Source organism: Lissotriton vulgaris, chromosome 3_1, assembly GCF_964263255.1.
Source record: "Lissotriton vulgaris chromosome 3_1, aLisVul1.2, whole genome shotgun sequence".
NCBI classification, from domain to species: domain Eukaryota; kingdom Metazoa; phylum Chordata; class Amphibia; order Caudata; family Salamandridae; genus Lissotriton; species Lissotriton vulgaris.
The window spans coordinates 193,449,762-193,521,850 of NC_141689.1; positions in this window are offsets into that span (position 1 = coordinate 193,449,762).

Below are 72,089 nucleotides of genomic sequence, written 5' to 3' on the forward strand. Positions count from 1 at the left end.
CATACCTGGCTGCCAAAACATGGAACTCACTCCCCGCTTACCTTCGCCTCACCCAGAATCACCTAGCGTTCAGAAAGCAGCTTAAAACGTGGATATTTGACAAATAATCCACCTCCCCTTCCTAAGCGCCTTGAAACCCTCTGGGTATGTAGTGCGCTATATAAATGTTTTGACTTGACTTGACTTGATGTGGAAGGTAAGCCTATTGTCTCATTAGTGTGTATGCGTCTCACCAGAACATGCAAAAGAGTGAGTTTCTCATTAAATTCCAGCTCGGGTGTAAACACTTGTTTATGCACAGTTTGGAATTGTGCTTTGTTAGGTATTTAACACATCTGGTAATTTGCATATTATTCCCCAACAACTCGTAATAGGTGGTGTTTATTGCACTCTCTAAATAACGTATCCAGTGGTATTGGTGTATATCATGTGTGATAAATAGAACTTATACTCGTAATCAGGCCCAGGTTGTCAATTTGTATCCTTTGTGAATAGTTCTGCACAGCCATCTTTAGTTGTCCTATTTGCATCTCCCTGTTAAGTCTGGGACATGTATAAAAGCTTTTCAGACTATGCCACATGACCAGATTGGGCTGAAATATTGAATTTTCTGAATGAAGAGTTGGATAAGAAGGGTTTCTGGACCCATCACCTAATTAAAATAATTAACACCCAATCATCTAGACTTTGGAGCACTCTTTGTCGGAACTTCAGATCCAGACCCAACTTCATGAGGTCCAGGACACTTTGGAAAGCCAAACTATTCGGATTTGATCTCAACACAGAACAGGGCTGGGATCGGAGAGGTTTGGGCAATTAATCAGTTGACAGTACTGACTCTAACTCCGTGCCCTAAAATTGCATTCCAAACGCCTCTATCAAGTACAGGCAAATGGCCAGAAGGAGACACGTTGCACTTTTGAACGTATTTAAAATGTAAAAAGTGATTTATTAAAATAATGCTTAAACTTTTAGATCAGTGGTTTAAAATATCAGGCGTGCTTAAATACCGCATGGGGCTACTGAAGTCCTTTGATGGCTTCATCCATCGTAATCAACCCAAACTCACATTTATCCTTAGTCAGCTTAGTATTTCCTCCCCAAATTCACCCATTTTAATGCAGTCTCCCACTCATTCAGGCTCATCTATCATTTACCACCAAACACATTCTTCATCCTATCAGCACTCTTTCCCAGCATCTCTTTCTGGTCATCAACTTTAATTGCAAAGCCCATTGTGTACTTCTCTCTTGCTCTGTTCTATTGCCCTTCAATATCTTTTGCTCCATGACCCAATCTCATATTAATAAAGTTATAGCATAAGCCCAGGTCTGTTGAACTCAATAATACCACTGCATCAGGACCAGAATAAAAACTAGTTTCAGAATCAGCTCTGGCAAAAAATGGCAACCCATTCCCGGAATGAAACAGACAAGTTTTTAGACACTACAAAAACATAAAAAATAGGAGGAGCCAGGCCGGCGACCGCGATGGCCGCTTAGGCGCCCGGCTCTGTAGACCTCTCCGCCCCGCTATGATATCCTGACCGAGATCCTATGCCTGCACCACAGTTCCGGAAAGATGAATGGTTGTGCTTACCGACCGTGTGCCTCCGGAATTTCTACCTGCTGTATTGCCGGAGATATGCCCCGTCTTTGATCGCGGCCTGAGATGGCGTCGGAGCCGGGGCTTTGAGTGAGGCGCTGAGCCGACCGCCGATGCAAAATGGCAGCCATCAACTGCGAGGCCAGATCGATCACCTGGAGCGGGAGAGTAACTTGCCTTGCTCCATCGGCAGCAACACATCCTCGCTACTGATGCCACTGAGAGGGCCTAGACCATCGCCTTCTTGATTGCAGCTTTCCGAACCGGATTGCTTGCCGGTGAGATAATCGGTAGTCGAGCCTGCCTCTCCCGACAACTGCGGCAGTCTCCCGAATGGTGTACGGGGGTTTCCTTTGTTGACGGCGAGGTACACCTGGGGGTGTCGGTGGTTCCGACTGCTGCACCCGACCTTACAGCCTCATACGTGGCGCCATGCAATCTCCCTCCCCTTTGTTTGGAACCCGCTCCCGATCCTGTACGGAGCTGGATACAGACCGAGCCGCAGCTCTGGACAGCAATACCCTGCGTCAGGTCTCCCAGTGCGATCGTGGTCTCGGGTCAGGGAGATACACTGGAATTGCGGCGCATTGCGACGAGATGATGCTTGGTGATCTTGTTATGGCCCTTGGCGCCCTCCGCAGTGCCCTGGATTGTGATGCACGGAACCTGGGGGACAAGCTGGACGCCATTACTGCCACCCTCAGGAAGGAGACGCCTGTTGGACCTTGGGTGAATGAAACCCTGCCCGATCTCGCATCAGTGGGATGTGCTTTTGATACCCTGTCAACAAGCGAGGCTCTGAGGGACCCGACCGCTATAACTCCTGGCCGGCCAACGGAAGGTTCGCACAAAGCGATAGACATTGGACTTGTAATGCCGGAGGGGCCGGCAAACCACGCAGCGCCCCTGAATGAGCTGGCACGGCTCCGACAGTGGAATGGGACGGTGATTCTTCCCCACTTGCTAAGGGCCCCGTGCTCAGTTCTGTTACGTTATTTGGTGCACGTAATGGGGTGGATTGATCCCCGCAATGACTCTTTTTTAAATGGCCGACTGTTCTTGCTACTCGGGGTGCCTGAGTCCTCCGACACGATCCTCTTTGAGGCTGACTGGCTGATATGTGTGGGTGAGCTCGATAGGGTAGGCCAAGGTTAGGGATGGTGCCGTTGTATTGGGACTGTTAACGGGCTGATGGAGGAAGAGAGATTCGAAAACGTTCTGTGATTATGTAGCTTTGCGGGCGCAACAAAGTATCTTATTCCCTTTTGTGAACTGGTTGTATCCGATTTTGTATTGTTTACTGTATTGAGGGTTTAGCGCGGGGCGGGGAAGGGCCGGGGGCTGGCCTGGAGGTCCTCCTCCTGCTTTACTAGTATCTATTTCTTTTCATTTCTTGTGGATTAGTTCTTTTAGTGGGGTTTTAAAGGGCGACAGGCACACTGCTAGGGGGGGTAGGCCGTAGCCATCTACAGGAGTGCAGGGTGGGGGGTTGGGGGGATGGGCTTTCTTTTAGTTTTGTCCTTCTATCGTTTCTATGGCCCCTTTTTTTTTTTTCTCCTTCTTTTCTCTTTTTCTTTCCTGGGATCTGGGTAGGGTATTCCCTTATTTCCTGTTAGTTTGTTCAACTGGGGAGGATGCTACTACGATGTTCATAGACGTGCCGGAGGAAAGTTTTAACGATGCTACGTGTGTTGTTTTTTATTGATTATCCTACTTAATGTGCACCGGCGCCGAAGATCTCAACTATAGTGATCCTACTTGTGCATATCCTGTAATATTGCGATTCCTTACTTTCTTACTGATTGATTATACTGAACCGGATCCTGTTTTTCTTTATATTTTTAAAAGAAACCTTCCTTGATCCTGATATACGTGGGTTATGCCTAGTGCTAATGTTATCTAGCTTTGACGCGGGGCCTGCGGGTGGCGGACTACTGTTTTTCACGTGATGCTTTATTGTATTGACCTAACCGTATTAGCGGCCAGCCATGCGGGTTGTAGGCCCATACCTGTATCTGATTAATGCAACAATAAAGGTTTACCAAAAATTACAAAAAAAAAAAAAACATAAAAAATAGAAGTGTGGCACGTAGAAAGGGAGAGCCTTTTCCTATTTTTGGACCCAAGGTGCTTTACTGTAAAACACTGCAGGAATAGATCTTAGGATCTTAAAATGTGATAGTGTGATATTCTACCAAAATATGGACTCAAAAATATTGTTTGAACTAATCTTGTGGTCCGAATGCAATATCGTTTTGGGACGATATGTCTTTGCTAAGGACAATGGGGTTATAGTGGGCGATTTTATGAATGTATGAATTCCCTTTGATTACCTAGTCTAGGCACTGAGGCAGAGAGCTCCTGGGTGAAAACATCACTTTTGGAGGAAATCAAAGAAGCTATATCCGCATTGCTCACTTGTAAATCAACTGTAGAGGATGGCTTTCCAGGGGAATCTTACAACATGTAAGGATCAATGGCACCCCTGCTTCTAGAGGCCTTCAAAGAGGCAGAATGTACTGGCAAGATATATTAGAGTGCAGTTATTTAATTATTACCAAAGGCTGATAAGGATCCACTTGGCTTGTGGGAACAATGGGCCTATCTCCCTCATAAATGTTAATATTAAGGTATTGACCAAAATATTGGCACTGCGACTGAACAATAGTATTGTTCCATCGTTATACAGCCATCACAAGTGAGATTTGTATCAAGGAGATCTTCCAGGAACCATTTGCTTTCGCATATGTTTTTTCCCCTACTGTGGAATACCAACTACAATTTTGAAGAGGCACTCACCATCTTTTTAGATGCAGAGAAAACTTTTAACCACGTAAAATTGGTGTATCTCTTCAGGATATTATAGCTATTTGGCCCTGGAAATATTTTATTAAAAAACTTAGGGTGCAGTACCAGAAAACAACATCATGCATTATTTTTTGTTGATCCCTGTCCCATCGAGTGGAAATTAATGGAGACCCATGGCTTGGGTGCCTCTTATCACCACTACTATTTAAAAATTATAACCTCTTGCCATAGCAGTCCGGTTATCGGCTGAGATCAACACAAGTGCCGACCCCATTAAGACCTTCATATATTTGGATGACTTCCTTATGAACATCACAGACCATAGCACTACCATCCCAGGTCTGATGACACCAAGGGGTCTATTTGGATGGCGGACGGATTGCCACCGCCCGTCTGGCGGTGGCGATCCGACCGCGATTTTTCACTGCCTACCTACCATTTCCCCAGCCAAATTACGATGGCGGTGGGGACACTGGCGGACAGAAAGACCGTCTGCCTGTTATCTGACGGTCAGACAGGCGACCGGGCGGAAAAGGGCTTCAATATGGTGGCGGTGTCTGCAAGACACCCCCATCCATATTAGGATGGGCGGCCGTACAGGGCTTTCTATGGCATGGAAAGCCAGGCGGAGTTTACTTTCGGGGGCCTGTTGCCAGCCCCCAGGTGTTGGGGGTTTGGGGGTGCACTTGGGGGGTACCCATGGTACCCCCCTCCATTTGCATGCATAATGTGGCAGGCACCGCATGCTGCCTGCCACGTTGTGCATGCAAATGCACAACATGCATATATTGCATAATGGCGGGTGCTGCTTACAGCACCACCCGCCACAATGCAATATATGCAGGATCCTAATTTCCATGGCGGTACCACCGCATCTATGATGGTCGGCCCCATTTCCTCAGTATGTCCAAGTGACACCTTTTATAAATTTTCTGGATACAAGGTAAAATGGGAGGATGGGCCCGATTCACAAAGGTAAACTGAGACGAAAGCCTAACTTTATGACTTTCTGTATTCACAAAGGGCATTTACGAGGAGTAAAACTTTTGTCTCAGTTTAACTCACATTTTGGTCTTAAGTTTAACTATCAGACATTTCATGTAGGACTGCGAGGCGGTCTGATGGCACTAGTATGATATCTTCACCTAATGCTAGCTTGACTCTGTCCTTCCAGGGCTCCCAAGAGCAGGGCAATACCAAAGAATCGTTACTTCTAATCTAGACCATGGTTGTTAGCATCATCACAGGGGGTTGCCAAATGCTGTATCCTCCCTCATTGTTGAAAGCCAATGATGAACAGAGATGTGTAGGAGTGCTGCCTCTGAGCAAGTCATTCAATAATCAATGTTATATTTTTATCTTGTTGGCAAACCACATCTTGGACTCCATCTGCCAACAGATGGGGCAGAGTAATAAGTAGCATAGGATGAGAAATAACTCCATTTTGCCAGTGGGGGATGGGGATAGAGGAATTATTCTGCCTTCATTGCTCCATGGAAAGGAGGGCTAAACAAAATTTAAATCAGGTTATATTGGTCATATGGTCTATGATAAGCAGTTATTATCACAGAACAAAGCAATATGTACTTTTATATACTGGAGTTGAGAAGATTGCAATACTCTACTTCATTGAGAAAATATTCAAATTGCAGGGAATGGGGCGGGAAAACCAAAAATGGTGAATAATTCCTCCTGTGTTTACTGTCACACATGCTCTGCGCAGCGTGGGCTGTAAACTTACCTAGATACTTTGCTGCTGCTTGTTGGCCACAGAACTTTGGAGGAATTTTTGGGTACCACTGAGGCGCGAGGACACAGAACGCCGGTCTCTCCCGCTGCCGCTGCCTTTCTTAACCTAGTGCGCGGCCGCCGAGGGGGGAGACTACATCTCCCAGGAGTCCTTGCGGCCGGACGCCGCATACGCCCATTTTGCGCCAGGTGGCGCCTAAAAGAATGTCGGAGCTCCCGCATCGCGGGACGCACGCAGGCGGCGCCGGGCTAAGCCCGGGCAAAGGGCGGGCTGTCTATAGCCGTCCGGGGCAGAAAGGGGCAGGGCAGGCCCACCAATCTTGCATTTTGAACAACAAACCCTCCTGCTCATGAACTTGGACATGGTTAGTAACTCTTGATTCCTAAATTAATAACGTGTGTATCCTATTGCTCTAAGCTTGTTTATATTGTTTGTTCTAAACATGAGTGTGGGGACTCGCAAAGGAATAGGGGGCCAAGGGGTTGTGAGTACTCCTGATGCCTTCCTCATTAGAGCAGAGTCGGTCTTGATCCACGAAATAGAACTTACCCAAAGAAGACTTTCCCTTGACACACGTAGAGCTTCTATGGAAGCCACTACAGGGGGGCCTATTATTGTTAATGAAGCTATGCTGGACAAATGTAACGCAGCTAGCATGCCACAAGTGGCCCCAGAGTCCTTGGTGGTAATCTTAGAAGATTTACCCATGTCACCTACTGAATCAACTGTTAGAACTGTCACAGCACCACCATTAGTATTATCACCACCCCCCATTGAGGCTAGGTTTACACGACAATCGCAGTACAAAGCAAAGGGGAACGGCCCCAGCGACCACAAGAAATGGAAAGGCAGGTGGCGCACCACTTACGGTACAACAAACTAGTGAAGTGGCAAAAACAAAGGATATTGCTCGTTGCAAGAAAGGCCCTGTAGAAGAAGCAGTTGCTGGCAGCCTTATTTGTCCGAGCACATCAAAAAACCTAAATCCCACTGTGCATTGCCAGGTAGAGTTGGAAGACAGTATATTGGCAAAACTGGAGTTAAAACCGCTGTTAGATAAACTTGTGGACATCGACATTCGCCTAAATAATATAGAACAAAAACTTTCCCCACCTATTAGCCAAACATCAAATGGGGGCACAGCAGCTAAGGGTGATCAAGGAATACAACCGGCTGCGGATTTAAATATGCCTCCGGCAGCCAATGATGTTTTCACTAAGGGGGGAGCACAGGCTCCTACACTAAACAGTGTTAATACCCAATCAGCACAAACTAGTTCCGCATGGGCAGTAGTAAAATCCGGGGGAATTTACAAGGGTGTGAAGGATCCACATAGTGGGGGTTTGGTCGCTGCTCATATCAAGGGACATCTTAACTTACCCCCTGAGTCCACACCTTATACAGTTGTGCTTTCGAATGTACCACCAATACCACCCAACTCTGAGGAACATTGGACCACCTTAAAAAATAGGGCACTCCACCTATTAGATATTAAAACTGGATTAGGTAGGCACTTGTTTCATGAGTTTAAAATGATTCGCAGGGTCCCCTGGATAGGGAAGTCGAAGAAAAGTAGTAGAGGCGACTGCATAGTTTTGAAGTTTGGGGCTCCTGACCTAGTCAAAACAATCTTAGAAAGAGCAGGGACAACACAAATAGGTAGGGAGGGGATCCACATTTTACCCCTGGGTTTTTTCTATCGTAACCCCCAGACCCTACCTATATATAGATGTAATAACCCAATTATCTCCCAAACCCAGGAGAGGTATGAATATAATGTTCCGACCTACAACCGTTTTGAGCAGTCCTTTTCTAATCTAGATACACAAGATTGACAATCGGATAGGTCGGTTAGTGCTAATGGTCATGAGGGGAATTTAACAGGGGAGAATTTAGTTTATCGACCAACAATTTCAGTGAAGGAGAAAAAAGCACAGGAACTTACACTTATACACCCAGTAATTTTAGCTGCTCACCACCCACAGGTAGAGGGTGCCACGGGACTAGTATCAGCTATTAATGCTAAAATACCGAAGAGCTCATATAAACCAAAAAGATCAAAAAATGATTCTGATCTCAATATTCTGAGTTGGAACGTTGCAGGCCTTGAATCACGATTAGCAGATACAGACTGGATGCATATACTGTCTGGTAAAGACATTATAATGTTACAGGAAACATGGGTGTTCTGACCGACTTTTTCGGCCCTCCTTTGAGGGAGGATGATTGGAAGTGACTCCAGTCTATTATCATTCTAGTGCAAGGAGTAGAACCATAGACAGGCCTATTCATAGGGCACAGTAATGCACTTTCGTACCCTTTTCCTTAGATCAGGGTGTTAGAACTGGCTATTTCTGGTAGGCTAAGGCTGACGCCAAAGCCAGGCAGAAACCACCATTCTAGTCATTGTTGGTCAGCGGTGCGGATTTGGACTTGTGTTTGCGCAGTGCCATAGCGACAACTGGCTACATTACAAAACTCTGCAATTGTTTTTTTTTCAGATAGTCACATGTTTGGGATTATTGTTTTTGATTTTTTTTTTTCCTCAAGAGTGTCATTTTCAAATGTGTTTCTGCGCTTTATGTTTAGTGGCAGATGAGAGAAAGTGACAGGGCGGGACGCCAGTAGAGGGGGAGGTTCCCATAGATTAGGAATCCCTTGCTGGGTCCTGTGTCCAATCCCAAAATCATGTCCCTGTGTGGGTAGATGGAAGAAAGGGAGTGTGAGGAGAAATGACTAGCTCAGGAGGGTGGTTGTTCCCTGAGTGTAGTGTGTGTGTCTGGATTCCCCAGTGTGGTAGGATCCAGTGGTGGCAGCTTTAATGTGTCCAGTGTGTTAATTCCCATTCCCCGCTCCCAGAGTTTGGTACCTGTGTCACGTGTGGTCAGGTTGAGTGATCAGGGGTGGTAGTAACTGCCTTACCAGTCCGAGGGGGGGGGAGTGTGCGAATGAGTGATGTGCTGAACTGGAGGAGTTGGTGTGAGTTTTTTTTTTTAAGAGCTTGCATAAGAGGTGTACCTCTGGTGGTGTGCAGGAGGTCCTGCAGAGGCACTGGACAAGAAGGTGGATGTCTGGCGGTGTGCTAGATGTCTTGCAGAGGCATTAGGGAGTGGTTCCAAAAGGAGTGGCTTGTGTATCTGATGATCCTGGGAAGGGGAAGAGGTTACTGTGTAACCCAGTTAGGTCCCAGTAGTATGATAGGGGTGTAGGGGCTCACGCCCTGTCTCAGTGGAGGCGGAGTGAGTGTGGGACGGTGTGTCCCACGTTGGCCTGAAACCCTATCTCAGGGCCTGGAGGTTTCCCTAAGGGAGCGCCAGGTCAGGGGCCTAAGCTGTACATAGGTCATTTGAGGAGGATCTTCCTGTGTCTAGAGGACGGGGAGTGTCTGTAACCAGAACTCCGGCGGTCCTAGTGTTGGGCAGTACCGCTCCTAAGTGGAGGGTGCAGAAGTCCTGGCTCGCTGAGCATTTGACCGTCTAGAGTGCTTGACCATTTGTGGGGCCTCTGGAGGTCGTTCCCCGAGGAGGGGGGAAAGCCGGGTTGGGGTTGTGGCCTGACCTGGAAGGAGTACTGGAGGAAAGTGTGTCACTGATACGCCGCTGGCGTGTGCTCTGTCTAGCCTGGGACATACTGAGAATCACCCTGTGATAGGGAGTACTGGAGGAGAGTGTGTCGCTGATACGCCGCTGGCGTGTGCTCTGTCTAGCCTGAGACATACTGAAACTGGAAGGGGGTGCAGAGGGACGGTGTCCTTACTTCTGACCCCGGTGTAACCTGAGGGTTTAGATCTTAGGTTGCGAGATTAGGAAACTTCTAGATCAAGAGGAATCTCTACCAAAGTGGATCAGCTGAAGAGACTGAGGGGGCTGCCCTTGCTGTGTGTTCTGGGGCTCACCTGCAGTTTGTTGTTTCCACCAAGGTAGAGGAAAGGGGGCTTTGCTGTGTGCTGTGTCCCCCCACCTGCTTGAAGAGGGACTGTGCTGTGTGCTTTGTACCTCAGAAGTAGAATAGTTTCCAGGTGGTAGACCAGTGATGGAGTGAGGTCCTGATCTGGTAGGAGAATTGTGTTCTGGTGAAGTGCTTTTCTGTGAGGGTGCGGAAACCCAGAAGTAGAGGTAGGGTGGGGCATTCTTGCCCGTGACCTCTGGTCAGCCTGAGGGTATGGTCCCTAGGTGGTTGGATCAGTGGTAGTTGTAGCTACACTGAGAGAGAGAGTGGAGAATGGCTATTGTGTGCCAGGGGTTACTACCCCCCGCTCTGTGGATTAGTTAGGACCTGTGATTTGGATGGCCTATGGCCTGGTCTTGGCTGTGGATGACTAGTGAGTACCAGTGGAGTATCCTAGTTGTGTCAGAGAGTTATTGTTTGGAGGTAACCAGGTGGGTTCAGCGTGGCGTAAAACCGGAAGGTGTCCCTGCTGTGCGGGTCCGTGTCCGTGTTTTTGTCGCCCAAAGCAAGGAAGCCCATCAGTGGAGTGATTGGTCTACCCTGCGTTTTGGCTGGAAGGGGGTTGTGTTGGACCCGGCCCGTTGGGCAGGTTCACCCCTAGACTTTTTGCTTTTTCCTAGCCTGTTTATGGAACCTGGGGTTGGTGATTTTAGGCCTCTGTGCACTTTTTCACTGTGGTACAGTGTAAAGTGCTTGAGCTCTCTGTGAATGTGTGGTGAGTGACCTGCCCTCCCATAGGAATGAATGGGGAATATGTATGCCCATGGTAGTTCCTGATGTGTGGGGAGTGCAGGGGCGAGTTTGGTATGTATCAACTCGTGAGAGTGAATGCTGCAAAATGATGTATGCGGCATGACTGTGTCTAGTCTAGAAGTACTACTTTTGGAAGTTGGCATATTTGTGTAAGTTGGTGCTAGCGTGTGATTGGCTGGTGAGCCTGGCCCAGAGTGCCTGGGCCTGCTTGTGGATTGACTGTCTGGTTTGAGGATGACAGGGGCTAGAGAGCCCAGGAGGTTGTCTGAAGCCAGCCCATGGATGAAAGGCAGCATCTGCTGCCAGGGAAGTGGGAGGAGATGGCACCTGATAGTGAAGGGCTGTTCCTGTGTAACTACAAAGCTGGCTCCACCTCCCGCTGGGCGACTGACACCTTTGTCCCTGATACTGAAGGGGACTTCCCTCTAAACCAGTCCAGCTGGTTCTCACACTGCCTGCTTCAAAGGACTTCAAAGGACTTCAAAGGATTTTCTGTGTATAAGAAGGGACTGTGTCCCCTTCCAAAATGTTCTTGTTTCTGACTTGAATCTACCAGGGGCGGGCGCTGCCCAGCCCCTGGATGCCTGGAGGACTTTCCTGGTCCTGGACTGCTGAAGGACTTTGCTTTACTCTAGGGCCCCTCTGCTTTGCCTGGGGAGCTTGGAGGACTTTTTCTTTGTGGATGGCGCCCTGGGAGTGCTTTCCTTTTTATTGCAGGACTCCTGGGTACATCTAGCACTGGGGGAGTGCTTTGTTTGAAGCAGAGACCTTCTTTTGCCTGCTGGCGCTTGATTTATCTTTCATTGCACTCGGGAGCGCTTTTTGCTTCATTGGAGCGTTTCTCCGCACGCATTTTGCGTGCAGAATTGCAGGTGTCACCCTGCATCATGCCCGATGTTGCTAAGTGCTTTGTTACGGGTGCCACCCCGTTTTTATTTAATTATATGAAGCCGGTGCCCACCCGGCATTGCCCAGTGTAGGATTCACCGCCGCCGGCCCGGAGAGCGATTGGAAAGCGCTGTCCCGCCTCCCGACCCCAGGGCTGCGCTGCAATTGGCCGCAGCCGCGACCCGGAAGCCAGGCAGGCCGGGGGCGGGACGAGGAGGACAACAGGAAGTGGCCAGGGGATCGACGCGGCGGCCATTGTCGAAGCCCCGGTCCCGAGATGGGGGACCGGGTGAAGCAGCAAGGCGGGCGCCTGCCTGTGCTGGGCTCCCATGCGAAGGGAGAGCCCTGCAGGCGCCAGCGGTGATGTCCAAGAGCGCTCCGAGGTTTGGGCGCTCTTCCGCTGCAGGCCAGGATCCCCGGTGGACTGGAGAGGATCCCGGCGCCCGTCCTGCATCAGAAGCGGCCCGGTGAGTGAAAAGGGCCGGGGGGGGCTCCAGTGGGGCTGCTGCTGGTGCCGGGAGACGGCACCCCGATGAGAATGGAAGTAGGGCGGCCCCAGATGGCAGTGGGCCGCCCCAACATTTCAACGGAGCCCCAGTGCTCCAACCCGGGCCCATTTTTTTGCTGTAGAGCTGAGAGGCTCTGGGGGCATGTCACGAACCGTGAATGCGAGTCAGGGCAGCCCCGGATGGCAGTGGGTCGCCCCAACGCTTGGAGAGTCCAGGGAGGCTCCAGGGGGCATGCTGCTTTAGAGCCAGTGTGGCTCCAACGTTTGACCAGTGTTGGCCAGAGCCTGTGTGGCTCCAACGTGCGCAGTGTTGGTTTTAGAGCCTGAATAGAGCCCTGAGAGGCTACCTGCCCCATTTCATGTTTGCGAGGCGCAGAGTCAGGGCGGCCCCGGTTGGCAGTGGGTCGCCCCAACGCTTGGAGAGTCCAGGGAGGTTCCAGGGGGCATGCTGCTTTAGAGCCAGTGTGGCTCCAACGTTTGACCAGTGTTGGCCAGAGCCTGTGTGGCTCCAACGTGCGCAGTGTTGGTTTTAGAGCCTGTGTGGCTCAGCTGGCGCAGTTTGGTTGATTCTTCAGTTGCCCAGCACTTTGTGGGCAGCTGCCACGTTTAGGTTTTTGTACTTGTGACTGACATTGGACCCAGGGCATCCTTGCCCCATCAAGGCCAGTTGGCCTAGGGACTGCCACAGGTGGTGGCTTATGTAAGTCATGCGCAATGTGATTCCTATGTTTTTACTAGTAATTGCCTACTGTGTGTTTTTGCGCTATTGACTTCTGTCCTGGCACCTCTGAATGTGTTACTGCATCATGTGTCTTTCTTTCCATGCGCTGCACCTCTGAATGTTTAGTCATCATGTGTCTTCTTGCGCTGCACCCCTGAATGTGATTTTATTGCATCATGTGCTCTATTCTTAACACCTCTGAATGTTTAGTCATCATGTGTTCTTCTTTTCTACTCCTCTGAATGTAGGTTTATTACATCATGAGTAATGTATTCTTTCTTAGACCCCTAAATGCTGTGTGATACTTAGGTGGTTCTTCTTTTTCTAGTACAGGTGGTCCTAGTAAGGTCCTGGTTCCTGTTACCAGTGGTTACTGGTTGTTATCTTTGATTATTATTTTATATTCTACATTTTATCTAGAAGTGCTATATCTGAATATGACAGTGGCCCTTGTGGCCCTGTCTTGTGTACATAATCCCTGTGAATATTGCCCGTGTCAGTTGGCACCATGTATATGTGTGAGTTTATCTGATATGTTTTTACAATACAAAAGTTATTTTTATAATAACCTTGTGTGGAGTCTCTTTTGTGGTGTGCCTAGTATGTTGTTGCTGTTGTGCGCTGGCGCAAATGCTTTACACATTGCCTCCGAGTTTAGTCTTACTGCTTGAGCCAAGCTACCAAGGGGGTGAGCAGAGGTTATCTTGGCGTGTGACTTCCTTGCCCTGACTAGAATGGTGGTTTCTGCCTGGCTTTGGCGTCAGCCTTAGCCTACCAGAAATAGCCAGTTCTAACACAGGGCTTATAAACTTATGTTAGGGGATAGATTCATTAGTATTAGTGATAATCCGTCCTTTTGCAAGAGTGTTAGTATACCTTCTATGGAGTTATGCTTATTTCGGGCCTTGTAGGCCTCAAACGGGAGAGACTCCATCTTGCTTTCTGCCCCGGCAGCTTGAGATGCTTCTAGGTCAAATGTAATGTTTTAGTTTCGAAGTGTTGTTCGCTTGGAGAGAACCGGCTCAGGCTGGCCCTTATCGAAAGACTGTATTTTTCTCCACTCCGAAGACACAACATCAGATCGGCCGACTGAGAACGTGTCCTTGGTACGGGGAGGTACACGAATTTGGTGGGCGCAGGTTACTGGCCGTAACTTTCCATGAAAGGACAAGCTTCCATATTAGCGAAAGCATGAGGCAGTGAGTTAGTCAGTCTGTAGGCGGCAACTAGCCGTTAGCATCAAGGTCATTAATTATTTCCAGGCAGACAGTCGCAATTTTGAAGTCCGAGAAAGATCAAGAAGCTGATACTCTCTTAGAAAGATTGAAGTTATTTTAGTTGGAACAGCTGGCGAGCTTTGACCTATATGATCAGAGCATTCCGAATGAAGCAGTTAGTCAGGAGAACGAATACCAGAGTGGCTGAAACTGAGTTATAAGATCGAAGCTGAGAAGTGGAGATGGTCCGTGATTGAGAGGAGAGAGGAGTAGCGCAGAACAGCCAGAGAGAAAGCAGCTAATGAAAGGAAGGTTCCAGTGACTTGGAGGGAAGCAGAGAAGACAGAGCATAGCGGTGCAGACGTGTACCCGTGACTGCCGAAGTGTGACTTTAAGACGAGCGAAGGCACAGACGAGAAGGGAACCTAGATGACTGCTGAATCCAGACTTCACATTACTCAGGTGACGTCGACCTTTTTTTCCCATAGTGTGCACATTCTAACCTTTCACTTTTCTTTGCAGGATATATGTTATAGTGTAGTATTGTATTTTTATGATCATTGTAATAAAGTACCCCAGTTCTTAGTGAACCAGCATGTGCCTCGTATTCTTGTTCAATCAGGGTAACCTGTTCTTCTAGTCAGGCATTGTTTTCATGAACGGATGTAATTCCCAGTCAGGTAAGAAGTGACTGAGCAATGAGGGAGAGAGGGACCCCTCGATATGAAGAATAGATTGCACATCCTCTAATTTGGTAAGTTGTTGTATAATTCCTAATATTGTAGTATCATATCCCGAGTAGCCAATGAGAGATTCCTTCCAAAGGTATTCATAGGAAAGTGATTGTCGTTGGTAAGCGGCGTTAATGAGAACACCTGGCGGGATACTGGTGCGTAGATCCGCCGGATTGTGGATCGGAATGTGAGTGAGAGAACACCAGGGAGGACACTGGTGCGTAGATACACCGGATTGCGGATCGGGCTGTGAGTGAGAGAACACCAGGGAGGACACTGGTGCGTAGGCACGCAGGATTGCGACTTGCCGAGCGAGCACTGACTGTGGTCAGTGTGTAATGGTAACTAATCAGAACTGCCCTAGTGTAGACTAGTCTGGGCCTAATTCGTCGCAAGACTAACTGGTATGAGTGGGATATTGTAGAAAACCTATGCATGTATATTGCTAATTCCCCATCCTTAGGTACAAGGCATATACATACCTATTGTAAATACGTCCTAAGGAGGGAGGTGATTACGTTCCGGCTGGGTTGGAGGTGCTTTGAGGAGCTGATCCTATCTGGTCCGAGAATCCGGCCGTTACATCTGGCGTCACAAACTGTTTACGAAGCCTGTGTGCGCTATATTGTTTTAATCTTGTTGGTTTGCGCTCGGCTCGTACGTGGTTTATTTTGTGTTGTTTGTTAATAATTGTATATATCTTTTTTGTGTGTCAAAATGTTTTCGCGAAAATCGAAATCTACTTTTAAATTGCCTGTTGAAATTCCCGGCTGGGAATTAACGCCTTACGAGGCCTCGGCCCGTGAGTGGGCCGATTCTACTGGTTTGAGTGAGAATTGGACTTCTTGTTTGGAGCTGGCGGTGCCGGCTGATGTGGTTTCTTGCTTGCAGAAGGCACCAGTAGTGAAGGGTGATGAGCTTCCTATTTTAGGACGCAGAGGTTGGATTTTTTGACTGCATACAGGATTCTTCATGAGAAATATGTGAAATTGCAGCAACGATTTGTGGACGTGGAGGAAAAGTTTGTTGAGGTGCAAAATGCGCATACTCTTTTGCGGTGTCAAAATAAATTGCTGGCCGACAAACTTGAAACTTATCAGACTATTGCCGAAAGGGCTGCTGTTCGCATTGCGAAATATAAGTATAGACACCGTCGCGGTCGTGTTTGCAAACGGAAAGTGCGTCTGGTCGTGGCGAAAGCCGGACTGGATTGGAACCCCGACGAATGGGATGGTAATATCTGGGACTCAAATGATTCTGGTTCCTCGACTGAGGAGTCTGACAGGCGCGAGTCTTCTCGCTCCGGACGTGATTGTAAATCTACTTCTTGTGATAAAGATGATGATTCTAGCGGCCGTGGTCGCTCTTCCCATTCTAATGACGTTTCTCGTCCTGATTGTTCTTCTAAATCTATGGATCGGGCTTCTTCGGATGCTCGTCCGGAGGTTTCTGCGCACCCGGTTTTTCGACGCAAATTACAACAAGCTCCTGGTAATCCTAATGGTATTGCTCTGGATAGTTTGGAAGACTTTACTCAACAGGAAGTTAGTGACATTTTGCAATGATTTCGACAACGGCCTGGTGAGGCCTTACTTACGTGGATGGAACGCCTTTATGAATTGGGCGCTGCAGGTATCATGTTAGATACAGGAGATGCCTTGAAATTTTGCTCTTTGAGTTCCGATTCTACTGTACAAGATTATTTTCGAAATTTTAATGGTGCTGGCCAGATTAGTCTACTTCAGTTAGCGACTGATGGCTGTAACCATAAATATCCTACTGAATCTGACTGGCCTGTCAATGACAAGCCGTGGTACACTTTGCGCGATGCGGCGCCGCGGTTGAAAGAGGAGGTGATGAAAACTGCGATTTTTCTCAGTACTGCTGACAGGTTGTTGGATGGCTTATTGACATCTTCTGTGCGGAATCGCATTATCCGTTCTTCCCCTGTTGCTTATAAGCAGGTTATGATGACTTTGTTGATCAATCAAACTGGTAATGCTTTATCTATGGTGCTTGAATCTGTCCGTCAGCTTGGCGAGCTGGGTGACTGGTTTAAACCTGAGAGACAGTCCAGACCGGAGGGTCGTACTGCTGGAGATTATAAATTCTCTAGACGTGATATGTTTCTTGCGCTGTTGGATGATGGTGTGAAAAAGGAGGACATTGATGGTGAGCCTAATAATCGCTTATGGGACATGTTTCGTAAGCGTGGTTTGGATCGAAAGGAGGGTGCCCGTCGTGTGCGAAAGAATGAGTGTGATCGTGGTTATTCTGATGACAGTGGTGACGACAGGCGTCGTGTGGATTCTGATCGTCGTGGTGAATGACGATATGACCGTGATGTGTCCCCTCGTCGTGAAAAAGAGAGAGGGCGAGAGGGGGAAAGAGAAAGGGGGAGAGATGATCGTGGCTACAACAGATATGGAGATGAAAGGGATCAGTCCCCTGAATTGAGGAGAAGGGAGGATCGACACAGACTGCCCGATCGTAACTCACAGTACCATACAGATGACAGGAATCCATTTCGTAATGGAGATGGATATGAGCAGGATGTTTTAATACCCAAAAAGCATGAGAGCATTTATCCTGATTTGTCCTGGTTGACAGAACGCAGCAAGAATGACTAGGAAATAGGTCAAGCTCCAGTACGCAGGTGGGCTCACAAAGATAATAGACCCTATGTAGATATTGACATTTTTTGGAAACATCGTAATATCCAAAGGGCCCGAGCATTGGTAGATACGGGAGCGGAGGCCACTCTTATTCACGGAAAATCAAAGAAATTCAAAGGCCAATTTTTCACAATTACTGGTTTAGGTGGAAAGGAAACTCCCGCAATGCAAACTGCACTTGACATGAGAATTGGCAGAATTCCCCGAAAAGAATATTCTGTATTAGTTGTACCACTTTTGGAGTACATAATTGGAATTGACATTCTAAAATGAATGACTTTACATTTAGATGACAGCTGTTATCAATTTGGAACTAAACATTATATATCGTCCAGACCCGTACGGGTTGGTCGTTTGCGAATGCCCCCCATAAAAATCCCTCAGGCTACACAAATTGTTTCTCAGAAGCAATATCGTATTCCAGGTGGCCATGAAGAGATTAGTGCCACTATTCAGGATTTGGTTGATGCAGGAGTTATAACTCCGGTTACTTCTGCTTGGAATAATCCCGTTTGGCCCGTGCGCAAAAGTGATAATTCTTGGCGCATGACTGTTGATTATCGCGAGCTGAACAAAAATACACCCCCTTTGACTGTTGCAGTACCGGATATTATTACTTTAATTGAAAGAATCCAAAAGCATCCAGGTACATGGTATGCATCCATTGATATTGCTAATGCTTTCTTTTCAATTCCGATTGCCCCCGAGTGTCAGGAACAATTCAGTTTTACATGGAATGGATGTCAAATGACGTTTAGAAGTCTTCCCCAAGGCTATGTACACAGTCCTACGATCTGTCACCGGCTGGTGGTGGAACATTTGTCTAAAGTAACTGTACACCCGCAAATTCAGGTATGTCATTATACTGACGACATTTTGATTCAAGGTGAAACACAAGATCAAGTTCAGACCCAATTAGATCAAATCCTTGAATGCTTACGTGAAAAAGGTTGGGAAATTAATCCCGATAAGTTACAAGGTCCATCCCAGAGTGTAAAGTTTTTAGGCATCAATTGGCATGAAGGTCACAGAGAGGTGATCCAACAGGTTAAACAAAAAGTTTTAGATTTTGCAGTCCCAAGAAACTGGAAAGAAGCCCAAAGCTTCATTGGCTTGTTTGGCTTTTGGCGTCAGCATATTCCACATTTGAGTCAGATATTGGCCCCTTTATATCGAGTTACTCGTAAAAAGAATGTGTTTGAATGGGGTGAACCACAGCAAAATGCGTTTAATTTGGCAAAAGAAGCGATTCAGTATGCTTTGGATCTGTGGCCTGTTTGCGAGGGTGATGTGGATTTAAATGTGTCCGTGCAAGGTCTTTATGCAAATTAGAGTCTGCGGCAAAAACAAGGCAGACAAAAAGTACCATTAGGTTTTTGGACCAAAAAGTTACCTGAGGCTGGTGAGCGTTATACACCTTTTGAGAAACAGTTGCTTGCGTGCTATTGGGCTCTGGTGGATACCGAGTAATTGACTTTGGGTCATGATGTGATTCTGAGACCTGAAATTCCTATCATGCAGTGGGTTTTGAGTTCGCCAAAAACTCATCGAATTGGACATGCTCAAGAAGCGAGTGTGATTAAGTGGAAATGGTACATTCAAGACAGGGCACGTGTGGGTCCGAAAGGTGTAGCATCTTTACATGAGCAAGTGGCGCAGGCGCCATCGATTGAAACTGGAAGTGATTGCTCCGTACCTGTGGTACAGGAATCTCCTGTTAAGTGGGGTAAGCCGTTTGATGACTTGTCCGTGGAGGACAAGAAACATGTGTGGTTTACGGATGGTTCAGCGAGGTTCATAGGAGAGAAACGGTATTGGAAGGCAGTGTCCTATAACCCGATCACACAGAAATTGTTGAGTACAACCAGTGAGGGTAAGAGTAGTCAATTTGCTGAATTATATGCAGTTTACCAAGTTTTGAAACAGGAATTGCCTGGCACATGTCATATTTTTACTGATTCCTGGTCCACTGCAAATGGACTGGCGGTCTGGTTACCAACTTGGCACTCTCATAATTGGGAAGTGCATTCAAAAGAACTGTGGGGAAAAGAATTATGGCAAGAGATTTGGGAAATGCTCCCGCAAAGTACTGTGACAATCTTTCATGTGGATGCTCATACCCCGATAGACTCCCTTGACAAATTCTTTCATAACATTGCAGATGAGAAATCTAAAATTGCTGAGGCAGTGGTGGACATGCAGGATTCTGATTTGGCAGGATTGGCGAAATGGGCCCACCAGAAGGCAGGACATTTTGGAGAGAGAGCCACTAGCAGGTGGGCTGCCGATCGAGGAATTTATATTCCTTTAGATTATATTAAAGATACCATTTTGCATTGTCCCATCTGTCAACATTCTAGACGACGAAAAGTACCACAAATTGTTAAAGGTTATTTACATCGAGGAAAATTGCCCGCTTAAATTTGGCAGATTGATTATATTGGTCCACTCCCTATGAGTAAAAATTGGCAATATGTTTGTACAATTGTCGACACCTACAGTGGCCTTTTAGTGGCCTTTCCTTGTAAACAAGCTACCCAAGTGAATACCATTAAAACATTGGAATTGATTATGCTCTATTATGGCGTTCCATTTCAAATTCAATCTGACAATGCATCCCACTTTCGTGGAAGATTGGTACAGGAATTTTGTGCGGAAAATAATATTGAATGGGTGTTTCATATACCATATTATCCACAGGCATCAGGCCTTATTGAAAGAATGAATGGTTTGCTTAAAGAACAATTGCGAAAATTGACTGACAATAAATATAAGAATTGGAGAGATTATTTGTTTCAAGCATTGTTAATTCTGAACAATCGTCCCTTTTTAAATGCTGAATCTCCTTTAATGCGTTTGTTTCCCCCAAATGTCGATGCAAAACCCAACACCATTGGCAATACTGTAATGTACTGGGAAATTTCCCCCGGAGCCCTGGCTCCATGCAGAGCAACCCCAGGTTCCGCAGGCTTGGACCTGCATGCCATGAATGACACTGTAATTAAGAGTAAAGATCGAGTCATCATTGAAACTGGTGTTGGTGTCTGTATACCAACTGGAAATTTTGGACTGATTGCCCCTAGATCGGGCCTGGCCTTAAAAGGCATTCAAGTACTCGGAGGAGTGATTAACAGTGATTATCAGGGAGAGATTAAGGTTCTCCTGCTGAACAGCAGTGAGATTGATTTATCGATTCAAAAGACTGACCGAGTTGCTCAATTGCTAATTATGCCTGTTTTCAGTGGTGAGATTCAGAAAGGCACTGCCCCAACGTTGCTAACTGTGCGAGGCTAGAATGGCTTTGGCTCTAAAGATAACCCTGGAGCGAGAATATGGGTGCAATCGCCTAAAAATCCCCCTGAACAAGCTGAAATCATTGCAACCGGTCATGACAATACCATTTTGGTTATGAGACCAGGGAAAGATAGCTGGGAAGCTGTCCCGGCTGACAAATGTTACTTACGAGAATGAATAATGCCTGTATTTGATTTTCTTTCAGATCATTCTCTGGACTGCTGCTGCAGGATGTGCCGGCGTTGGACTCCTTTTGGTCTGCTACGTCGGGAAAGGAGGGAACCCACAGACTTTGGTTGATTGGAGAACCCGAGTACCGCGTTCCTTCGCTGCGTGGGATTCATCATCGAACTTTTGGACAACTTTAGCTAAACGAGTTACCAATTTTCCGCATTTTTGCTTGACACCGATGCGTTCAGTAACTGATATTCTAGCGACCTGTTTGGTTGCTGTCCCCGCCTCGCTAGAGACTCTGAAGCATATTTTTAATATATCAAATGTTCGACCCAACGTAATTCTAGGCGATTTTGCAGCTCACGAGTACTGTCCCTTATGTACTATCCTTTCGGATTCAATGCCCCCGATTCATTCCCAAATCACTACTTATAATATCACCCATGTTGACTTGTGCTTTTTTCTTACTTGTGATCCTAATGCAATTACTGAATGTGTAAAGTTGAAGCTCAGAGCAGCAACCTCTTTTTCGGCTCATGAACGAACTTTGTGCTCCCGAAGACCTCCTAAGTCATGTACTTCCGTTAAATATAATATGACTTGTAAGAGTATAGTAGTTGCCTCTAGCCATTACCGTACAATGTTGTTACCTTCTGGTTGGTTATTTTCCTGTGGCAACACCTCTTGGCCCTATATTCCCGCAAATATTTCCGGAGGCCCATGTGCCATCACTAGACTGAGTTTATTAATGTTTTCCTCACATCCTAATACCTATTCCCGTATAGTTCGTGATGCTATGATGTTACACGAGGACTGTGATTCTTCCCTACATCTCTATTCCAAATCTGAATACCTTAGTTTAGCCATTTCGATTATTGGTGTCCCAGCATTGGCTGTCTATAATGCCAAATCAATAGGGAAAATGGCCTGTTGGATGGTCAAGTCAATTAATAATACTTCTACAATTTTATCTGATATGTTATTAGATGCCCAAGGTGAACGCAGAGCTATTTTGCAAAATCGTGCGGCCATTGATTATCTTTTGCTGAAACATGGACATGATTGTTCTAATTTTGAAGGTCTTTGTTGCTTTAACCTTTCGGATCATACTAAATCCATTCAAGCTTACATTGACAAACTTCATGACTTGACTGAAGAGGTTAGAAAACACATTGACCAGGGTTGGTTTGACTGGCTCTTCAATTGGTTACCTGACTTACATTCCCTACGACAGATATTAGGGGGTATTGTGATTGCTATTAGTATTTTAGTGGCTATTTGCTGCTTTATTCAGTGCATTCCTTCCCTACTCCAATGATGTAGATTCGGCAGGAGGACTAGATCAGTTAGTTTTGTTTCTTATTATTCTTCCACAGATGTTAGTTCCGTATAACGAATGATTAATAGACTGAAGTCAAGGGTGAAGTGTTCTGACCGACTTTTTCGGCCCTCCTCTGAGGGAGGATGATTGGAAGTGACTCTAGTCTATTATCATTCTAGTGCAAGGAGTAGAACCATAGACAGGGCCTTTCATAGGGCACAGTAATGCACTTTCGTACCCTTTTCCTTGGATCAGGGCTTATAAATTTATGTTAGGGGATAGATTCATTAGTATTAGTGATAATCCGTCCTTTTGCAAGAGTGTTAGTATACCTTCTATGGAGTTATGCTTATTTCGAGCCTTGTAGGCCTCAAACGGGAGAGACTCCATCTTGCTTTCTGCCCCGGCAGCTTGAGATGCTTCTAGGTCAAATGTAATGTTTTAGTTTCGAAGTGTTGTTCGATTGGAGAGAACCGGCTCAGGCTGGCCCTTATCGAAAGACTGTATTTTTCTCCACTCCGAAGACACAACATCAGATCGGCCGACTGAGAACGTGTCCTTGGTACGGGGAGGTACAAGAATTTGGTGGGCGGCAGGTTACTGGCCGTAACTTTCCATGAAAGGACAAGCTTCCATATTAGCGAAAGCATGAGGCAGTGAGTTAGTCAGTCTGTAGGCGGCAGCTGGCCGTTAGCATCAAGGTCATTAATTATTTCCAGGCAGACAGTCGCCATTTTGAAGTCCGAGAAAGATCAAGAAGCTGATACTCTCTTAGAAAGATTGAAGTTATTTTAGTTGGAGCAGCTGGCGAGCTTTGACCTATATGATCAGAGCATTCCGAATGAAGGAGTTAGTCAGGAGAACGAATACCAGAGTGGCTGAAACTGAGTTATAAGATCGAAGCTGAGAAGTGGAGATGGTCCGTGATTGAGAGGAGAGAGGAGTAGCGCAGAACAGCCAGAGAGAAAGCAGCTAATGAAAGGAAGGTTCCAGTGACTTGGAGGGAAGCAGAGAAGACAGAGCATAGCGGTGCAGACGTGTACCCGTGACTGCCGAAGTGTGACTTTAAGACGAGCGAAGGCACAGACGAGAAGGGAACCTAGATGACTGCTGAATCCAGACTTCACATTACTCAGGTGACGTCGACCTTTTTTCCCATAGTGTGCACATTCTAACCTTTCACCTTTCTTTGCAGGATATATGTTATAGTGTAGTATTGTATTTTTATGATCATTGTAATAAAGTACCCCAGTTCTTAGTGAACCAGCATGTGCCTCGTATTCTTGTTCAATCAGGGTAACCTGTTCTTCTAGTCAGGCATTGTTTTCATGAACGGATGTAATTCCCGGTCAGGTAAGAAGTGACTGAGCAATGAGGGAGAGAGGGACCCCTCGATATGAAGAATAGATTGCACATCCTCTAATTTGGTAAGTTGTTGTATAATTCCTAATATTGTAGTATCATATCCCGAGTAGCCAATGAGAGATTCCTTCCAAAGGTATTCATAGGAAAGTGATCGTCGTTGGTAAGCAGCGTTAATGAGAACACCAGGCGGGATACTGGTGCGTAGATCTGCCAGATTGTGGATCGGAATGTGAGTGAGAGAACACCAGGGAGGACACTGGTGCGTAGATACGCCGGATTGCGGATCGGGCTGTGAGTGAGAGAACAGCAGGGAGGACACTGGTGCGTAGGCACGCAGGATTGCCACTTGCCGAGCGAGCACTGACTGTGGTCAGTGTGTAATGGTAACTAATGAGAACTGCCCTAGTGTAGACTAGTCTGGGCCTAATTTGCCGCGAGACTAACTGGTATGAGTGGGATATTGTAGAAAACCTATGCATGTATATTGCTAATTCCCCATCCTTAGGTACAAGGCATATACATACCTATTGTAAATACGTCGTAAGGAGGGAGGTGATTACGTTCCGGCTGGGTTGGAGGTGCTCTGAGGAGCTGATCCTATCTGGTCTGAGAATCCGGCCGTTACAATGGGCCACACATGATTTACACATAGAGGGGTACCATTGCTTCAGCTTGACAGCACCTAAACCAGACTTTGGGCGTGCATCTGGAGGCCTATTTGTTGGGATCAGGATAGCTTCTGGAGGGAGCATTAAGGTGATACCAACTAATAGTCCCAACATACAAATATTGGAATACAAAAGACGGGTCCCCTTCTACCTAATTAATTTTTATAATAACAATTTTTACTCTGTTCCAAATAGGAATTTTATTGAGCTTTTTAAAATGATATCAAATGTAGATAAACACCAAGGAGCAGATGAGGATGTACGTTGTTACAACGCATGCTTTTAGCACGCATGCTGCAACAACACAGTTTTTATAACGCATTCTTTTACAACGCATAATACAAAGGGGTGCTGGATAGTGAATATTTTAATTTACTATTCCAACACCAGTCCCCGTTGACACTAGGGAAGGTGTTGGATAGTAAATTTAAAGTATTCCCTATCCATGAGTGCCCCCCAGAGTCATGCGTTGTAATAGAATGTGATTTAAAAACCGCGTTGTAATAGCACTGCGTGCTAAAAGTTGCGTCGTAAACGACGTTCCCCAGCAGATGATTGTATTGGGATCCTCTTAGGGTGGACTTTAATGCTAAAGTCCCAACAGCATATCAGGATATGGACCAATCTCATGCAGATCCAGCAGTGCGAAGGGGTTTGGAATTAGATATTCTTATTAGTGAACAGATTCTTAGTAATGTAATGGATTTGGTTCAAACCCCTAGAAATCAGCAGGCACCAACTTTTAGAGGTGGGGACCGTTTTTCAACTATTGATTATATCTTCTTGTCTCCATGCCTTGCAGACCGTTTAATAACGGCTGAGGTCCATGTAACGGACTTTGGGGAACACAACCCCCTGATAGTGGTATTAAGATTAGCATCCCGCCCCTTGTATACCATCTTTCATGGGGCTAGGGATGTTATTCCCTCAACATATAATCTAAGGTTGAAATGGAGGGGAATAGATAGTGGTAGAATAGTTGAGACTGTGATAGAAGGATACCAGTATTTAATTACCTCATGTCTGTCAACTAAAGGTAACCCGTCTGAGCACAATTGAGGACTTTACCAAACTATGCTCTGTAATTAGATCCCTCCTGTCAGTGCCACTGCATAAGGTTGATAAAGAACCTAGATGGTTTGACCATAAATGCTCAGAAGCAAATAAGAACTTATGCAAAACTCCAACCTCCAAACATAGGTGTCCTATGGATGTAAGGACAGCAAGGAAGATGTATAAAATAACAATCAGAGAACGGAAGGACACTCTCCTGGGGGAGCACTGGGAGGTACTAGCTGATTCAGCTGGGGGAAAGAATGGTAATTCATTCTGGTCCGCAGTTAGGGACCTGTGCAACATGGGCCAACAATTGACACCAGTCAGCTGTACCATCTCCAGTGACTCATGGGAGAATCACTTCTCTAGAATATATGCCACACCAACAGAAGGCACAGATCACTATGTGCAGGGACATCTTTGCTGCCTACAGATTACGCTGTTGGAGGTAGAAGTGGCAATTGCACAGAGCGTTGGCGACAAGGTCCCGGGCCCCGGTGGGTTACCCATAGATATAATAAAGTGGAAACCAGAATTCTGGGCCCCGATTCTGTTGAATGTTTACAATAGTCTAACTGAAGCCCCTATGTTGGACACTTGGACAACAAGTATCATTGTCCCAATATATAAAAAGGGGGACAGATCTGACCCAATTAACTGTAGACCAATCTTGCTGCTCGATAATACACTGAAGATCTTAGGCCGAGTAATATATAACAGGGTTCTGGAATGGACGGAGGAAAGTGGAATGTTGAACCCATGCCAACTGGGTTTTAGAAGTAAGGTTGGCACGGTAGAACAATGTTTGAATCTCTATCTGGTTATTGGTAAATATAATATTGCCCCATTGTCCCCTGTCCCCTGTTTACTTAGCATTCATGGACTTATCATCGCGTTTGATTTAGTTAATAAGTCTAAACTTTGGTCTATTCTGTTGGATTATGGATTAGATGAATCCCTGGTACATTTCCTGGCATTTTTACACATGGATCTTAAAGCACAAGTCAGGATTGGTATGGGTGGGGTGGTTTCTGGTGCCATCAGGGTGGGAAGAGAGGGTTAGACAGGGGTGCGTTTTAGCACCCCTGCTTTTTATCATTTATATTAATGGGCTGAGCAACTCCCTAAAACAATCGACTCCAGACGTCCCGAAAATCAATGGGAAACTATTACCGGTACTTCTTTACGCAGACGATGCGGTCCTTATGGGCCGCACCCCAAATTCCCTGCGTATTTTGGTTAACACTTTAGTACTGGATTTACGCGTGAACTTTAAAAAATCATTTATTATGTCATGCGGGCCAGGGAAACGCCAGCTCAATTCTATCTTAGTGGGGACTGACAGACTAATTTCTACCTCGTGGACTGGGCATATGGCCCACTCCACAAGCAAGTTCTCAAAGGCCATCAATTCAATTCTTAGTTTCCCACGTCCGAGGCAGACAGGTGCTATTAAAGGTATTTTACATTTTTTTTAAATTGCAACGTGTTCCAGTCGCCACATACGGGGCTGAGATATGGGGTCTGGCGAGAAATCGATGCATCCAACAAGAAGAAAATCGTTTTTGTAGGAAACTTTTGGGTGTACCAATTTCTACTTCTGAGTATATTTGCCATAGGGAACTAAACCAGCATTTCATTTGTGATTTCATTTGGACAAGACCAGCGCTATTCTGGCTTTCAGTTTGGAGGAACAAATCAGCCACTCTGACGCAAGAAATCATAAGTGATTGCCTTAAATGCGAGAAAGGAATGGATATTCCTTGGCTCTCAGGAGTTTATAAGAGTTTATGTAGTGTGGGTAAAGGCTACCTCTTCTTAGAACCAACTAGAGTTGAGCCATCACATAAGAATGATTTAAAAAAAGCACTATACGAACTTCATAACTTAGATAGGACCAATAAGGAATCTAAGAAATCCACAGTCTCTACCTATATGGGTAAAGAGCTGTACAGGCATCCCCTACCACTATATCTCACTTTGCCAATGGCTAACTGGGAAATATCCCTCTTGTTTCGCATAAGGGCGGGAACTGTAAGATGCCTACTAAGTTTCCCCCTGGGATATTGGTCAAACCTAGATTATATACCATGCCCCTGTGATGGAGTGAGCGCACACAATGATTTGCATTTCTTCTTTTTTTGTAAATATTATTTAAATTATATAAAATGGTTTTTAGCTCCCTTTTTTAGAAAACACAGACCCCTTTCTTTGGGGGAATCTTAACAGATGTTGCACTCCCTGGACACTGAAGAAATAGTTTTTCGCACCAGCACTTTCTTGAGACTTGTTACTCGAGCCCGTAAAATGATGGACAATCTTTGATTTTCTGCTCTATATTAATCCGTACAATCATCTGTTGTCTATTTTGAAATACCTATCTCTAAAGTTTTAACAAGGATTTTGGGACACTTTTGTAAAAATGTGATTTGCTTTTATGAATTTCTGAAATTCGAATAAAGATTTTTGAATTGAATTGAATTGTCACACATGTGAAGTTCTGATATTCTAGGCATAAGACTGTGAAGAAGACCCTTGCATAATGGGTTAGAAACATGTGCATGGCATCCTCTGTACTGATATATATTAACAGCAAATATTATTGCAAACTAATATCGATCACAGCCTTTAAATATGTGGAGGCAGGAGAATTGTTTGTATTTTGCTATCTTATGTGAGGTTTTTTAGCAGCTTTTTGTAGTTATTTAGCAGCACTGCAAAATAATCTAGGGTGCAGTGAAGAAAACACTTTCGCAGGTTCCAATGGATTTGTGACTGAAAAAAGTGTTTTGAGATGTACTTTGTGAGTCAGGAAATTATTTCTGACTCATAGAAGGATTTCTGCAACTCACCTCAAATCATAATTAAGAGGGGGTGGGAGAGGGTCATCCCTTCCTAATTGCAAGTCTTGATGACTTATTTGTGACAACAATTACAGTCGCGAACCATTGATCTGACACCATCATCCAAGCTGGGGTGGTATCTGAGTCCCAGTGACGGCTTCTACTGTGTGACTCATTTCAGGATGTCACGGGGAGCATACAGTGGTCCAGGAGACTACTACATGCTACCCTGCTTTACCAAACATGATTCTTTTTTTAAACACATCGCTTGGTCCTTTTAGAGAAACAGGTTTCGGAATGCAAACGTTGACGTGGGGGGGGGGGTGCGGGGGACTCAGATGCACCTTGCAGCTCGTCATTCGTGCATTCATAGCCAATCGCAGGGGTTGTAAAGAGCGAATGTCTCGTTAATATTCATTAGGCTCTGTAAATGGGCATATATATGGATCACATCACAAAATGACAGTCGGGCCGCAAACAAATCAGCGCCCAATTTGCACTCACTGTTTGTGATCTGACTACGAGGTTCATCTTCCCTGCTTGACTGTAATAATGTCGTTTATTTTACAGATAATTTAAGTAGAAGTCATTTTTTGGTGTACCTATGGTAAGTATCGCCGGATCAGATGAGTCTAGCGCCCAGATTCATAGCACTGAATCACTTGGGGCCAGATGTAGGTAGGAAAATACCGGTCGGAAACTGACGAAATTCTGTAATTTCGGCCGTTACCGACCGGTATTTGGAAAATGAGATGTAGGGGCATGTTAAATTACAGAATCGGTAATTTTACCGAATCTGTAATTTTTCCGATTCGGTAAAATACCGAATCAGTAAAATTACAGATTCTGTAATTTAACATGTAGGTAGCACTGTAATCAGTGCTACAAGGGTTTAAGAATTCATTATTTAACACCAACTAGAAGTTGGTGGTAAATAATGAAAACCCTTCAAAAAGCATTTTTTTTGCTTTAAAAAATGTGCCATGTTGCAGACATACATGCCCTAAGGGCATGTATGTCATCAACATGTGCACCCATGCACAATTGAGGGGTGCAACAGGGTGTCAAAGTGACACCCTGTCCCCCTTGCAAATTCGGTAATTTTACCGAATCGGTATTTACTGATTCGGTAATTGCCATTGATTCCTACGGGCCTTGAGGCCCATAGGAATCAATGGCAATTACCGATTCGGTAGATACCGATTCGGTAATTACCGAATCATTCAGATTCGGAAATTTCAAAAGTGGAATTACCTACATCCCATTTACCTACCGAATCGGTAGGATTCGGTATTTAAGAGTAGGTAAATCGAGATTACCTACATCGGGCCCTTGTGGTGCTTTGATTGGAATGATTATGCTTCAAGAACCGAGACGTTTGCGTTACAGATGAAACGAAAGGTTTGTGTTTGTCATTCGATGCTGGCCGTGTGTACAACTGTCTTGTGCAAAGAAGCAGCTGACGCTTTAACACTCTGTTGCAGACGAGAAGACGGTGTGACGGCTTGATAGTCAGCAGACATCCACGGGAGTGCCCTGTGACAAGCCGTGTGCCCTGCTGCACTCGTGCAGCCACAACACAGTGCTGTACAACATTAAGGAACGTCTGATGCCCCAGGGAAAAAATGCCCCTGAACAAAGTTTGGCGTTACTTCACGATCTGTTATTAAAGTTAATTAACCCTCTATATATGCTTAACCGTCTTTGTATGCCACAAAAAATCTCATGTTGAGGGCAGAGGGTGTTGGATGCTGGTTGACAACCTGGGGCCTATCAGAAGCACCCGCCACACAAATCTGAGAGACTGGTATGACCCTGCCCTCTCTGGTCGCATTCTGAAGTACTGCTAGCATGACCTCTCTTCTTAAGGCGTTAGAAAAGACCCCCGCTGCAAGCACAACTCTAGCATCAAAGCAGACCTTTGGTTTCACTTTGCCAATGGTCTGTGGTTCCCGCTTTTAGCTTTGCAAATGACTGCTTTTTTTATTTTAATGTATTGGCAAAGCCAATAGCGGCAATCAGCTATTCAGAAATTCTGGGGCATATTACCAAGCAATAGCGATAATTATCGCTATTGCTTGGTTAGAGACTAAAATTTATCACCGACCTGCGGCGATTTTTATCGCAGATAAACCTTGGGAATACCAAGGTTTATCGCAAATGCGATAAAAATCGGCCGCAATGCATGAATATCGCTGAAAAGTCAGCGAGATTCATGCATTACCGAGCTAATGCTCTTAGCCATGTTATCCACCTCCCATTGGATAACATGGCTAAGAACTGCTCAGGGCAGGTGTTAGCTTTTGGAGATATTTGCGCTTAGCGCGAATATCTCCAAAAGTTGGTAATAGGAGATAGCGATGTTAGTGACTGTTTCCAGTCGCTAACACCTTGGCACGCCCACTTTGCATGTCATTAGTGATAAATTTCTCTGACATGCAAAGCGGGGCCCAAGATGGTCGCTATCTCCTACTAGCCGACGCTAACTGGTGTTAGCGACAGCTAGGTAATAGGGAGATAATTTTATCTCTGCTTTCTTGGCTTTTAAAGCCAAAAAAGTGGAGATAAATCCCCTTGATAATATGCCCCTTTGTTTCTTATGTTTTCTAATTGGCTGCCATGTTGCGATGGAACCAGCCCCTTCTATAATTTAAATAAAAAAATGCATATTTATTGCTTTGCAAAACACTTTCGTGAATATTATTCTCAAACTGAAGTTTTCTTTGTTATTTGTTTTCATTACGTGCTCAGCTGATGAGTAAAGTTATTAGCAACAGAGGGTAGTTTGACTCCCAAAATATCTACACTAAAGTTTAGATCAGAAACACTGGTGCAAACAAGCTTTGCGATTCATTAGGTCAATCCATTTTGGCTTGAGAAAAAAAGGAAGAGCATTTTGTTTAGTGCTCGCCTGTTTTCCAATTTTTGGGGAGTGATGCTGTAGGATAATGCTCCTTTTTGCGTGGTCAACCCCATTTCTTTGGTAGATTTTATTGCTGGCTTTTTGACTCTGTGCACTGGGACTCTACAAACCAGGCCCGAGAGCATGTGCTCTGACCCCTAAAACATCAAAATTGACTATACTCCTAATTGGCATATTTAAAGGTATTAATATGTTCCTAGTATGTGGTGCAAAGTGTACCCAAGGACTACATTGAAAGTTACTAGTGGAGTGCAGCACATTTTGTGCCACCACTAAAGTGACAATGCAAAACACTAATTGCAGGCCTTCCAACAGTAGCCTTAATGCGCAGGTTTAAACTTCAAATTCACCTGTTAAATTAACACATGTTGACAAGTCAAAACCCTCCTTTTAAATATTAATACGTCACCACTAAGTATGCCTTAAATGCCCGTAAGGCAGGGTGCATGACATTTAAAAGTAGACCATGTAGGAATGTAATGTTAAACATATCCTTACTGTGACAATGCCTTGAAAGCTATTTTCACTGTTGCAGAGTTAGCCATTCTATTGGAAAGCAATGAGATATGTTATTAAGTTAATAATGTTATCTCCATTTAGGATCCAGATAAAAAGTTAATTCTTGGACTTTCTAAAATATTTATTATGAATCCAAATTAATTGGTTGAGTCAGATTCCTAATAAACATTTTACAAAGGGGACTTTTCAAAAGTCACCTTTAACCTGCCTAAAGCCGCTAGAAGCCCATTTGCCTGAGCTTCTATCACCTAGAAAATAACTAGCTCATTGATGAGGTGTGAATTGGCTCCCAGCGCTGAGACAAAAGGCCTTGGGTGTGGGGAGAGGTTGACCTCCTCATTACAGGATGGCCTGGGGGTTGTGCCTGCCCCTTGCATATCTTCAAATGATGCCCAACCTGATACTGGCAGATGTAGCACAAACTGGGCCTGCCTCACGCTGTGGTCCTAGACAGGCTTCAATCCCAGTGGGAGAGGAGCTGCTCCCAGAACTGGTTTTGAGTGACCACAGAACAGGAATTGCTCATTCCCCCGGCCATACTTCTAGGGTGGGCACAGGATCTCTGCCTACGTGAGAAAAGGTTCTGGCTTCTTGGTTGAAGGTAGAAAAGGGATACTGTGGGATTATTTGCAGTAGGGCTCACAGAAACTGTACAAAAGTGGGCAATGTTATACTTCAGAACATTTTCCGTATTGTAAAGGGAGGGGTCAGGAGTTAACCCAACCCACATGGTAGTACCAGGCATACAGGTGGCACCCCTAGACACTCTCTTCAGAACACTGCTGGGCCCATGGAAGACAGAAGGACTGCACCTGATGTTGAGACCTTTGGGGAGAACCCCGAGGGCTGGATGTGCTCCCACGTGTACCCAGGGCTAAGAAGTAAGTGGACTTCAACGGTCAGTTAGCTGACCTCCTGTTACGCTACAGCTATCAACAGATGGTATTCTAGGCAACAATGGAGATTACATCTATGCAGGAAGATAAGGCCGTTTATCACCAGAGGCAAGACAGACACCAGAATGAAACCAGAACCAGAAGTCCCCAACTGCTCAAGGTGAGAACCCAGCAAGAAGGAAAAAGTGGAGTCCAGAAAAACCTTCAGGCTGGCCGAATCTGGAATCAAGATATATCGGTCGAAAACTGGGAACTACAGAGCAGGATGAAGAAGAGGAAACTGGAGACTGCAGAGACCCATGGAAATCAGGAGCGATCAATAAAGAAACAATTGCGATGAAACTGGTCTTTTCAGTGGTCTCTCTTTTATAGTGGATAACAGGTAGTGACCTAATTTGAAAAAGGGTTCAGCTATCTTGGATTGGGATGAGAAAATAAGGAGTCAGAATAAAATTAGAATAACATCTACAACAATTGTGTAGCTGAATACAAGGCTAATGGCTGTTTTAAAAATACGGTGCGATTTTCAGTCTTTACCTGTATGCCGCATGTATCAGTAGCTTGCATGCGGGAATCGCCCCAGAAACCATCCTGTGTGATAACACGCAAGAAACAACATGGTGCCAGATGAGGATGTAGTTGCGTCCTCACAAACAACAGCATTCCAAGAAGGAGCCGCCTGTACCTGCGCCACCTAGACCCGCGATAAGAACGGTAAGGAGAATATTCTTACAACAGGGACACAAAAGTTGCAAGAAGTCCTCTTTCCCCGAAAAGACTAGATCATCAGTTTCTACTGAACCGGCCTTGGACCCTGCTGGTGGCTTCCGTAGGAGTGAGTACTCACCCCTAAGTACTGTTCCTGAGTTCCTGGAACCCTGGGCTGGTGTCAGAGTGTACTCTTTCTGCCTAACCCTAAAAAGTTGGGACATTGAAACATTCTGCAAACTTTTCACCTGGAGACAGTCGAGGGATTTTTGTTGTTGTTGTGTCATTCTATTCATTAAGATAGTCTCTATTTTTATAAAGTTGAGTGGAGCTTTTATGGTGCTGTGTTTTTGACTTTTTGACTTTTTAACTCTTTTGGTACTTCTAAATGCTTTACACAGTTTCTTAAATTAAGCTTGTCTGCTTTGTGCCATAGATGCCAGGGGTTGCGCTCAGGTTTAAATTACTGAAACTTTTACTGCACGTAATAAGAATAGTGACATTATTACTTGTGGAGGATCACCAACTCCCCCCCCAAATGGTAATCCAATTTCTCACAAAGATTGTAATAATAATAAGGTTATTATATTTGATGGTTAACATTGATTACATCACAGGAAGAAATGTCAGTGAAATCATAGAAATGCTCAAAATAATGTCAAATGATTGAAATAACACCAAGGGCTCACTAGAAATAGGCGTACCAATTAAAATGGCATCAAATGTATAATACAGACAGGTGTCAGTGACATATTGAAAAATGCTCTGTTGTGTACGGAAAGGCCCCATTGTCTCTGACAAAACACCTGGAGGAGAACTTTACATGTGGGGAAAGGACTTCCGGCAGCCTTATTGACTCTCAAGGGCCACATTGGGCAAACAAATGAGGGTGTGCAATGGTGAACAGTAAGACTGTGGGCAAGTTTCAGCAATATAGCATTTGGGCCATATTTAGAAAATAATTTTTGCAAAGTGGTAACACATATCTCTGTGCTTTTAGTAACTTTTGATCCGTTTGAGCTAGAAACATTTTTTTTTGTTCAAGTATGCAGATTATGCAGCAGACTATGGCTAATGGGGAAAAGCAGCAAACTGAATTATGCTGAAAATATGGTGGCTGCAAAATTGCATAATTCCAGTGGTCCTAGTTAAGACACAATATCTGTCACCACAACCATTGTAAAACAGAACATTGTATTGCAAAAATGCACAGCAAAAACATAGGATAAACAATAAATAAGAGATAAAGTATCCCCTGCCACGCATTATAAGGATATTGCAAGTCACCAAGGAGTTCTATAATCATATGAATGAATAGGCCAAAGGTTGAGTTCCTTTATAAGTTATGGTACTCTGAGGTGACTTGCAATATCCTTATCATGTACATTAGGGAGTACTTTATCCCATATAATAAATAGTCACACCAGCACCTTCCTCAAAAAACACTTAAAGCCTTGGTGCATAGCTCTTTCATATGAAAGAGCGTGCATGTATGCAAACTTAAAACCTCTAGTGTAATATTAAACACATCAAAAACCTGTTAGATATTTCTTGTAAATAGGTATTAGAAACAGTACAGTACAAGTTAGTTGTTAAAACAAAAAGCTGCAGTAGTTCCTAATGTGTAAAAACATGCAGAATGTTTCCAGATTTTCTCTGTTTGAGTGCAAAAAATAAACATGTTCTCTCTGCTTGTCATTGCAAGCCATTAAAATGGAGCAGAAGAAAGAAAAGCAAAGTTCAGTTTTCGTTGCATCAACTATGCTCTGTGGCCTGACCTGCCTTTCACCTCAGCTGCTGGCTCTGGCAGAAGGCATTGTAGCATAAGCAGTCGACTGCAACAACTAACAATAGTTGAGTTTTGACATCCGTTCTTGATAATGGCGACTGAGTGCATCGTAAGTCGCTGATTATTCTTTATGCAGGGATCACAGAATCCCATGTATTTTAGGAACATATCACCGCCACAACAAAATGCCATACAACACATATGTACAAACGATTGTGTCACATATTGCCACCTCCGGAATTCTGCTTTCAGAATACAGTTGTAAACGGTGTTTGCACCAAAAACACTTAACTTACCGCGAAGGACATGAAATAGTGCCAATCAAAAATGTTTTGTGAACTGGCCCATGGTGTCATGTAAGGTGCAGTTGAGTCTTCGCATATGGCTGTGGTACATGGTCTTTTTAGCAGCGATGTTGCTAATTGGCTAAGCTGCTGACCCTGTATATGCAAAGCTGGGTATGCAATCCAGTGCTGGCGTGTCATTAAAACAATGTTTGATTGGGGCAGCTACTCCTTCTGCCTCAAATTGTCAATATAGACTTCCCCAGTTACATGTTGACCACCAACTCTTTCAAATCTTGTTTTATGCAATTAAGTTTTACCTGAAAGCCCACATGCTGCTTACAGTATTTGTGATTGGGATGTTAACGCTATCATAAAAATGTTCTACTTAAAGTCTCTGCTGCTGCTTGGAGACTGATTTGCATATATAAACACACAAAGTATTTCAACCATGTGGCATTACCTCTATAAAAAAAGTTAATAAATATTTGGAATATGTTTGCTACACTATATAACTAATATTGCATCAGCTTTATTTAGATATACCAAGGCTGATTTACAATTTTTGTAAAAGTCCCCTGTGGTGTGAAGCACAAATATACCCATCTTCTTAACGTATTAATTATGCACTAGACAAGCACTCACGGAAATTTATGCGACTCAAACGAAAAAATTGCATTTTACCCTGGGGCAGTTAAAAGGACCTCGCAAGGAATTGGCTCATGGCCGAGTGTAAATAGTAAACAGTGGGACTTGCCGCTGCACTTGAGAAAGTGTCTGACAAGTGTGGAAGAAGTGAACCTCCATTAGTAAATAGAACCATACAGATAGGGTTTCCTGATGAAGGCCACAGTACTTGTATTTGGGATATCTGCCAGGTCACCTGATGAAGGCCACAGTACTTGTATTTGGGATATCTGCCAGGTCAGAATGGCATCTTAACCAAAATGTGGTATGAAAGATTGTGTCTTATTTATTTAGTCGGTTTTTTATAGCATGGACTTGAACTGAAGGTATCAGAGCACTGTACAAAGTGAGCACAGCAGCAATTACATGCGTTACAAAAAAGAGTAAATAAAAGTACATAGTAACAGTATAAAAACAAGTATACGAAAGACAGTAGGATATGTAAACAATATAGCAGCAATTCCATGAGTTACATAATGAGTAAGTAAAAAACATATTGACAGTATATAGAAGACATATACAAATGACAGTAGGATATGCAAATGTTATAGTTATGAGGTAGTTATGGTAGGGAGTTTCAAAGGTGTGGAGAGGAGAGGCACAGTTTTTTTCCCAAGGTAGTGATGCTCAAATTTAAATGGAGGGTGTGGGGTAGGAACAGCATGCCAATTGTATCATTTAGGAGGGAGGGATTAAGTATTTATTGAAAAGATGAAGTGTATGTTTCTCCCTGAAATGGGGAATGAGTGATTGACACGTAAATCCTGAGGCAGTGATTTACAGATTCTGGGTACATCCCTGGAAAAGGAGTGCATATGAGAGTTTTCTTTCTTGAATTTGGGCAGTATTAGGAGTAGACTGTTAGAGCTTCGAAGAGGTCTCTTTTGGCCGGTTTTTGATAGTGTGTGTGCAAGGTAGACTGTTATTTCCGTAAAGAGAGCTCTGTGTGTTATGCAGGCAGTTTTGAGTATATATCTTGCCACGATTGGTAGCAAGGTGAGTTTTTGAGAGTGGAACTGATGTGGTCAAAGGGACAATACCTGACAATAGTCTGGCCACTGCATAGATGCAATTTATAGTTAGGTGAGTAAACTATAACTGGTGAATTTCAGAGGTTTTTTGGGTTTTAAACGTTTGCTTTTACCTTATTTGAAACCTAACTATAACTTCACATTAACTTTACTCTTTGTTTTTTCAGTGGAAAAAAACAATATTCATTTATGGCAATCAACACGGTGTAGGTATAATTGCGGCAAAGTTTCCATTCGTAGAGTGTTTTTTGTTTTGCTAACTGTAACGTTGTTTGACAAATCTTCACAACACTTTCCAAAAATCAATTCAACCAGCTCACTGCCTTCTAGATGAGTTGTCAAACAGGGGCTGAGAAAAAGGGGTTTCCTAAAGTGTCTTATTCCCATGTAATCTCCCGTAGGAATTTTGGAAGGCGATACAGATAAATCAAGCTGAATAGAACTACACCAAACTTGGCAGAAAGTTAGATCTTTACTCAAAAAGTGTGCTTTTTGTGATTTAGTGTAATATGTTCAGCCACTTTTTGAAAACTTGAGGCAAAACCCCCTTAAAGGTAGACAACCCCACACCGAGTAGGATCTCATGTCGTGCATGGCAGGGGGTGGCCACAGGGCCTGGCCAACCCCCCTGCATACAGACAACTCCATACTGCTCCCGAGGTGGAGGGTTGGCCTGCTCTCCGGCTCTGTTGCTAACTCCCTTAAAAGCCCCCACACTCACACAGTACACAGCCTTTCCCTGTGTGTGATAAGGGATTGGCAACAGGGCCTGCCTGCAGGAGAGGGGGGCCACAATGTCCTCCTCCCCTTTGGGAATACAGGGTGGGCTCCCCGAGACATAAACTTAATAAATGTTCCAGGCCGATGTTTTAGTTTATTTCTTCTGATCCCGCTGGACTCCTGCAGGATCGCTGCATTTGTTGTCCCCTAATACTATTTACATTTTTTTACTTCACGGCAGGGGACTAAGTCCACGAGCCTTGTAATGGCTGCCAGCAACATTTTCTCATGTTGCGCTAGCTCCAGCGAAACTCTGATTCCCGCAGGAGCAAGATCCTAAGCGAAATAAAGCTTCCTAGGCCAATCAGAACATTGTCAAGTTGACGCTCTTGCAAGAGTCTTGCACAACTCTCGTGGACCCAACCATCCAGATATACAATTATTTTTTAACCAAATTCTCTCAAAAACTACTGAACGGATTTACACCAAATCACCAGAAACACACCAAGATCTAGCTTCCTGCCAAATTTAGGGTAATTCTCTTCAGCAGTTTTTGCTTTAGCCCTGCCTAAAGAAGTCCATGGAAGTCCATGGAAAATGTATGTGGATTTTGCATTGTGGACCGCCTTTTGTCTTGACCCCCACTTGACAGATCATCCCAAAACTTCCAAGCACAAGCCAGACAAAAAATAGCACCTTTTTGACAGTTTTGTTGCAATTTGTCAAACAGTGGCAAAGTTATTAGCAACACCCAAAACACTTTTCCTATGAAACAGCTAACCTAACTATAACTACCTAGTGGCAACTGCCACTAGTAATCTATATCTCTATCTCCCTCTCAGCCACTGATTTTTATCCCCAACACTTTCGCCAAAATGACGCGTTTCCGCTGAGGCACCAGCCTTGTTCACATATCCTGGGCACCATATTGAGCTCACTTAAGTAATGTGTCACAGATAACATGGTTTATGAACATAAAAGAAAAGAGAACTGCAACTGCATCTTTTCTTGCAATTACCGTCCATGCCGATCCTCCTAACTTTAAAATACCACTGATAATACAAATAGTGAGTGTAATACTGTTTGCGGCTGCACTTTCTCGATGTTTAGGTTTAGGGGATTTATAAAGTGCATGACTACCCTTGGCATATCAGAGCTGGGAAGATACATGATGGAAGGTGTTAGCACTTGGGATTAGGGGAAGAGCTATGTCTTACGTTTTCTTTAAAGACCACCTGTTAAATACCTGTGACAAATGTCGGGTCTTTATCGTAAAAAAAAAAAATATATATATATATATTATAATAATAAATTTCTTTATTCGGTTTTTGACATTGCAAAACCATAAAAGCAGCAGCAAAATCCATACATTTACATATTAAAAATTGTCAAATATGTCAAGCATATATTTTAGCAAAATTCCAAGATTTAAAAAAGAGTGAGTTCATACAAATAGTTCATTTTTTTTTTTAGAGGTTGTTCCTGTGCCTAATAATACATTTTAAAAAGTTAAGTACATGGTAACAGGTACGTTCGGAGTCTAACATCTGCAAAGATAATATGGCAGGACGACACTGTCTGAAACCCCAGCACTTTAACAGTGGGAATAGCCAAATCTTTCTATGGGTATGATAATATTTGCAAAACAGTATCGTATGCATACATGACTGTGGGGACATGTCGTTGCATGGGCAATAAGCCAGATTTAGGTCCCAAGTATTTTTTTGGGGAAGGCCACTAGCCTATGAAAAAGGTTGAGTCTAAACCTTGTCAGGAGCATCTTGTCATATGTGCTGATTTCTAATGTAAGGTAGGGCTGGATTTGCGGGGTAAGCTGTACCATGTTTGCATGCTGTACGGATTGTAATTCTGAGAGTCTCTAGATGGTTCATAGCTATTTGCTTCAAATCTTTCTTAGTTATTTCAGTTAGGGTCTCTGGTGTAGTATAATACTTTTCTAGTCTCAAATCTGAGAAAAAGTGCCTAACATAGGTAAGCCAAGCTATTTTGTGCGCACAATCCAGTGCCATGGAATCCTCTAAGATGTGTTTGGTCAGCACGTTCTTATCCGATAACCAGTTGCGTCTCCAGAGTAACAGTGGCTGAACCTTAATCAGATCTTCTATATATGGGATTCCCAATTCCACATGGCAGGCGTAGATGGAAGAGCACTTTGGAGCAGATAGGAGAAATCTCATGAAGGAGTTCTCTGCTATTTGGAGAGAGCCAACATCAGCATGGCCCCATACCCCAGCCCCATACAGAGCAATAGCCTGACATTTTGCTGCATAGATTATTAGCAGTTCGACTGGTGGTCTCCTTCCAAGTCGTTGTGAAAAGTTCATCAATGCTACTAATGCTCTCTTAAAAAGATGCCTCCTAGACTCAATAGCTGCCCTCCAATTTAATCTTTCATCTATCATTATACCCAGGTAAGGGTACTGGGGAGTCCTCTAAAGTTTTTGATCATTTAGATAAATTTTCTTTGTGCGTTTGCGCCCTCCACCAGCCACCATGACAAAAGTTTTTTTAACATTTATATGTAATTCTAAGGCGCTCATAAAATCTGCGTATTTGGTCAGGGATTTCTGGAGTTCTATTGGTGTGCGGGCCAGGATGACCGCGTCATCCGCGTAGAGCAGCGCGGAGATCAGGCGTTGTTTTAGTCTGGGGAGGTCCTGCCCCCCCTCAACATCTTCTCCTCCAGTCCGTTGGTATACAGTGAGAAGAGGAAGGGGGCCAGGACACACCCCTGCCTGACACCCCGCTCTACTCTAAAAGACGCGGTGAGCTCCCCTTTTGTCCCATAGCGCACTCTTGCAGAAGCTTCCGCGGATAACTCTCTTAGAAAATCCAGGAGGGGGGATCCACCCCCATGGTTCTCAGGAGGGTCCATAACTTCGCATGGGATACGCAGTCAAACGCAGAGGACAAGTCCACGTATACCATGTACATTGTCCCCTGCTTTGCGTAAATGTACTTAGACACGATCATGCTTAAATTGAGGGCCTGTTCTACAGTTCCAAAACCTTCCCTGAATCTGAATTGTAGGTCCGATAGAATCTTCCTATTGTCTGCCCATTGCTGAAGTTGTTCTAAGACTACTCTACCGACTACTTTACCCAGAGAGTCTAACAGTGAAATGGGACGATAACATTTGACGTCCTGGCGGTCCCCCTTTTTAAAAATTGGCACCATGATGGAGTTGGCCCAAGACTCCATCAATCCCAGTTTCGCTGCTGCGGTACATACTCTTGTGAGTATGGGGGCCCAGAGATCCAGAAGATGTTTGAACAGATCTACGGGCACCCCATCGGGTCCAGGTGCTTTACCACCTTTACTTAGTTTTAGTGCCTGTATTACATCGAGTATGTCGAATTGTAGAGAAATTGGGAATTCGACTGGGGGAAGAGAGTGGTGTAATTCTTCTGTTAGGGATGTTAATTTAAAAATTTTAGAAAAGTGATTTACCCAGGTTTCCTCTTCCGTGGCCACGTTGATCTGAGGTCTGTTAGAATCGGATAAAAAGGGGGACTGACTGATGTCATGAGTGATGTAATATGTGACGTCATCAGCAGTGTATTGCAGGCGCGCTTGTTATAGTGAGTCCAACTAACTATAACTTGGGAATTTCTATGGTTTTATGTCAGTAAAATTTCCAGCTAACTATAACTGGTGTGAAACCTATGGTTTTTTCAGTGAATTTAAGAGGTTTTTTAAATGCTAATTCCTAACTATAACTGGTGTGAAACCTATGGTTTTTTCAGTGAATTTCATAGGTTTTTTAAATGCTAATTCCTAACTATATATAGGGCCTCAAACCTATGAAATGTAATATTGTTTATAATGAATCCTATATTGTATATTTATATAATACTATTTTTTTTTTTTGCCCTGGTGCGCTCCCGGTGCGCGCCCCGGTGTGCGCACTGGAAAGCGCATTTTTCCGGAGCGCCCCGGGTCACGTACCGGTGAGCATCCCGTTAGCGCTATTGCCGCGAACGAAAACATCATGACGTATCGCGTAGGCGCGTCCGCGTGATACGCACGGCATAAGCGCACCCAGAAGTACTCGAGCGAATACGATCGCGCAACGTAAGCATCTGACGCGCTTACGCAACGCGCCCCCGGGCTCGCCCGGGGGCGCGTCGGGTCATGTGACCTGAAAATAACACTTTTTATTGGTGCAAAACAGTTTTGGTTTCCAAATGATGAAAGCCCTGGTCATGTGACCTGAAAATAACACTTTTCATTGGTTCAGGACAGTTTTTTCTTTCCAAATGATGAGAGCCCTCACCTTTTTTTCCTTATTCTGACTTTGTCCTTTGACTGAGGAAGACCTGTTTGGAGATCTATCAGAAATATTTTGTACTTTAAAATGGCTACAGTAGCAGCAGCAGCTGGAGCATCTGCACCACCACCACCAAGAGGAGCGCCACAACTTCACATTGGTGGTCAAGAAGAGGAGGAGGAGGAGGAGGAGGAGGAGGAGGAGGAGGGGAGGAGGTGGCTGCCAGAAGACAATACCCCATACAGGCCAAGGCAGCACATTGTATGGGAGTTTTTTCTATCCCAGAGGGCAAGAAGAAAGTCAATGCACCCAAGGTGACTTGCCAAATCTGTGGCATTGAACTGTCAAGGGGGAACCCTAACAAAAAATATTCTTTTGGTAATAATACCATGATTAGGCACATGCCGCGCAAGCATCCGAACAACTATGCTGCCGCAGAGGTGAGAGAACTGGCCAGCAACCCTCCCCAATCTACACCCAGCACCTCCAAACGAAAACAACCCACTCCATCGGGACCAGAGACAAGGGAGACGATCCCTTGCATACAACCACGGTTTGGTGAATTCAGGATCACATGTATTTTTTGTGGTAAGACCATCTCCTATGGTGAGTAGAGCACGAAGCTCATCCTCCTTGCTGGTGACAACCACAATTGCCCCAAAAAACCCTAATTTTTTCCTGATTTTTTTTGCTCCAGTTGAGCCATTTTCAATTCCCTGTTTTTTGTTTCTCCCCATAAAAATAACAAAATATATATAAAATAGTTCATAAAAGCCAAAAAAAGTACAAAATGTTCAAAAAACATTTAAAAAATATAAAACAACAAAAAGAAGAAAAAACCCAGTTCTTGTTAGAACTACCTCCAATTTATAAAAAAAGGCTACATTTTTAAAAAACTCTATCATTCTTTTTTCCCCATGGAACGCTTCCCGGTACGCTCCGCGGTGCGCGTACCGGGCGCTCCCCCCGCGCCAAATTTTTTTTTTTGCCCCGCGGGGCCCTTTTATAGCCCCCACATCAAACCTAGGGGGTCAAGGGGGTCTGCTCTGCCTCCTTATGGTCATTTCCCCCTTTATTTTTGCCACCTCTTGTGTCTCGATCCTACCGAGACACAAGATGGAGGCCGCTCCGGACTGTTTGGAATGTTGACAGACACCCGAGAGCCAATCAGCTTTCCGTGCGCAAACTTGTGGAGCGCGCTGGTTAGCGCCCCGGTGCGCGTACCGGGGAGCGCTTATAGATATATATATTTTTTTAACCTAAATTACTCAAAATCCACTGGAGCACATATCTCGAGACATAGCAAAGGCACATCGGGCTACCAGTCCCTACAATTTTGCCAAGTTTGGTGGAAATCCATTCAGCCGTTCGGGCTAAAAGTGAGGTCAACCGCCCTATGGAAATTAACATGGGGAAAACACGTTTTGGGACCCCCCTTTTTTCTCGGCCCCGCTTGACAAATACCCCCAAACTTTCAGGGAAGGACCGGAGCGCCGCGAGGCAAATTTGAAGAAATTTTTATGCAGATTCCTCAAAGGGGGCCAAAGTTATTCACAATAGAATGTTGAGATTTTTCATTGAAAATAATCCTAACTATAACTACCTACTGGCGACCGCCAGTAGGATATATATATATATATATATATATATATATATATTCTCTGAAAAAACCATAGGTTTCAGGCACGTTATAGTTAGAAATTAGCATTTAAAAAACCTTAGCAATTCAATGAAAAAACCATAGGTTTCAGGGACGTTATAGTTAGTTGGACTTTTCACTCAGACAAAACCAATGAAATTCGCCATTATAGTTAGTTCACCTAACTATAACTTGTGCGCCCGCAATGCACTGCTGATGATTTCACATATTATATCACTCATGACATGGTCAGTGACATCACTCATGACATCACTGATAATATCTCAAATTAGCAGGAGTGTGTGCTAATCACAAGATCTATAATTGCTCTTCTCTTAATACAAATGCATATTAAAAGAAACTTTTTATTTTTTTATTTTACTTTTATTGAGCATATCATGATTTATTCTTTACATAATACAATAACCAACATTTCATTCTGAAATCTACCATCAGTACAAATACTAAACAGCAATATATGAACAGAATACCTAAGCACACCATTATCATTATTTCCAATATTAGTAATGCAAATATTGCTTCAAACAGTCTGTAAAGTCTCAGTGCCCTACGCAGTTCAGTCCAAAGAAGGTCTCAAGAGGAAATGAGTAAGTAATCCAAACAAATCTTCATGGGTCGAAGTCTGTTTTTAATTTCACAAATCACAAGAAGAAGACAGCAGCCGACGCGCGTTTCGCCCGCAGGGCTTTTTCAAGGCTTGTTGTTTTTAGTCTACAAGTATCTATGAATCCACGTGGTCCCTTGGCGTTATTGGTCATGCGTGGATGGAAGATATTCCAAATATTTATAATATAGTTTCTTGTCGATCATATGATATGAAATGCATGAGCTCTTATCTTTCACTCTAAACTGGGATAGGTGTAACCCCAGTGTATGGGATACATTTGTTTTCTTTCAGATTCTAGTCCTGCAATTTAGAGTTCAATTCCATCCATAAGAACGAGATCAATGGTTCCCACAAATCATGATAAATCCAATGGTGTACTACTTTGTTTCACGAAGAACAGCGTATTGCGCCCACTCGTGTTTGGATTACTTACTCATTTCCTCTTGCGACCTTCTTTGGACTGAACTGCGTAGGGCACTGAGACTTTACAGACTGTTTGAAGCAATATTTGCATTACTAATATTGGAAATAATGATAATGGTGTGCTTAGGTATTCTGTTCATATATGTGTGACCCAGGGTCTGTTTGATTCTGGGACCAAATGACACTTTGGTGGGTAGGTGTCATATACCTTACAAGCACCCTAGCCACAGTTGCATTTGCGTAACTAATTCATGTTTATATCACAATTGGCATAACGCTTTGGGATGTGCGGCTCAATTTAGGCAAACCCATCTAATTTGTTTATAACTAAACAGCAATATAATTAAAGTGGGCAAATCAATATGCATATATATGGCCCCCTAAAAATAAAAGAATAATAAATTCAATCAAAATAGAGCTTAGCCCACTTCATTGAGTAAGGTACCTGTATAGCCCCTATTTGCTATTCCTGGAGCCATCCAATTGCCATACCCAAATTGCTCTTTAATCCAAGTTGACATGGGAGACCCCCCTGCTTTCTGGCATTCCAGTCATGCCAAGATCTAAATCAGGCCCTTTGTCTTTATTCTTCATGTCTGCAACCATAATATCCTTTTAATATGAAGGGTCAACACACAAATGATTTAGGGAGTTTGTGGGAGGGTGATGGTATGATCATGTATGATAAGGAATAAAATCCCATACACGTACCTTAAAAGGGTATTGCAGCTTTTCGTCTCCTCACTCTATTTGGTGATGGAATGCTTTGGTGATTTGCAATATCCTTACAAGGGGAACTTTATTCCACATTTTGTTTGTCTCTTGGTGGAACAGGAGTTTGTGCTAATCACAAGATTGATAAATGTTCTGCTCTTACTCCAAATGTACATTAAATCAAACTTTTTCCAGTTATCCGAAAGTAAATATTTACAGCATCAGCATACAGCAAGTACTCAACATAATATTTTCAATTGACCTTTATCCGATTTTATCTAAATATTTAAGCTCTGTCTTACATTGATTCTTGTTTTACACAGTTTTCAAAGTCATATATTTTCTATTTTCTTCTTTCTCAATCTTTTTTTCTATTTTCATATCTTGATTTCTATATTGACATTTCCTGTATGCATGTATCTTCATGGTATTTCTACAGAGGAAGCCTAGCCAAAAGCTTGAGGAGCGGAGCACATGGTCAAAGACAAGCATGAGGACAAAGAGTAAGAGGAGAGAAAAATAGATTGTGGCTGGTCTTATCCTGATATAATAAGGTGCATTACATAAAATATTTAAAGCATAATTGCAGTGCATCGTATGTATTACTTAAAAGTATATTTATTGTTCTGAATATGTAGGATTCCATGTATTAGTAACACTATATTTATTCTCAAACTATATCTGACAAGTTTACTCATTATTGATGGTATTTTTTGTATCAAATGTATTTTATATATTTACGGATTTTGCCTTCAGACTTAATATGTAGTTGCAAAATTTCAGAAGAAGATGAATACTACAAGAACAATCTGAGTGGCTCTCAGGCTCCGAAGGTAAAGACCTGTGATTCATGAATACGTACGCCGACAAGCAAAGTTAACTTGTTACCAGTGGCAGAAATCTGGGGCAAAACTTGGCAAGGGAGTGAGACAGAAACACTAGACTGGAGGTGACTTCATTCACAAAAATGGCAACCAGGTCATAAGTCAGGCGCACAGCTGGAGGTAAGACAGTATAAGATGAATTATAATAGTCGTGAACTCCAAGAGAGAAAGGGACAGGCTACCACACTATCCCCAGAAAGCCCTGAATGTCAATTCAGAGTTTGTCAAACAGCAACACTGGTTACTCCCTGAGCTCCACACCAATAACAAACAATACAATCTATACAATCATGTATTTAGAAAATTTTCAAGCAAGTGTAGAAGTAATGTCTTGTAGAGTAAAAATCCACTGAAGTAAAGTGATCCACAAATCCAACTCGTTATGATTGTCCAACGTAATTTAATGGTCGTTTTCCAAAAATACGTTCTTTCGTAGTCACTTATACAGATGAAATAAGGTATTTTCAGACCTATTTCTGACTTAGAATAGAACTATTAATTGTCCAGGGAAGGACTAGATATCATTTAAGCCCTGATGAAGTCAGTTGATGCATTAATAAGCATCTGACGAAACACGTGTTGGCTGTGAAAGGATTTATTTTGAAGAATGAATATTTAAAGAAAGTGACTACGAAAGAACGTATTTTTGGAAAACGACCATTGCTTGAAAATTTTCTAAATACATGATTGTATAGATTGTATTGTTTGTTATTGGTGTGGAGCTCAGGGAGTAACCAGTGTTGGAGTTCACTTCATGTTGTAAATTTGTCTCAGTAGGGCAACACACACTACCTGATGTTGTGGAGAAAGGTCTAAGCTATACTGGCTGTGAAACAGTATGATCGATAAGTGTATTTAACCAACCAAGATGGATGTGTAACATAAGAAAAACTTTACAAAGCTTGTGGGCTTTGGCAGCGGGCGTTGTGGTGATGAGCCAAGGGCCAACCTGACTCCAGCCCTAGGGACGGCGTTTAAAACATACCAGACAGAACAATAGAAAAAACAAGGAGACGAGGTGAACCAAAAAAAGGAGGCAAGATAAAAAGGGACTGGCAGGGATTACAGGGGAAACAAAGGGAACCAAAAGGGAAAAACACAATAACCCTGAAGGGTGGATCTGTGTGCAAACAGGTATGTATACAGAGAGCCAATGCAACTAATGACAGGCTGCCAGGTGAAGCCATGAACCCTAATTATGCTTAAATGGAGCTCTGCCATTGCTAACTCTGACATGACCTCAATCCCAGGATCTGAGTGAGTGATTATGCAGGTAGAGGACTAGTGTTCCTGTTCTCATGGGCTTTCCTTAAACTCTCTTCCAATGTTTCCAGCCCTGTGTACTCTAGGGAGCCTGCGTTTCCCCTGAATACTAGCAATGGTAAGAAAGACAGTAAGAGCTATGAGCAATTATGTTGAATCTGGTTGTCATCACTATAGAAGATTAAGAACTAGTGGCTTGATACAGAATGATTTTGCAATGAGGAGTGAGACAGGAGTGCACATTTTTTAATGAGTAAGATCATTTGCAGGGCCAAGGGTTGTGGGAAACATTAGGTTTGTGTATCAGTTGTAGAGGCCAACCCTACTGGAAGCATGGATCACTGAAACAATATCGAAGTGAAGAATATCGAGTTACAAAAATATCGAGGTAAAAATATAGAATACCAATCGACCTCCTATCTCCAAACAGGTAAGTGCAAAAATATTGAATCAAAAATATCGAAGTTAAAAATATAGTTAGTCAAAATATCGAATTTTTTACAAAGCTTTAAATTAATTAAAAATTAATTAAATAATAAATATAATTAACTTAAACATACTTAAACTACTTTAATAACCTGAAAATTATTAAATAATTAATGTAATAAATTTTTTGTTTACAAATTAATTTGTTAATATATATATATATATATATATATATATATATATATATATATATATATATATATATATATATATATATATATATATATATATATATATACATATACGTAATATCAATAAAATAAGTACAATATTTATACCGTAGGATAGCGCAAAGTGTAAAATTTAATGTAATCACTCCATTAAGTACAACAGTAGAGAAAGCGTTGGATAGCGTAAGGGTAAAAATTACTATTCCAACTCCAGGGAGTGCAACAGTAGGGAAAGCGTTGGATAGCGTAGGGGTAAAAATTACTATTCCCACTCCAGAGAGTGCAACAGTAGGGAAAGCATTGGATAGCATAGGGGTAAAAATTACTATTCCCACTCCACAGAGGGCAATAGTAGAGAAAGCGTTGGATAGCATAGGGGTAAAAATTACTATTCCTACTCCAAAGAGTGCAATAGTAGGGAAAGCGTTGGATAGCGTAGGGGTAAAAATTATTATTCCCACTCCAGAAAGTGCAACAGTAGAAAAAGCGTTGGATAGCAAAAGGGTTCAAATTACTATTCCCACTCCAGAGAGTGCAACAGTAGGGAAAGCATTGGATAGCGTAGGGGTGAAAATTACTATGCCCACTCCAAAGAGTGCAACATGAGGAAAGCATTGGATAGCGTAGAGGTAAAAATTACTATTCCCACTCCAAAGAGTGCAACAGTAGGGAAGAAGTTGGATAGCGTAGGGGTAAAAACTTATTATTCCCACTCCAGAAAGTGCAACAGTAGGGAAAGCGTTGGATAGCAAGAGGGTTAAAATTACTATTCCCACTTCAGAGAGTGCAACAGTAGGGAAAACATTGGATAACGTAGGGGTAAAAATTACTATTCCCACTCCAGAGAGTGCAGCAGTATAGAAAGCGTTGGATAGCGTAGGTGTAAAAATTACTATTCCCACTCCAAAGAGTGCAACAGTAGGGAAAGCATTGGATAGCGTAGAGGTAAAAATTACTATTCCCACTCCAGAGTGTGCAACAGTAAAGTAAGCATTGGATAGCGTAGGGGTGAAAAATTTCTATTCCCACTCCAAAGAGTGCAACAGTAGGGAAAGCATTGGATAGCTTAGGGGTTAAAATTACTATTCCCACTCCAGAAAGTGCAACAGTAGGGAAAACGTTGGATAGCGGGAGGGTTAAAATTACTATTCCCACTCCAGAGAATGCAACAGTAGGGAAAGCGTTGGATAGAGTAGGGGTCAAAATTACTATTCCCACTCCAGTGAGTGCAACAGTAGGGAAAGCTTTGGATAGCGTAGGGGTAAAAATTACTATTCCCACTCCAAAGAGTGCAACAGTATGGAAAGCATTGGATAGCGGGAGGGTTAAAATTACTATTCCCACTCCAGAGAGTGCAACAGTAGGGAAAGCGTTGGATGATGTAGGGGTAAAAATTACTATTCCCACTCCAGAGAGTGCAACAGTAGAGAAAGTAAATACTTCATATATGAATCAAAATAAAATAAATATTAATAGCAAATACAAATTAATTTAAAGTAATTAATATATAATATAATAATTAATCCCAAAAATTACTATAAAAATATTTATTACAAATAATTACCTATTAATACAAATTATTTACCAATTTACAATTAATTAATTAACAATTAAATATGTATTAAAAATTACAACAAAACAAAACGAATAAATAAATAATATGTATTTATTCACAATTAAATTACTTCCCACCCTATTCCCCTATAAAATCACAACCCGCTACAGAAAATACATTAATACAATTTACATAATTATCAATTAATCAATTAATTAAAAATTAAATTTAATTGCCAATTAATTATCAATTAACAATTAATTCTAAATAAATACCAATAGATAAATTAACATTTATAACTAATTATATTTAAATTACTTCCCACCCTTTTCCCTATAAACCCACAACCAGCTACAGAAAATACATTAATAAGATTAACATAATTATCAATTAATCAATTAATTAAAATAATTAACAATTACATTTTAATTGCCAATTAATTATCAATTAACAATTAATTCTAAATAAATACCATTAAATAAATTAACATTTATAACTAATTATAATTAAATTACTTCCCACCCTATTCCCCTATAAACCCACAACCCGCTACAGAATTATATTTCGCAAATAATAAAATACCATAAAATTAATTAATTAAAATAAATGATAACATAAATATACACTTTTCACACATATACTAACATAAAAAATACTTTAAAAATATTAACTTACTTACCTCAAATTCGATATTTTTGTTGTCTATATTCTGTCATTCTATATTTTTTTTGTCTATATTCTGTCATTCTATATTTTTGTTGTCTATATTCTGGCATTCGATATTTTGTCCATTCTATATTTTTTGATTCTATATTCATGCTATTCTATTCGATATTTTTGTAGTCTATATTATGTCCATTCGATATTGTGTCCATTCTATATTTTAAACTCGATATTTTTATAAATCGATATTAAAAACTCGATATTTTGACTGTATACCGGAAGCATACCCTTTCAGTAGACATTCCTACACCTAGAGCATTGAAAGCGTGCTGTGAACTGCAGCACATATGGAATGTGTTGAAGTTTTGGAGAAATACATAAATTTTCTCTTCTTTGTCCCTGCTTCAAGTAGGGGATAGTTTTTGACACAGAACCTGGGCTGCCTATCTTAGTACATTAGGCTTTGCGTCAAAACCCATGGGCTTCTGCACTGATTCACCCCAGTAGACTTCTTGGCACAAAGGAATGCAAAGCAATGTAAATCTGCATTTACACTGAGAAAAGAAAACTTTTCCAGTGCAAAACACCTTTTCAGCTCGATAGTAAATAGCATTCTTACTTTGTGCCAATTTACGTCACTCGGCGTTGGCACAAAGCCTTATTAAATCTGGGCAAAGATTAAATGAGTTCAACCTTCTATAAGCCAGTGTTCGACACTCTTGCCCAATAGACTGACACTGATGCCCAGCTTACTTTGTGGCATGTCCTCAGTAGGGGAGTGGCAAGTTGGTGAGGTTTCTTGTAAACTTCTCAGTCATCATGAACGTCAAGAAGTAGCCTGAGAAATGGTCTCCTAAATACAGACTTGCCGGATCTACGCTACAGAAAACGCTCTTGTATCCACAGGATTAGGTTAGAAAATCATCTAACTTTGCAGAAACTACTTCTACAAGAGAAGTTCGGAAAAATTGGAAAACTTGACAAACTTTGCAAACTGCATGAGGTTTGCCAACTTTGTGGTTGACGTTTGAACGTTTGAGCACCAGTGATGCAAACCTCCTTAGCCAGGAAGCATGTGGAGAAACCTTACTCTTCTAGGCACCCTTCCAGTGCGTGCACTGCTCAATACATTCCTCCTCGGGTTCCTCCGTCACGGTTGTTTGTTGGTTATAGCTTTAAATTCCGACTTCTGGTGCCAGATCTCCAAGGCCTGACTAAAGCACATAATGCACTCAGAGGCAAATACATACTAATCAAATATGTGGTTTATCCATTAGTGGCGCCATCTGTTCCTTCTGTTTGTGAAACAGCTTTTAAACATTCAGAGTCAATGTGTAAATGCCAAAAGTGAAAAATACTTTTGAACTAATTGCTAATTTTTTACATTAATGTACAGCAAAAGGAACAATTGATGGAGGGAACGCTGAACAATGCAAACATTCACCCCCTCTCCCACCCCCAGTTACAAAGATCTGGGTTTAATCCATTGTTCTTTTGCTCACCATGGCACTCCAGTTTGGACCCAGCCATATGCAAATCAGTCTTGACCCTGTGCCCCATGGGAACAGTTCAGACTGAATTGCCAAGCCAGGTCCTCCCTGGACTGGAAACAAGCATCCTGGGACCGGTCTCATGGCATGACCCCTCATCAGCCACTGCAAGACTCATAATACATTGTGAATAGAGACATACCAATTGATATAATGGCATACAGGTTTGTAGACACACCAGGATTAAAAGTGAGATCAGCTCTTGTGAAGTTTGAGGCAGCCCACACAGTTCAAATATTATAGGATTGAGGACTGCACAAATGATTAAATAAGAATGCCAATATGGTGACTGTGGTAATAAGGAGTATGTTTGGATGCTCAGTCCTTTTTAGGGTTCGACTAGCGGGCTGCGCACTGCACAGCTGCAGGGAAAACCTTATGAGAAGAGTAGAGTGGCTTTGGTCCACGCCTCTGTTTCCATTGGCTAGCTCCATAAATGGAGGCTTGCCATTGGAACTGACATCTGCTCGTCATCCTGAGAGCAGATTCGGGGGCGTTCCTGCAAATTTTAGGCTTTCCGCCCCTTTCGAAATCGTCATTGTGGCGGTGGGCGTGTGCAATTTTTTTTTTTTTGTCTCGCCATGTTTTCTTCATTTCCACCGTGTCTTTTGCAGGGGTGGGCTGTGCACTGAGGCCGCTGATCAGGTAAGCAGCATTTTTGAATACTTTTGTTTTTATCCCGTTCCCGACCCCCCCTCCCACTCTCTGTGTGCCCATTCCCGCCCCAGCCCCTCCTCCTGCTCTCCGTGTGCCCGTTCCCGCACCACTTGTAAATGCTTGTTTGTTTTTATCCCGTTCCCGACCCCCCCCTCCCGCTCTCCGTGTGCCGGTTCCCGCCCCTGCCCCCCCTCCCGCTCTTCGTGTGCCCATTCCCGCACCACTTGTAAATGCTTGTTTGTACATTCTAGTATCTGGCATTTCTTACGGGTAAACGTTACCGGACGTGTCATTGCAGTGCTCGGGATTTACGTCACCAACATCAAAAGTTTGTTTCTAGTTCTACAATATGAGTAACGCCATCTGCTACTGACTGACAGCGTGAGAGAGGACCCTTTAAAAGGAAAAAGTACGAAGTTTTGCAATTGATCAAAAATCTATCTATTGGCTTATTACGAATCTGCATGTTTTTAAATGTAGGGACTTGAAGAAGGTGCAACGTAAGCAGTTGCGTAATTGACACAGTCCGTGGGTAGCCATGAGACAGTGTAGAGAAGTATCTCAGAGGGCAGAGATGTATGTCTAGTTCAAAGCTGGGCGGCATCTGAGGGGAACGTCTGCAAGTATACGGTGAAGGACATCGTTTCTGTTGTGGCTAATAAAGGACCACACTTCCCGTCGTCCCATGTGCACTGGTGGGCGGAAGTGACGTCCTAATTCTGCTGCGGTGTCGCCCGGTAGAGTAACAGAAATCTCGAGTCATGGAGGAGTTAGGAATTGCAGTGGCTGAAAAAGTGCAGGTATGCCGGGGTGTGGGCCGAAGCCATGCCAGCTCGTTTCATGTAGGTCCTGTGTCTGAAGTTAGTCTCAGACAGGTTACTGGCTGTGACATCTGGACGCTCATAGTTAAACACTGATTGCAGGGTCTTTGAGGGCAAGCAGAATAAGTCTGCACAGAGGAACACTAATGAGGGAGGGCAAGCGGAACAGGTCTGCACAGAGGAACGCTGATGAGGGCAAGCGGAATAAGTCTACATAGAGGAACACTTGTCCTGCTACCCCCGATTTCTAGAAACCGATTTTACATTTGATTGTGACTGAAAATGTCACTTGAGATTTTCCTAACTACTACTGTATAGTGACATTAAAGACTATCGCTTTCATCCATCCTCATTAAAGTAACACTCGTTTTGAAACAGCGTTAGGGTGCAGTATAATAACACCCCCCCAGCCCCCCCCCCCACACTCCAAGCAGGAAAAAAAATGGACTTCGACCTAATCGGGCATACTTAAAAGTGCTCCACGACCTCCTCTCATAACAGACTTTGAGCGTACTCTTCTCAATAGTCTTAACATCTTGATTAGCGCTCCCCCTAAATTAAAATTCCTTGTACAGGACTCTCCATAAACGCCTGGTGAGTACTCCGAGCAGCAAATGGCTGTAAAGAACTCTATAACAAACAGACCTTGAAACTACTGCATGTCAAATACAGTTAGGTCATGTACATCTCGTTAATTTGCAATTGAAAGTGCATCCGCCACCATCTACTCTTACAAAACAACCCTTGAACGAGTACTTTTATATTCGTACGCTAAAAATATAGCTTCTCTATCTTAAAGATTGCATGCCATATTTCTCCTAAAATAAAATACGTATACCACTTAATAAACTTTACAGTCCAATCATTCCACCCTTGCGGCCTCGTGTATTGTATAACAATGCAGTTTGTGTCCATCCGGAGGACTTACCTCAATATTAAAATTACGTTCTCTCTCTTCAGTGCTATAGTGGTACTTTGCACATCTATGTATATTAGGGTGTCTGACATATAATTAGGGTGACCATATTTTGAGAAGCAAAAACTGAGACAGGCCAGAATAATAGTAGGACTAAAGCCTTTAGTCTCACGACTATATGTGGCCTATCCCGGTTTTTGTGTGGCCATGTAAAAATATGGGCCCTTATATATGCTAGATGCTGACGCTGGTACAAAGGTGGGATGACGAACTGAGTCAATCAATCAGTCAAATAACTTTATTTGCATTTAGTAAATGCATTAAAGTACAAGTAGTTATCACAGTACGAATTGATCAAGGAATAATTGAAAACAGTTAAAAATTAATTGTGTACATTTTTCCTTTTAAAAGATATCAACATTTAGATGCATCCACATTACTGGAGCTAGCAGCTATACATGTATGAGAGGAATATTTGCAGTAATCAATTTATGATGGTAACACCCTCATGTGTGGTTTGTTCAGAATAGCCAAGCACTGGAAACATGGCTGTGCTTGCTTCCCTGCCCCCTGGCTGTGCTTGCTTTCCTGCCCCCTGGCTGTGCTTGCTTCCCTGCCCCCTGGCTGTGCTTGCTTCCCTGCCCCCTGGCTGTGCTTGCTTCCCTGCCCCCTGGTCGTGCTTGCTTCCCCTTCCCCTGGCTGTGCTTGCTCCCCCTTCCCCTGGTTCCCCTTCCCCTGGCTGTGCTTGCTTCCCTGCCCCCTGGCTGTGCTTGCTTCCCTGCCCCCTGGCTGTGCTTGCTTCCCTGCCCCCTCGCTGTGCTTGCTTCCCTGCCCCCTCACTGTGCTTGCTTCCCTGCCCCCTCGCTGTGCTTGCTTCCCTGCCCCCTCGCTGTGCTTGCTTCCCTGCCCCCTCGCTGTGCTTGCTTCCCTGCCCCCTCACTGTGCTTGCTCTCCTGAGTGTGTGTGTGGCTCTGGGTGAGTGTGTGTGGCTCTGGGTGGGTGTGTGTGTCTCTGGGTGGGTGTGTGTGTGTGTCTCTGGGTGTGTGTGTGTGTGTGTGTCTGTGTGGCTCTGGGTGTGTGTGTATGTGTGTGTGTGGCTCTGGTTGTGTATGTGTGTGGCTCTGTGTGTGTGTGTGTGTGTGTGTGTCTGTGTGTCTGTGTGTGTGGCTCTGGGTGTGTGTGTGTGTGGCTGGCTCTGGGTGTGTGTGTGGCTGGCTCTGGGTGGGTGTGTGGCTGGCTCTGGGTGTGTGTGTGACTGGCTCTGGGTGTGAGTGTGTGGCTCTGGGTGTGTATGTGTGGCTCTGGGTGTGTGTGTGTGTGGTAGTAATTGCTGTCTGCTGAGCTCATCCATAGGGTACAATAGGTCTCACATTTGCGAAAGATTAAGCTAATGGCAATGTAAATGACAATGCCATTTATCTGTTTTCAAAACTAACACATAAATAATAATTTTGTCATTTACAATGCCAATAGCTCTAACTTTTCCAAAGGCGAAACCATTCTCCAATGAGAGCACAGCTCTATGAATTTCTGTGGTTTCTGACATGAGCATTGAGACAGGTAAAAGTCGCCCCATGCCCCATGTGAAAGGACGAATTGCTGGAGTTGCGTCACTTTTGTGACACACTCCAGCAATGCGTCACTTTTGCGCTTACAGATACGTCAGAAATATTGACGTATCTGTAACTCCTTGCGACATGATGCGTCATACATTAAATATGACGCATCAGGTATGTCCCAAGGAGTGCGCACTGAGAAGTGACGCATCGCTGCTTTCACGCAGCGATGCGTCATTTCTCATAAATGAGGCCCCACATCTCTACCTAACACAATATCACAACACCCATGAAATTAGCATTGATATTATAACCCTTTCCCACAACTAGCCCCTAACCATTCTTCTGTACTCCGGGCGTACAATTACCCACCACCAAAGTGCACAAAGGGCGGGTCTCCCAATATTACACCATTAAGCACTGATAAGCCTCCGGAAGGACTAACATTTTAGGAAGAAAAAAATCAGCTGGGCTCGTCATGGTGTAGCCTCCTCGTACACTGATGACGAGCCCAGCTCGTCATAAAACAATGAAATAGAACAATCTCCAGCACAGGAGGGGAATTGCCTTAGCAGCCATGGGGTTAAATGTGCTTTTGCTAGGTAACATAATTAATGGGTTAACATTTAGCAAAGGGGGTGGGTAACAGAACAAATGTCAATTCTTTAATTAATTGATGTTTTGTGTTTGTTTAAATAATAGTTTTCCAAATGAAGCTTAGAGTTGGCTGCAGAAAAATAATGCATTAAAAAAAAGTGACGCAAGAAAAAGTGGCACGGAAAATTGACGCTTTCTGAAAAGAGGCCTGCTGATGTAAAGCCACAGGAGAAAACTTATTTTGAAAAAGATGAGAAGCCTATAAACTTTTATTGTGAAAAGTTTTGAAAAGAACTGCCAAAGGAGACCCTGTGGAGAGGTTTGCTATTGTGCCACAGGAAGCTTGGAACGGACAGGCTCAAGGCCAGGATGTGAGTCGTGGCATTTTTGTGCACTACATGAACATCTTTGCTACAAAATGTAGCAGCCTAAGGAAGTGCCGCCAGGACTCTGTGCATGAACAATGGGTTAGTGAAAAAGCCTGGTCCTGAGGTGGAAGATGTCACAATTTACTGTGGCATGAGGTGGTTCAGCCAATGGGGAGCCAGAATTCAGCTGTTGGAATGTGAAAATAGTTAGTTTAGCCTTAGTTTTAGGGTATAAGAATTGGCTCAAGGAGCAGACTTTTTCCTACGCTTCTTGATTCCAGAGGGTCGTGTTCTGCTGATCGATGAACGCACGTAAGGAAAGGAGACTTTTAAAGACTTTGTTTTTCAGGCGATGAGGGTAGAGACAGGGAATTAGTTAGGGTTTGGAAATGCTCTTTTTCACTTATTTCTGTTAATGAATAATATTTCTTGAATCAAGCTCTCTTTATAAATGCTGAATAAACTTTTCTTTAATGACATTTTCTAATACTTGATTAATAAAGTTCCAAAACCTGATTTTCATGTTATGAATGAATAAACTTTCTAAAATGTAAAGCTGGTCTTATTTATTTAGGTTAGTTTAGTATTTCATTAGCAACATATTAGATTCATTTGCATCATGATTCAACTGCTCTGTTATTTTTATGGGCCTGGTATTGATTGGTAAGTTTGGTGGTAGATGGTGACATCATTTATGCAGAATTTTGGTAGGAGCGCTGGATCAAATACCTTTGTCCACGGTCCACAGACTCCACGGTCAAACAGAGGAAAATAATCCCAGGATAGATCTAATTTGGGATCCTGACCAGGGACAAACTCATGCTCTCCTGAGGGGGGGGGCAGGCTCCCACAGTCATGACCTGAATTAGTAGAGCCTTCATCTCCAACGTCAGAAGTACCAGACACAAGATTCCACTTAACATTACAAACCACTGGTGGAACATCTGGAATCCTAATGGTGCTGATGTGAGGGGGATGTGATTTGTCTCCCAGAACAGCCGACAGCCCGAAGATGGGGACGAACAAAGGCAATATGTATTAAGTGTGAATTTGTTAGGGTGTTTTAAGACCTTGTTCAGGTTCCCGAGGTAAGACTAGTCAGAGTCTGACTGCATTGCTAAGAAGGGGGTAGTTAGTCCTCATCAAGGTGACAGGTGGCCACCGAGGTCGCACTGCTTAAAGAGAATGACTTAACTTATTTATGCACATGGGAAATGTTATTCCTGAGATGTTTTTTTTTCTGTTGGAAATGTGTTCGTACACGTTATATGTGTACAATACATCTATCTACAAGTAGACTTATGGGCCAAGATTACATTGCTTAAAAAAACAATGTGAAAGTTCTACATATCTTACAGTTAGTTAATTCATTACTAGCTACAATACACGCCTAAAATATAAAGCTTTTAGTAGTTAAGTTAAGACATAAATAAGCTTATATCACCCTTTCAAAGAAGCACGTGTTTGACATACAGTTCATTTTTTGCCACAGAACGACTTCATAAAACTATTAAGCACAAAACCACAGCAGTTACTTTGAAATCTTTCGGTATCATCAGACAGTTTGTATCAGGTGTGTTTAGTGAGGAATAGTTGCAATATTTCTGTAATCCAGAGGAGGACGATTTGCAGTCCTAAAGCATCATTTTTGAAATATTTCGGATTCTAATATTCCATCCTTTCATCCGTGTGATAGGCTAGCCTTCCTGAGTCACTGTTAAAAAATAATAACTGATCTAGAGGGAGTGGTCATCATGGAGAGAAGTTGGTAAACTAATTGTTTGAAATACTTCAGCCCAGCAGTAGTTTATTTTTACACAATCCACGAATATCAGCATGAATAGGAATACATGGGCAGTTGCATCATCAGTTGTATTTCCGGTGGCATTAGCAGATGACTTTTTGTTTTAAAAGCCCTTGAACTATTTCCTCTGTGACTAACAAAACCTCGGTCAAATTCCCTCCTGTATATGTATTTTCTGCACCTTCATGTCCTTTTATTGGACTGACAAGCGTTTTGCTAAACGGTTAGAGGATATTAAAATGTGTCTTTTACGCCCAATCTTTTCTGTGGTTCTTTCAATACTTGTAGGCCTTAATTTCTTATAATTTCGTAGAGGCTAAGCAGAAGACTCACGAAAAGTGAGACAGTGCCCACATTGATTGAGGTAACTCCCTATGGGCCAGATGTAGGTGGCTATATACCAGTTGGTAACGCCGAAATTCGTTACATTTCTGCGTTACCGACAGGTATTTAGCCATGTGTGATGTAGGTGACTTTAAACCTACATGCAAAATAAGGAATCGCAAAATAGTGATTCCTTATTTTGCTCTTGCATTTAGGGAATCGGAAATACTGGTTCCTTAAATGCAATATACGTAGCACTAAAACAGTGCACCTCAGCCTTAAGGAATCGCTATTTACCACCAACTTCAAGTTGGTGGTAAGTAGCAATTTCCTTACAAAAAGCACTTTTTTACTTTTTTTAATGTGCCATGTGGCACACATCCATGCCCTTAGGGCATGTATGTGCATCACATGATCACATGTGCACACATACACATTTCAGGGGTGCAACAGGGTGTCCTTTGGACACCCTGGCACCCTTGAAATACCTCCCGCTATTAACGATTCGGTAATACCGAATCGCTAAAAGTGAATCTCTTCGCATTCATTCCTATGGGCCTCCTAGCCCATAGGAATGAATGGCTAGGTATGCCTTAATAACGAATTGCGATTGTGAGCAGAGATCGCAAAGTGATTAACTCCGCGATCGACTTAACAAGACGAACATCCCCGCCCGACCGTGATTGAACACGAGTCCAGCCGGACGTGCCTGTACTACGGCGTTTCGATTGTCTATTAACGATGGTGTCCGGGACCCCAACCAATTTCTGAAACATATTGACATCGATTGATCCTTTCTTGATACTGGTTCTGAACCTATACGTCATCGGGTCCTGTATATACCACGTTCGTGGTTATGTGTCCCCCACCCTCCAGTCCTGATGAAGACCCCACAGCAAGATAAATACTAATACCTGCACGTTTGAGGGTCGAAACGTCGACAACCGATTGCTCTTCACCGTCAACTCCACACCCCATTGCTTTCATTTATTGAACTTCTTGGAGTATGATTTGTTCTAAATAACCACATGAACCTGTTGGTCCTAATCTCTGTACACAGTTTGTAACTTTGACAAATGAGTCACAATTGTTGATTTTACTGTCACCTAAGAATCTTCCTTCTTTCCTTCACCAATTCCCCCCACTATCACACTACCCTCCCCGCTTCTATTTTTCGGGGCACTGTCAAAACCACCGATTGATTATTCTGAAAATATCGTATATTCAATACAGATCCCCATTGTGATTAAAACAATGTGGACCCAATTTGTGTTTGTTTAATTATTTTCATTTTTTGTGGTTAAATGTTCCTATGCTACTGGGACCCCTTCTTCTTATTGACTTAATAACGAATCAATCAATCAATCAGTGACATTTATAGAGCGCGCTACATACCCGTAGGGTCTCAAGGCGCTGGGGGGGGGGGGGGGGGGAGTGCCGCTACTGCTCGAACAGCCAGGTCTTCAGCTTCTTCCTGAAGGAGAGGTGGTCTTGGGTCAGGCGCAGGTCGGTCGGGAGGGAGTTCCAGGTCTTGGCGGCCAGGTAGGAGAAGGACCTTCCTCCTGTAGTCGCTCTTCGGATGCGGGGGACGGCGGCGAGGGCGTGGTTGGCTGATCGGAGGTGTCGTTTGGGAGCGTAGAAGTTGACTCGGCTGTTGAGGTAGCTCGGGCCTTGGTCGTGTAGGGCTTTGTGTGCGTGGGTGAGGAGGCGGAAGGTGATTCTTTTGTTGACGGGGAGCCAGTGAAGGTCTCTCAGATGTCCGGAGATGTGGCTGGTTCGAGGGATGTCGAGGATGAGTCTGGCTGAGGCGTTCTGGATCCGCTGGAGTCTCTTCTGGAGCTTGGCGGTGGTACCGGCGTAGAGGGCGTTGCCGTAGTCCAGTCGGCTGGTGACGAGGGCCTGGGTGACGGTCTTCCTGGTCTCGGTGGGGATCCACCAGAAGATATTCCGTAGCATGCGTAGGATGTTGAAGCACGCCGAGGAGACGTTGTTGACTTGCCTGGTCATGGAGAGGGAGGAGTCCAGGATGAAGCCCAGGTTGCGTGCATGGTCTGTCGGTTTGGGTGCGGTGCCCAGGGCGGGAGGCCACCAGGAGTCGTCCCAGGCGGAGGGTGAGGAGCCCAGGATGAGGACCTCCGTCTTGTCCGAGTTCAGTTTCAGGCGGCTGGTCGTCATCCACTCGGCTACCTCTTTCATCCCTTCGTGAAGGTTGGCTCTGGCGGCGGCGGGGTCGTTGGTCAGGGAGAGGATCAGCTGGGTGTCGTCGGCGTAGGAGATTATGCTGAGGTTTTGTTTGCGTACGATGGCCGCGAGGGGGCTCATGTAGACGTTGAAGAGGGTGGGGCTCAGAGATGATCCTTGAGGGACGCCGCAGATGACTTCGGAGGCCTCTGACTTGTACGGTGGTAGGCGGACTCTCTGTGTTCTTCCGTCGAGGAAGGAGACGATCCATTCCAGCGCCTTGTCCTGGATTCCGATGTTGCTGAGGCGCCGTACTAGGGTGCGGTGGCAGACCGTGTCGAATGCCGCGGAGAGGTCTAGGAGGATGAGGGCCGCTGTTTCTCCCTTGTCCATCAGGGCTCGGATGTCATCGGTGGCGGCGATGACATCCGGAGCGAATCGGAATTACTGATTCGTTATTAAGGAATGTTAAGGAATCGCTAATATTTTAGCGATTCCTACCTACATTCCATTTAGCGAGTCCTTAATAGCGATTCGATAGTAATCGCTATTAAGGACTCGCTAAATGGAAGTTACCTACATCTGGCCCTATGTGATGATAAATCTCGGGGCCTCATCATGTTGGGAATAAATTCAGAAGTCCCTTGGTGAGTCTATTGGGGTTTGCAGTGCTTAATTTGAGCCTGTGGTTTCCGGTGCTCAACACCCGCAATTAATTGTCAACACCAGGTCATATTATTGCCAGCCATACGGTGGCAATTTTGTGATACACACAACACCAGTTGTTTAATAATTCTATATACATTAAAAATTACTAATACCTGCCACACAAACCTATAGAAATAGCTTAGGTTGCAGTTATTAACCACTTTAGAGTCTGTATCATCATTAGTAGCACAATGGGTAGCGCAAGCTGCAGTGGTTTCCTGACAAGGGCTCTGGCATTTATTTCTTTATAAATGAGGTACTGGTTATTTGTTATCTCACCCAGTGGCACAAGGTTCTCATCATGCAGAATCTTAAATGGGTCTGAAATTTGAATATTACCCATCATTGGCCCTCTGAGAGTTACATTAGGTAAATCCATTTAGACAAATAATGGCCCTATGTGGTATCTTGGCCAATGAGGTTGAATGGATCTGGTAGGTAGAACTGTGGTCTGGATTCCATACAACAACAGTTGACCCAGGCTTTCCAATGAGTGACAACTCATTTTTGTTAGCAGAATAAACTTACTGTGATATCACCCAACATGATGTGTCTTCTTCGTGGATAGAACGTAATACTGATGACGAGTGAAATTCAAGGAGGTGAAAGCATGGAGTACTGCCAGAATCCACGGTGTTCACATTTTGGAAGACCAGAGGGCGGCGATTGGTGGTGTGCAGTGAGCGGGGAGGAGCCATTTACCTCGGCAAACTGTGTGGGCGGAGAGGAGCTGTTTTAGACTTGGTGGCGGTCTGATCCTGGTTTCAGTGCCAAACTGTGAGTGGATTCTTAAGGCCAGTATGGGGCCAAATCAGATCAGCTGTGCACGTGTGCATAACCCTGTGCTGCACGGCTCATGCTGCAGTCGTTGCACGTGCTTGGGGACCATTTGTATCTGCCTGACGTGTCGTAAGAGCAGTGAGACACCACAAAGCAAGGCACATCGGCCTTAGAAATCGGCCCATCTTGTGCTGCCAGGATCAATTAATTACGCTAATTCGCACACCTGTGCGAAGATCATCTTCACTTTGTCCACAAAACAAGGCACACCTGCCTTTGAAAATGGCCCATATGTCTACAAATGCTGTTTTGTGGTGCCAGAATTAATTAAATACGGTGATTCCACACCTGTACGGACATCATTTATGCTTTGTGACTGGTGAGAAATTATATTGGGACGATGATTTGCACAGCTGTGAATGTCATTCAACAAGTTTACAACTGAAAAAAAAGTCTATCTATATACTGGAATCCACTTAATTGCGATAATTCACACACCCGTTCTGACACCATTTGACAAGTATATTACTCGGTCAAATACAGTATATGTAATAACGTGTTTATCAAGATAATTATGTAGATGGTCATTCTTCAACAAAAGTATATCTAGGTGATCTACACTCATTTGTTCTATATTATAGATATATGTTTGGGACCTAATTGGTACATTGTGGTGTAAATTTCAATCAATCAATCAATCAATCATAGCATTTGTAAAGCACACTACTTACCCTTGTGGGTCTCAAGGCGCTGGGGGTGGTATCACTGTAAGTTTATTCCGCTAACAAAAATGAGTAGTTTTAAACAAGAATAACATTAAGTTAGTAATTTTTTATTTTTTTTTACAGAATTTATGGTATTGTGGCATGTTTCTTTTTTCTTCCCAATCCTGGCGATCCTGTTTTAGAATGGAAGCAATGGAGAGATGGTATTGACGCTTATTTAGAGGCTATGAGAGGGGATGTATATACTGATAAACGCAAATGAGCCATTTTGACACATTGTTTAGGTGCAGAAGGAGACATGTTTTAAGTCGTTTACCACCAATTAATATGAATGAGGATGACGACGATGAAAGTGATATTGATGTTTATGAAAGTTCTATTTCACAATTGGATATTCTTTACATTACGAAAGCTAACGAGACTTTCATGACCAGTTGTTATTGGACCAATTAGTTCGCAAAATTAGTGATGCCAAACTACGGGAGAAATTATTAGCTGCAGAAGATTTAATACTAGAAAAAGCCATAGATATTTGTCATAGATTTGAAGAGATGAAGTTAGGTATGAAGGAAGTAGCTGCAAAACCTACCACTGAAGTACAGATTGTGAAGAAAGCGGGGGAAAGTAAAATACCTAGTGAGATTGGTAAAGGTAGAACTAAGTCACACAAAGTGTTAAAAAAAAGAATATGTTTGTTTCAAATGTGGGTTGGCTAGACATTTAGCAAATTATAGGTCATGTCCAGCGGTAGGACAAATCTGCAGATATTGTAATAGTATGGGAGACTATGCTTGAATGTGCAGGAATAAGAACAAGTACAGAGACAGGTATAAATTTGCTCAGGGCAAAGAAATCAATCAAGAATCCGATGACATACCTGAGGAATTTATATTTAATATTCATGAGGTCAATTAAACAAATGGTGATGCCCCATTTTGTGTTATTAACATTGATGCTAAGGATATCAAAGTTATGGCTGATTCTGGAGCTTGACATATGGGGGATCAATGGTTAAAACAATTCCCAGACATATGGTTGTTACCTTCAGACATTAAACTGGTGGTTATGGTCATTGAGATGTTAGGATACTTTGCTGCCGAACATTAGTTTCAAAGGCAAGTCAATTGTAGGGAAAGTTTATGTTGCCCAGGAGGGATCCTGTTTGTTGGGATTTGGTAATTACTCCTAATCCCAATCATCCTGAACAAGTATTAGGATATAGTGACCTAATATCACTGGTCACTGAAGATAAAGCTGTAGACTGGGAAAATGTATTTCCTAAAGTGTTTTCGTCCAACCTGAGATTATTAAAGGACTTTGTACACAAGATCATATTAAAACGAGGTGCTGTTCCAAAGGTACACAAAGTTAGAAATATTCTCTTATCCGGGAGAGAGGCTTTAAAAGAAGAACTGGATAGATTATGCACTTAAGATATAATTGAGGCAATTGAGACTTCAGAGTGGTTGTCGCCTGTGGTAGTGGTACACATGCACAATGGAACAATAAGACTTTGTGTTGATCTGAGAGATGTTAATGAATGTGTGTGGGTGGATCGTCACCCTTTACATAATATCGGAGAAATGTTTTTGCCATTGAGGGGGCTAAAGTGTTTTCAACATTGGACATATGCAATGCTTATCACCAGATTGCTCTGCATGACGACAGCAAACCATACAAGTCATTTATTACACCTGAAGGGGCATTTAGGTACAAAAGAATGCCTTTTGGATTGATTTCAGCCATAGTGGTATTTCAGAGTGTCATGCACAAGTTATTCAAGGATGTAAAAAATGCTCTCTACTTTCAAGATGACATTTTACTTTTTGGTAAATCTAAGCAAGACCATGCAGAAACTTTATATAAAGTTCTGAGTTTATTACAAAGCCATGGCATGACCTTAGTTAGGGAAAAATTTAAATTTGAAGTTTAATCTGTGGACTATTTGGGTCATAACATTGGCAAACATGGTGTTTTACCAAAGCAGATCTTGGTCAAAGCAATAGAGGATTCTCCATAACCTCTAACAAAGAACATCATAGGCCATTCCTTGGACTAGCGGAATAGTATGCCAAATTCATTCAATTGTTCGCAGATAAAACAAACAACATGAGGGGTCTAATGAAAAAAAACAGCAATTGATTTGGAATGAAGAATGTCTTTTTGAATTTGTCACCTTAAATGAAATAATTGCTTCAGCTCCTGCATTGCCAACTTTTGACACTCTGTTCTACTCAGTCATAGTTACAGATGCTAGTTATGTTGGTATTGGTGCTGATCTACTGCAATATCTGGAGGGTAAGTTGGTCACAATTGCGTTCGCCTCCAGACCATTAAGAGATGTGTAGTTGAAGTATTCCACTCTAGAAAAAAAAACATTGGCTTGTTTGTGGGGAATTGAATATTTTCGAAAATATGTGTATGGTACTCAATTCAAAATAAAATCAGATCATCGTCCACTGGTGGAATTATTTACCACTAAAAGTTGTGGAAAGGCTACTCCTAGAATTGCTAGTTAGCAATACAAATCACAGGAACTTCATTTCAATGTTGAATACATCCCACGTGCCAGAAATAGTGTAGCAGATTGTTTGTCCAGATTACGGATAAAGGATGATGAAAACATGAGTGTTGTTGATGATGGTTTGGAGGAAGTTGTAGCCATGTATCAGGTGTCTAGTGGTTGCATGAAACATGATCAATGTAAGGACGCATGTTTCCAGGATGAGGAAATTCAGGAGGTTATAAATATAATAAGTCAAAATGTTGAACAAAGATTTATTACCCTGCTTTTACATTGCAAATGAGTTGTCGGAATTAAATGATCTCTTGTTTCATGGAGAACAGTTGATGGTACCTCAGAGTTTACGGAAAGTTGTTCTAGACATGGCTCATGAGGGTCATCCCAGCATGAGTAGCATGAAAAGAAGAATTTGCAGTGAGTTTTGGTGGCCGACCATTGATAGAGGCATTGAAGCCAAAATTAGATCATGGATTGAATGTGCGATCAGTGACAAATCGCAGATAGGCATCAATCACGATAAAGCTCCTATGTCTAGACCGGAGAGAGTTTGGGAAAGGGTTTCCCTTGACATTGCAGGGCCCATGTGTTTATCCAGTAGTCACGTTTTTGCCATACTTCTTATTGATCAGTTATCTCATAAGCCAGAGGTTAAATTAGTACATCAGGTTGACTCACATACTGTAATACAGTTTCTTGAAGAAATATTTGAGAAGGTATGTTTTTCCAAGTGTTTAGTGACGGACAACAGTGTACAATTGAGATCTTTGGAAATGAAAGATTTCTTGGATAAACATGGCATCAGTCACATAGGCACTTCTGTCTACTATCCACAGAGTAATGGCATAGTAGAGAGTTGGATAAGGGTCTTGAAGGAAGGGTTACAGTTGGCACTCACCATTGGGAAAAATTGTAATAAAGTTCTTAAAGATTTGTTGTGGAATTCCAGGGTCACACCAAGATTGTTGGGAGATATGTTTTGATTTAAGAAAATGAGAGGAGAAAGGCAGTGTGCAATTTATACCAGATGTGGATGATGGATATGAAGACCAAAGTGGATCAGGGTTTAGTGAAAGAGACTGATCATAGATAGAGGTCAATTGAGAAAGTGGTGTCCAAATGTGTATGAAAGGATCATATACAACAGTTCAGGCTTGGTGAATGGGTGCGTGTAAAAAAAAGAAAGTTGGTTAGATCTAGAGAATCTAAGTTTTCGCTTCCCATGAAAATTATTACAGTGCGAAATCAGGAAGTGGAACTGACTGATAGGAATGTGTGGAGCACTACTCAAGTTGCTAAAGTACCAAGATGGTTGTGGCCTAATGAAGGCAATGGTAATGAAAAAACTTCGGACTCCAGCTACAATTCTGATGTACATCGTACTGGAGATGCTTTGAATAGGGGGAGTGGAAAAAGGATAAAAACAAACCCTGTGTGGTGCAGAGATTACTTACTTACTAGTTAGCACTATGTATCGCAAAGCATACTATTGCATTACATTTTCTATTCAAATACAGTAAAACATGTATAATGTATGTGATTCTACAGGTTGTACAGTTGAGTTGATGTTCTTTGTTTCCAATGCTCCTTGGGTTGGGGTTATTATTGTTTCACATTGTTGACAAAGGGGAATGTGAGGTATCCTGGCCAATGAGGTTGGATAGAATCTGGTAGATAGCACTGTGGTCCAGATTCCATACAACGACAGTTGGCCCAGGCTTTCTAATGAGTGACTACACATTTTTGTTAGTGGAATAAACTTACCGTGATGTCACCTAAACATGATGTGTCTTCTACGTGGATAGAATGTAATACCATTCCAAGCCCAAAGATTTGAATATTGATGGCTCGGAGGATAAGTGTGGACTGTGCTTGTTCCGGCTGCTCAGGTGATTACATATATATGACGTTATGAGCAGAACGTCAGTTTTTACGTGCCTTGAGATCAATATTTTTGAACTTAGAAACAATTTAGGACATTTGTCCATGACTTCCTTGTTTCTATAAGCCCATCCACTGAGAAAGTCTGGAAAATTATTTACTAATCACGGTTTGAGATAATGCGCATGCATGGCGTTGTTTTTTCAGTTGGGAGAAACCAGCGTCTCCTCTTGAAAATGGGATTTTCCACTTATGTGTGTTACTTCGATCTTTCTACAAAGCAACCTCCCACATGACCTATATTCCTTTGCTGATGGGTATCAAAAAAGCTCTACGCTAGTGCCTCAATAATACTCATCTCCACACAACAGCTTTGATTAATATTTTTACATGTTTTAGAAAAATAAAATAAAACATGGAAAAATGTTAATCAAAGCTGTTGTGTGGAGATGAGAATTATTGAGGCCCTAGCTTAGAGCTTTTTTGAGAGCCATCAGCAAAGGAATATAGGTCATGTGGGAGGTTGCTTTGTAAATTTTGGTCTTTGTTCCAGTTCCCCCTTCTCCCAGACCTTCAAAGTAGATCTTTGTAGGTGGGTGCCTTTTCAGTTTTCTTAATTTGATCTTTCTGCTGAGGAAACCAATGAATTCATTCATTATATTTTTAGGCCCACATACCTATTAGTTTTACTAGGAAGGGTATGTAATGAAAGACGTGTAAGATTTGTCCTGTGTCTGACGTCATAGAAGACACTAGAGTTCACGCTCCCTGGAAGCTCTGAGACACTATTTTACCAATGTGCCATTTTGCAGCTTAAAGTCAAATGTGTCTTAAGGAGTGTTCACCCCCACATCCCTTAAGAAAAAGCAAATGGTGAAATGATTAATTACTGTATGGTTTTAACCGCTTTGAAAAATGTGTCAAACAGCAGAATATGGGCACCCAAAAGGAGACAAGAGATATGGGTTTTACAGTTTTAAAGTTCGCAAACGTCATCCTTATCGTACCCAGTGTAAAAGCCACAGACACGATGTAGGACCTGGTAAAGCGTTAAAGAAGATTAAATGAGTTTCAATTTGAGGCACACACAGGTATAGAAGGTTTTCATCCTGGAGTGATATATACAAAATTCAGTTTGCTTGTCTTCAACCCAGTGAGCAAGTTTCAGTTCTCCCCCCTCGTTTAGCATACATTACCATATAAAATACGTGTAGCGCCTAACGATCATCATGATCGACAGGTATATAGCACTAGGAGAACTAAACCATGAATGAAAGGAAAGGAACACTATTAATTGCAGGTTACTATGACTGAGTCATCTGTCACCATTACACTTTTGATGTTTTGACTGGATCTGGTTCTAGGTGACAGGATCTGCTTCTAGGTGGCCTAGATATATTAAGGGGCAGATTTACAATAACTGGCCCATCCATGCAGATCAGCAGAGATGCCGCAGTTATTTTGTGTGACGTTAGGAACCCCTTGAGCCACCATGGATGCGCCACATTTACAATGTGGCACACTGTGGCGCAAGGAGAGACATATGCATGAAGCATCTGTCAGCGTATAGGTGATGCAGTGCTGGAGTTGTGTCGTAAGCGTGACACAACTACAGGAACGCTTAGGGGCTCCCTATACCTAACATGCTGCGTCACTCCTCACGCCTGCTACAAGCAGGCGTGAGGTTTTGACGCAACGGGGACGTAAAAGTGACTCAGTGAAATCTTGTAGATTTCACTGCTTCACTTTTACGGGGCTTCCTTGCGATGGAACACCGACCCTGCATACATACATTATACCTGACGCAGGTATAATGTAGCACAGGGCTTAACAACGTGATGAATCTCACCAGATGCGTCACTTTGTAAATGTGTTGCAATGTGGCGCATTGTTTACGCCGCCGCCGCATCACAAAAGTGATGCAACGGCGGCGTAACAGTGTTGCAAGGGTCTTGTAAATCTGCCCCACTTAAAATTGTGGTGCCTGGTATGGTTGTCCCATTTTTTATGTAAGGACAACTTTGCATTGTTACTCACTTTCACCATTTCTAATTACTCTTTTATCCTTCTCACAGGGCTCCACTGCCCCCTCAGGTTCTCCAGTGGGGTTTCATCATTACAGGCAAAGTTAAATAGATGAGAAAAATCATTCTTAAAGCAAACAGAGTTGTTGGTAAACACGTTCTCAGAAACATGTCCACAATACCTTGGTTTCAATCCCTTCCCTTACGCCTGACTGGTTCTTAAAGAGAAAGTGTGAAACCAGGCACTATCCGATTATGCAAACAGGGGTGAGGCCGCCAACTCATTCCTTCTTTTGTGCTGCAGTCAGTTTCCTGTGTGCTGCATCATTCATCAGTTCCGCTTTGTCATTGCTGATTAACCTAGTTAGGTTCACTGGTGAAGTACAGTATGCTTGGCACAGTTCTTCATTTGGTTTAAGATGCTGATGGTTTTTTGATGCCTTTGTGTATATTGTTAGGATAGCTCATGAGGTGAATGTACCTAGTGTGTGGAGGGGAATCTGGTCTACAGGCTAAGGACCTCATGTACTTAAAAGGCATTGGGTAAAAGTGGTACCATTTACTGAATGCATTTGTATTTTACAAATCAACCTATTTATTAATAGGTTGGTTCACAAAATACAGAACTATAGTAGGTCGCAGTTCAGCCCAACTCATAAACATTAATGAGGTAGGTCATAAAGTGCGACCTACTATGATTGGCTACAATAACAGGCATGGTGAAAACCCACTACGATTGGCTACAATCACAGACATGATGCAAACACACTACGATTGGCTACAATCACAGACATGATGCAAATACACTACGATTGGCTACAATCACAGACATGAGACAAACACACTACGATTGGCTACAATAACAGACATGAGACAAACACACTACGATTGGCTACAATAACAGGCATAGTGAAAACGCACTATGATTGGCTACAATCACAGACATGATGCAAATACACTACGATTGGCTACAATCACAGACATGAGACAAACACACTACGATTGGCTACAATAACAGACATGAGACAAACACACTACGATTGGCTACAATAACAGGCATAGTGAAAACGCACTATGATTGGCTACAATCACAGACATGATGCAAATACACTACGATTGGCTACAATCACAGACATGAGACAAACACACTACGATTGGCTACAATCACAGGCATGGTGGGCTGACGGGGTCACCAGCTCACCATGCATGTGATTGCTTTCTAATAAAACTTTTTTTTTCATTTAAACACCGCCCCTTTTCCCAAATGGAAAACGGGATGCATTTAAAAACAAAAATGTAATGTTTTAATAAACATATAAAACTACTAGTAACCAGTGGTCCTATGGACCACTGTCTACTGCTAAAATAGTTTTAAAACATTCACAAAGGACAAAAGTTCCCTTGGGGGCCCATTCCCATTTGCAAATGGGTTACTACCTTCTATGAAGTGGCTATAAACATTAATGTATTGCGACCGGATTTCAGTTGCTATTACATATAGCCGAGATACCCGCCACCCCCTCTCAACACAATCCCCAAAAGGAGTGAAACCGGAAACAGTTCTTGAAGTTTTTGGAAGTGGGATGGAGTGACCATCCCGGCCGTATTTATTAAAACAAAATTAAAACATTAAACGTTTCATGTTATGTACAATTTCATTACCATATTGCGATGTTTGGCTAACCTTAACAGATTCTCTAATACAGAGGTTCTCCTAGCCGAACTAGCAACCTACAAAACATTTCTTGACATATTGAAATTGTACAACCTAACGTTTAAGGGCTAACGGCAAGGTCATAACCGGTGTCAAGATCCCTAACCGGACTTACCCCTCCCACTTGGGATGGGCGACAGCACGGAGGCGTACCTCAAGTGCAACTACTACCAATTTCCCTTGACTTGACGGGGGCACCTAAAACTCGACGCCAGTTAAAGGTCGTTCGAATACTCGTGTGGGGTATCTAGAAGGTATCGTGGCCCTTATCCCAACCCCACACAACTTACCGCATCTGCCGTCGCAGATGTCACTGGCCCCGGGAAATTCCCCAGGAGGGGGCTGTAACCCCTCCTACAAA